A 72089-nucleotide genomic window follows, 5' to 3' on the forward strand; every position below is an offset into this window, starting at 1 on the left:
CCCCGTCCACGGGCACACTCTCTGTGGACCAGCCAGCCATTCTGACTGCTCTTCCTTCCAGAGTCTGTCTTTCTGGAGTACGTCCACCAATCTCAGCTATGCCCTGAGCACAATCTGGAATTAACCTGCATTCCCATGGCTCCTCACTCTGCCTCCTCCTCCTTACTCTTGGTCACAAGCTTCCCTCCTAACCCCGTGAGAAAATGGTGACACTCTGAAAATCACCTGAGCATCGCCTAGGGATGAGCTGACCCCCTTCCTGTGTAGAACTGCATGCACATCCATCAGGGCTAAACGCTTCAATTATACCCAGAGTCTCTTCCCCTCTGGCCTCAGAAGGATGCCCATTAATCCTGAGTCTATCTCCTCCATCTCATCTGTGACAGTTCATTCTCTAGGGTACCACTCCCATAAGCATCCAAACATCACCATGAAAAACAACAAGCATTGCTGATCACACCTCTCCTGCCCCACATCTGCTCTCTCTATATATATAGTATAGCTTCTCTGAGCATTACCCGGATGTGTTGTGCCCACACTCTTGCCTCCAACAACCTTGAACACGCTCAAACAGTCTTCATTCCTGCTGCTCCACAAAGCAGCTCTTCCCAGTGACTCCACGTGTTCCAATTCCAGGTCATTTCTTACCCATTTCAACTTCCCCACAGCAGCGGACAGTCATCAGGTCTCCGTGCCAAGAACCACTCTCCTTTTCATTTTAGATTCTCTTTTTGCCATCGTGGGCAGTTCTCCACTTCCTCCGTGGGCTCCTTGTCTCTGTTGACTTTCAAGAATGAAGCACAGTTTCTCCCAGTCTCAAACTTCTCTATCTGAACTAAGTTATCTTATTGACTTTGTGACTTTAAACAGTGTCTGGGCAAATGGTGTCAAGTATGTATCCCCACCTGGACAGCTCCCCCATAATATATGTATATATATATGCTATATATACATATATAATTATATATATATATTCATGTATATGATTATAGTGTATTTCTCTATTTGAATAGCTAAAATTGCACTTCTAGCCTGAAATATCCCAAATCAAACCTTGAGATCTGCCCCCTATTTCAATGTCTCCCAAAGCCTTTTCTGGCTCAGGGAATGGAAACCTCTTTCTTCCAGTTGCCCGGGCTCAAATTCCAGAGTTTTCTTCACTTCTTCCTTTTCTTCCATATCCACGCTGCCAGCTCAGCTCTCAAAGCTGGGCCAGAATCAAGCTATTTCTCACAGCTGAGACACTGCACTCCAGCCAAGGCTTTATCTTCCCTTGCCTGAATTGTGATAAAGTAACTGACAAGCCACTCTGGAAGGAAAGGTTTTATTATGCCTCCCAGTGTGGGGAGATGAGCCCATCCTGGTGAGGAAGGCCGCAGCAGGAGCACGAGGCAGCTGGCCACGCGGCATCTGCAGCTGGGTGGGGAGCAGAGTGAAGGCTGGTGCTAAATTCACTTCCTCCCTTTAATTCAGCTTGGGACCAGAGCCTAAGGAGTGGCGCTGCCCACCTCACATTAACCTAATCTTGATAGACCTTCACAGACACGTCTAAGGGCTTATCTCTTAGGCGATTCTAGATCCTTCTGCATTGACAACTCAATCTGCATTGCCCATTGCCCTAGCCTTCTAACTGGTACTCCCTCCTTCACTATCACCCTCCTGCACCTCGCTCTGCACCCCTGCTTCTACGCCCAACCTACCTGCCAGGTGGGATTTTGATTGCTTAGAAGTACACATCATCGTATTCATGTGTCAGTGAGATCGCATCATTCTCACGATGAAACCCACACCCACCTTAGCCTTAAAGCTTGCCTTCATAATGAACTGAAGACCTTGCAACAACCCAGAAGGATCCAACCTCCCCACCATCTTCTAGACCTCAGATCCTCTGCCACCAGGCAGCACTTGACCCTGTTCTAGATGTATTGGCATCTTGATTCCTTGAGTGTATGGTATATCCTACCTCAGGGTCTCGGCATTTTAGAGTTTTGTTTCTAGAAATATTTTCCTCCCACAAGATTCACTGCACTGGCTACTGGCTTGTGTATCATCTCTTCAGAGGGAACTCTGAGTTCTTCCACCCCTACACACACACACACACACACACACAGAGAGAGAGAGAGAGAGAGAGAGAGAGAGAGAGAGCGCTTTATTGTCCTCCATGGAACTCCCCCAACAGCAGAACTTCCCAACTCTTCTGCTGTTGCTGCAGCTCCAGAGTGTACACATGGAGCAGTTTTCACGGATACCTGCTGGAGGAAGGCATCCACTCCGCCAGGACCTTGTCCTGGGGCTACAGTGTTGGATTGGCGGTGAGGTAGGAGAAGCCACACCGTGGGAATGGACATTTCAGTCTAACTAGCAACTTCATTGCCTTCCCTTTGAAAATCTGTTCCCCTTCTTGCTTATCTGTGCCTCTTTCCCAGGAACGTGCCCACTCAGTGCAGGTTATCAGCCCAGGTTTCAGTGGCTTCTCAAACTAAGACTGCATAGCTCATCCTTGGTGTTGGGAGAGTGAGTGGCCTTTAGGTGGCAAGTCTGGGACCCAGATCTACCTTCTTGGGATTCTGTTAGCTCCTCCAGCTTTGTTCTCCGCAGAAGCACTGTGGGTCAAATGGAAGGAGAAGCAAGCACCATGTACAGGGGGCCATGTGAACCAGGCCTAGAAGTGGTGAACACGGCCACTCCCATGCCAGTACCCAGAATTCAGTTACATAGTCACACTCAGCTGCAAAGAAAGCTGGGAGACATTACTCAGTCTTGTATACAAGAGCAAAAAGAAGGGATTCTGACAACTCATCATTGAGCTCACTGAAGGACCACTTTGGCTTGCCCAGGTCACATGACAAACTCCATTTCTTGGATAACCTGAGATGCATTAAAACCATTCTGCTTCCTTTTATCTCTCCCCAAATCCCCTTTTCCACTCTTTATTACGGATTCCATTAGCTAACTCTGCCATGGTGAAATGCTTCATATGGATTTACTCAGGTAGTGAAGGCTTCTTCATTTTTTTCCAGGTTCTATTGATGAAAGTTCGCTTCTGTTCTAGCTGAGATCTGAGGCAGTGGGGGCTTAGCAAAAACTTCCATCCAATTCCTCTGTTGTTATTCATTAGGGAGAGAAGCCCAGGCAGAGACTCTGGCATAAGCCAGAGCCTGGAGGCAGCGTAGAGTCCAGGGTGGCAGAGGAGTAGCTATGGCCTGGAGGCTTGGCACAACGACTCTGGAATCCGCTAGTGCCAGCTGGGTGAGTTTGGACAAGTTATGCAACACCCAGGGCCGAGTTCATTTTTTTTTTTTTTTTTTTTGTAAAATGTGATTGTTGGAGGCGTTGATCTCGCCAGCTTATGATGGGGATTGAATGAGCTGACACATCTGGGGTACTTAAAGCCGTGCCTGGTGGATGAATTGTGATTATTGTTAGTCTGCGACCATAATGACACCATAAATTATTGGCCACCCTTGGCCTGGGCCCTTGCTTCTGAGAGCTCATCTTTCTAAGTCTGTGTCTTTTGAAACCAGTGGCCAAATGACACAAGCGCAGCCGTCGGGGACAGACTGCATCTTTGCTGCCAGGTGGGCTGCAGCTCCTTTGACATTCCCCTACATCCCTGCTTTGGCCCCACGGCCCAGCTTCTCTTATGGCCTGTGTTTGGAGGGCTCCTCAGCATCGCGTCCATCTGTCCACTCCTGGCCTGTTTTCTCATAACCCCGCTTGCCTTGTGTGGTGTGGGTCAGAGTTACAGTTAGTAGACCACCGTTTCTGGAAATCCTTGCTCTGCTGTAATGTTTAAATTTTGTCATGGATTCGTAGCCAAGAGACTCTCTGAAGCCAGAGTGACACTCGTATGAAAAAGGAGGCAGTTTGGCCAGGTTCTCTTATGTTCCCTTCCCCAGGCAGAGAGGCTGCCCTCTCTGCTCCTTGACCGCCAGGGGTCAAGGAGGCGACCAGAAGTCTGCTATGTGAGGATCTCTGAAAACAAGAAGTCTCAATCAAGGGAATCTCTGGGCCCAACTCAGCCTTCTGGTCCAAGCAACAAGCGGTAAAACAGGTCCTTAAACAGAGGGATCTGACAGCTGACGGCTCTTCCCGTGATGAGGGTGTAAGCCCAGAGGAGCTGGCTTGCTACTGGCAGCCTTTTGTGGTGTTTACCTATGGGAGGGGGCTAGAATTAACCCTTCATGAGTCCAACTCCAATTTAGCTCTACTTACCTATCCATTTAACCAGTCCGTCAAGAGTTTAATAAACGCTTATTGTGGCATAGGTACTGAGATTACAGTTGGAAACACCTTGGTAAATAAAGTTGCTTCTTTTCCTGAAGGGGCACACACACACACACACACACACACACACACACACACACACACACACTGAAGCACAAACTAGCCTTCAACACATTACAGTTGAACCATTTAGTGTCACAGGGACATTGTAGAACAAGGGGACCTCCCAGGGGATAGTGAGTCAGAGAATGGTTTCCTTAAAAGGAGACCCAGGGCTGGCAAGATGGCTTAGCAGATAAGGGTACTTGTGGTCAAGCCTGACAGTCTGAGTTCAGTCCTTTAACCCGCATGGCAGAAGGAGAGAAAAGACTTCTGCAAGTTGTCTTCTGATCTCCACATGTGCATTGTGTCCTGCCACGTGCTTACATGCACACACACACACACACACACACACACTATTCCATGAGACCTCGGAGAAGAACAAAAGAACAATAAAGTCTCTATAGTGATCAAATGAACTTTAAGTTCGGAAAGATTTTGCTGTCAGGGAAATTATTAAAGTTTTGCTTTTAACATTTAATGTCCAGGGTATTTCCTGGAAGCAAATGCTGTCCCCAAACCATTTAATTTATACTAGTTAACCTAATAAAGCCACCTTTGATAAACTAAAACAGAATAAAGGTTACCTTACTTTAAAAAAATTAAAAGGGATGTAGTGATCTTAATGGAACCAACAGAAAATCCGGAGCGTGCTGAATCGGGTTGTTTTGGTTGTAAGGCACCGAAAAGGACCGATTAGTAAGAAAGGGAGTTTTTGGGATCCTGGTGGGTGTAAAGAATCCAGAGAAGAGAAGAACAAGTGTCAAGAGCCATAGGACCACACTGAAGAGACTCGGGAGCAGCTGTCCCCAGCCTCCCTCCATAAAGTCAGCACTGAGATGGAGCTGAATATTTTTTTTAACTCTTTGGGGAACCCACCACCCAGCTCTCAAATAGATACATGGAGATTTATTCTTACTTATGAATGTTTGTCCTTCTTCCTTGAGTCTAGATTTCTCCTCCTATTTATTCTCTCTGCCTGGCAACCTCACCTATCCTTCTGTCTTGCCTTGCATTGGCCATTCAGCTCTTTATTGGACCAATCAGGTGTTTTAAACAGGCAAAGTAACACAGCTTCACAGAATTAAACAAATGCAACATAAAAGGATGCAACAATTCACTAAACAAATATTACACAGCAAAAACGAACGTAACTCACCTTAAACTATTGTTCCACAGCAGTGAGACTTCGCTCCCAGATCTAACTGGCCTACTTTGCCTGTCCCTTATTTCTGATCAATCACAAGAAATCTGTCAATCAAGACTAAGAAGGAGCTGGAACTAGGTGGGACCGGGATTGAGCAGGTGGCTCAGCCCTAGACTTTTGCTGTCCATCCTTAATGCTGTGCTCCTTGAGTGGCAGGAACCTTGGACTGAACTCCAGGAGGTTCTTGGGTTGCTTAGAAAGACGTTCATCTATAAGTAAGAGAAAATTAGTTCAAATTACCTTAACTGGCTTGCGAATCTCACACCATAAGGCATTTGGAGGCAGGGAGTTTTCAGGAATGGCTGTTGGGTGGGGTCAGAAATCTCCTTGGATTTACCTGTGTGGTTGGTTTCATAACTGAAGGGTGGCTCCTTAGGCATGGCACCCAAGCCCAAGGAAGGAGGAAGGAGGAAGAAGGCAGGAGACAGTTCTAGCCTTGAATTTCCCCTTTATCAAACGAGTACAAGATTCCCAGAAGCACTAAGTTTTCCAGGCAGATAAGGTTGGCACAAGATACCCAAAGGATCATCTTGCTTGCTGGGAAAACCAGGTCTTACATCATTGTACTTGAATTAGAAAACCAATCATGGTCCATCCCTAAAAATTGGGAGCATTGTCACCCTGAACGAAGTACAGCTTCAGTAGGCAAGGAAAAGAGGGAAGGGACATTTGAAGAGCACTAAACAGAACCTGCTTACCCTTTACCCAACAATTCAACCTTGAGACTGTGGCTGTGGTAGGTGCCCTGTGCTCTAGGCGAACACATGAAGCCGGGATGCTTGAGCTCAGCCTGGGCATTTGGAGGCTCCATGTGCCCCAGGGAAGTGAACTGTGGGGGAGGCGAGGAGAGCAAGTGCAGTCTTGGCCTGTTGGCCGTTCTTCTGCACACTTTTCAGATGCTGCAGAGCCCTTGGACTCCTCCCACGGGACTCCAAGTAGTGGCTGGTTTCCAGGACTCTCCACCTTCACCAGTCTTTAGCCTTGGTTTCCAGGGCAGCTGCTCCTTTGCAAATCAAAGCTTCTAATGTGCTCCCAAGCCAGGCCTTGGCAAGCCGATAACTTGACAGAATCTGAGTCTTGTCTACCTACTGGCATGTTCTCTGTGCCTCTTTGGAACAAAGTCCCCGGGAAGCAGTGGGAAGCAGGGTATCTTGTCTCCATTGCCCATCTGGCTTGCGTATCCATGGAGACAGGGTCCTGACTCAGTTTCTCTCTTGACATCTCTAAACCTTACCACAGACACTGTTGAGTCTTTGCCGGGTCCCTTTGTCTGCCTATGCACTGCCCTCTGAGTTGCTGCTGCTGCTTTGAGTATTGTTGCTCCCAGTGTGTGACCATGATATTTTCTAGGGATTTGCCCTTGTCCCAGCAATGTCTCAGGGGTTGCCTTCAGTGACTGGCTGGAATCTCTGTGTGAAAACATGTCTCTTTGGTCTAGCTGAGTAACCATGCTAGGCTGATTTACTTGTTGAGGTAGACAAGGCTAGACCTTGCTTGGGTCTCTCCCCTACCGTTGCCTGCTACCCTCGGTCACCTACAAGTTTTCCCTAAGAGTTCCCTCTCAATAAAGCACACAAAACCAAATTACCAGGCCGTCTTCAGGGACTCAAACCTAAGATGAGGTTTATAAAATTAGGCTGCAAGTGTCATCAAATCTGAGTGCTAGTTAGGTGATGCCACCTGAAATTCAGCTGTTCCTGACATCCCTACCCCACTCCCAACATCACACCTCTCTCATTCATCATTACTACCAAAGACTTGCCTTCCCACCAGCCTCTCCTGCCTCCTGCCCTGTCCTTTCCACACCACCGAGTCCCAGTCTAACCTCTCAGCTCCCATCCCTCCTGCTCGTTCCCGTCCTGTTGCACACAGACTTCCATACACACTGTTCTCAGACTCTCCCAAGAGCCCTCACGCCACCTCCTGCCTTACTGAGAATGAGATTTTCCCAGAGGACCCTGCCACCTCTATGATCTCCCCAAGATGAAGCTGTTCATTCTGCCAAGGTACAAAACTCTCAGGTCAGTGACAGCTCCCCCCAGCCTCCCCGACTCCTCAGGACCACTTTCCAGCCATTATGCCCCCACCCACCCAAAACCCACCTCTTCTGTGTCAGATGCCACGTGGCCATATCATTCAAAGGGACTGAAGGCGTATCCCACGGCACAGCAATTCCCACATACAGAAGTATTAGTGTGACATGGAAGGGCGTCTGGAAGCCCTTGTGGGAGCACGGTTGAAAGCAATAAAACAAGAAAGGAATGGAAATCATCTGAGCATCCACCAACAGAAAGCCAAGCAGAAAAATCTGTAGTGTCACGAGAGACCGTCACACCCTGTGGGAGAAGGTGTTTGGTATTCTCTTGAGCCACCATGGGAGCAGGTGCATGGTATGTAATGGTGAGCCTCGCAGGGAAAAAACTGTCTGTAGACAAAAGGAGTATGAGGTCATTTTGTAAAAGCCAAAGGAGAAGATGCATGTGGATGTCTTTAAGATGAAAACGGTCCTTGGGGGTGAATGACCTTTGTTTAGCTGTGGTTGCTGCTCTTGCCTTAGCCAGGAACTGCTCAGAAGAACCTGCCGATCTCCAGCGTCCATAATAAGAGGGCAGAAGCCATCTAGCTCCTGCTACAATATCTGGATGCTTGTTTTGTCCTCCTGGCGGGAGTCTAATAGACTGCAGTAAAATTCAAAGGCTCTGAGAAGCCCATTTACGAAGCTCTTTAAAACAGACTCCTTGAAGTTGTGTATGGGGTGGACAGGGTGGCGTTCCCATCTCGTCTCTAGACCGGAGAGACACAAGCAGCGGGTATGTCCTGAGCCAGAAGCTTCTCACAAAACGAAAGCCTGATTGCTTCTCCTCAGGTCAGCCCTACCTCAAATTGAAATAAAATAAATCCAGTCAGTTTCTTGTTAGTCGGGGACTGGTGGAAATTCATGACACAGAAACCTATAAGAAAAACTATAGGAGGAGGGTACTTTGATGAGGTATTGAATGCTTTCGTGATGTTTGCCAAGGCTGCTAGAAGCATGTAGCATCTTTGTAATAATGAATATTAAAAGTGAATTTAAGGGCTGGGGAGACCGCTCAGGCAACAGGGTAGAGGCTTGAGGATCTGAGTTCAGATCTCCAACACTCACATGAAAGGCCAGGTGGGGCTGCAGAAAGAGGAGAAAACTGGAGTTAACCGGTCGGACTGGCTGAGCTAGTGAGCTCCAGACTCAGCAAGAGACTTTGTCTTAAAAGAAAAAGGTGGGTCGTGACTAAGGAAGACAATGGACACTGGTCTCTGGCATATGACCAAAGATGTGAATATAGTCAAAGACAGTTTATAGAATGAGAAAAGAGCTTCACCAACCTCACATGGGACAGAGGGATGATCTCCAAAATATACAAAGAACTAAGAAATTGGTCACTAAAGGAACAAATAATCCAGTAAAAAAATAGGGTACAGACCTAAACAGAGAACTCTCAACAGAGGAATCTAAAATGACTGAAAGACACTTAAGAAAATGCCCAACATCAGACATCAGGGAAATGCAAATCAAAATAACTCTGAGATTCCATCTAACACCTGTAAGAACAGCCAAGATCAAAAACACTGATGACAACTTATGCTGGAGAGGATGTGGGGTAAAGGGAACACTCCTTCATTACTGGTGGGAGTGTAAACTGGTACAGCTTCTTTGTTATCAGTATAACAATTTCTCAGAAAATTAGGAAACAACCTACCTCAAGACCCAGCAATACTGTTTTTGGGTATATACCCAAAGGATGCTCAATCATGCCACAAGGACATATGCTCGGTTATGTTCATAGCAGCATTGTTTGTCATAGCCAGAACCTGAAAACAATCTAAATGCCCCTTGACTGAAGAATGGATAAAGAAAATGTGTACATTTACACAATGGAGTACTACACCACAGAGAAAACAATGGCATCTTGGAATTTGCAGGCAAATGGATGGATCTAGAAAACACCATATTGAGTGAGGTAATCCAGACCCCATAAAGACAAATATAATACGTACTCACTCATAAGTGGCTTTTAGACATAAAGCAAAGAAAAACCAGCCTACAATTCACAACCCTAGAGAACCTAGACAACAAAGAGAACCCTAAGAGAGACATACAATACATGGATCTAATCTACAGGCGAAGTAGAAAAGGATGAGATTTCCTGAGTAAATTGGCAACATAGGGATCATGGGAGAAGGTGGAAGGGGAGGGGGGAAAAAGGGAGGGGAGTGGAGAAAAATATATAGCTCAATAAAAACAAAACAAAAAAAAGGAATATAGCCAAGACATTAACACTACACACACACACACACATGCACGCACACACACACACAAACATACACGAACAGGTGTGCACACACGCATATTCACACAAAGAACTGAAAAAGCATCACATTGTGCTTACAGTGTGGCTCCTGCATGCTTCCACTAAAGGCTCTTTTCCAGCTTAGTGGCACCTTCAGGAAGTGAAACCTTGTGAGTAGTTTTCTATTCACTATACTGCCATTATATTCTTGAAGAAGGTAGTGGGACCCCTCTGCTTTGTACCCCTTTAACACCCCAGCTGTGAGGTAAATGGCTTTGCTCAAACATTATGTTACCTTCCAATCATGGACTGGAAGCTCCAAAACCATGAGCCGAAACAAACCTTTCTGATTTATAAATTCTTTAACCCAGCCATCTATTAAAACAACAGAAAGCTAACCCAGCCCATCATGCCTACAGTATAATTATTGCCTAGCCAAAATCCTGGCACAGAAGGTATGGAAGAGTGCAGTGGTCAGGGACAAGGACTCTGGAACTAAGCCATCTGCTGGTTACCTTTGCGACCTTGGGAAGTTTCAAAATGTCTCTACGGATCAGCTGCAATTTGTGACCCAGACAACGCCAGTGGACTCCATTCATACGGACCACAGTGAAAATGGCAGGAGCCCTTGGAAACTCTGCTCTTGGAGCTTTAGTCTTTAAACCAGAACAATACTGGTGCCCACCTCCTGGGTGCTCAGCCCATCAATGCATGTGAGGTACATAAAACTGTGGCTGGAGCATAGTAAATAAACGGTAACAGTTATCCAACACCATCACATCATCACCACCAGGGTCAGGATCAGCACCACGCATCAGGGATGAAGGCTTCAGTGTTTACCGTGGGTGGAGAAACCTTCCCCTGAGAGTTTAATGGCTTGATAGAAGCCATGCCGGCAGGTTGACAGTCTCAGGGTACTCCAGGACAGGAAGAAACTCTCCATGTTCCTGGTCTTTCCACATCTAAATCAACTTTGAACTCTGCCTCTGGGCTTTGTTTGGTTGGATCAAGAAACTTCTCTTCTACAGACTCTGGACTCTGAAAGCTGTTACCTTTCTTGGGCATAACTGGGCTGCAAGGCCACTTCATCCAAATTAAGTCTGCAGAGTGGAATTGACTGACCTTTAATGGATGAGACTGACAGTCTTTCTAAGGGGGGTTCCAGAAAGGTCTACTGTTACCTACAATCCCCAGTGCATCCCAAGGAGCTTGGTCTTAATCATGGGCCCATAAACAAGTCACCTGAAGCCAGACCCTCTGTCATGAGTTCATAGGCAAGTCTGCTTAAGTCAGATCCTCAGAAATAGAGCAGAAATGGATGCGTCACACACAGCAGAACCTGCACAAAGATGCAGGAGGCATTAGGGTCACACCCTGGTATCTTCTGCCACTGGGGCAAACCTGGCTGTTAATGGGAATGACACTTATCTTTCTCCCAGAATGACCTATCCAGAGAATGAGAGCAGGGATTGGCATTGCCCCTCCTGAGGCTTCTCCACTTTGGCTTTCTGCTACTGGTTAGTTTTGCAAAATTAAGGGAAACACACACACACACACACACACACACACACACACACACAAATAGTCAGATCGCAGGCCAGGTCCTCCGTTCATCCTCGGATCACTGTGGCTGGGGGCGTTAGGGCTGCAAGAGTGTCAGGTGGCATCCGGCATGATATGAGACACATCTTCTTGGAAGGGAGCTGGTGTGTTTTGTATAATATCCTTACCTTTCATTTCCTTCATCATTTCTCCTCCTCACAGAGCACCTGTGAATTCACTTCCCACATCTCTTCTCTTAAGCCTGGCAGATTCCCAAGTAGCTGCCTCCTCCCCACCCTTTCCTGCTGTGGGCAACAGCTAAACAGACATGGCCTCATTGTGCTCTGGAGACTTCGCTGTCATCCTCTGTGACATCATTGTGTCCGGACTCCATGTTCTTCATGGCCACTGTCCTCACAAGTCAGTCAACTTTTTGTTAGATTCTTTTGAAAGCTAGAGAAATTAGAATCTTGTTTTACTGTGTGAAGTTGGGGGTACAAAAAGGTATTTAATCCAACTCCTATGAGGTTTGGTTGGGACTTGTGTTAACAATGGGAACAGGACAAACAAAGTACATGAATTAGTCACTTGTGTGCCACCAGGGCCAAAATATTGGACAGTGTTGGGACCAATTGAGTCCTGGCCTTCAGCTGCTCTTCCCTGTCTAGAGCCTTCTAATTGAAGTTACTAGAAGCTGTGCCTAGCCTAGAGGATCAGAGGATGGGATTTTCACCTGTTGGCCATTGACTGTAGGGTATTTAAGCCTCCATGGTGCTTTTAAAGAGGGGCTTTTGTACCAACCATTAGAGGTCCGTGTGTTGGTCTGTCTCTACTTGTGTTTCCTCAACCTCCAGCCCCTTGCCTGAAGCTCGCGAACTGGATTCTAGCACATAGAGCGCAGAAGGGGTCGCGGTGCGTGGCAGGACAGAAACATTTGATTGGAAATAAAGCGTATTGTTCCTAAAGAATGTCACCGTGAAAAGACGTGATGGGGTCTATGGTGGCAGAAACATGTGGCAGGGACTCCTCTGCCACAAGGCCCTATCTGCTGACAGGTTCCAGTCACTGAAGCAGCACCGCACACTAGGGGTCAAGTCTTCAAAACAAGCCTACATTTCAGGTTCGAACCACACCAGCATGCAACACCCTTCTCTGCTACCTTACCGAAGACCTGTTCTAGACCACAGACTCCTGGAGGCGTGAAGCAAACACATTCCCTAGTTTCAAGTGTTGCTCTTATGTTGAGTCCCCAACAGGCTGGGGATGTAATTCTTCCATTATCTTAGAGATGACCGCCATGCTATCGTTTCTTACAGCAAGGTGCTGGCTTGTTGGAGTAGAATAATAATCATAATGATCATGTTGCTAATAACAATTATTGTTTAACCAGTATAAGCTATAGGCTTGTAATTGTCTGTGTGTTTTACTCGCACAGTGACATTTACTTCAAACCGTGTTGGCAAGCCAGCCTAAACCTAAGGATGTAGACTAAAGCAAAGAGTTTGATCTGTCCCCTCCCCCAGCCTCCTCTTTCTATTAGGGGATTTAGTAACCTCTGCCTCTAAATCCCATCCCTCTGGAGGTGCATGCCCAAAATATCCTTACCTTCCCATCTTCCTTGGCAGCTTAATTGCCCAGCAACTCATTTGGAGCAGGCAGAAAACTCAGATTCCCGCGTGCTCCTGCTCCCCCTCCCTCTGCCCCTAGCGTCTTCGGCACTACATCTGAATCACGCTATCAAGCCCTTGATTAGATATCGACTTCTAGAAATTGATAATAACACTAATAGCAGCTACTGTTTATTGAGCCCTTACTAACAACATCTGCTTCTTTGCACAACCACCCTGACTTGGCAACATTACAATTCCCATTTTACAGGTGTGCACGTTGGACAGCCAGTCATTTGCCAAAGGTCACTCGAGTACTAAATGTCCCAGCTGAGAGTTGTGCCTCAATGTGCCTCTCTGCATAAGCTATGCTCTTAACCAATGCTTTTGGACCATTTGTCTTGATAAGGCAGAAATGAGGAGCTGGGGAAGATGCTCGGTTAGTAAAGCATATGCCATGCAAACATGAGGACCCAAGTTCGAGCCCCGAACATGGTGGCTTATACTTGTAACCTTTTTCTATGCAGGCAAGGTGGGTGATTTCCTAGGGCTCTCTGGCCTAACAGCCTAACCTTATTTGTGAGCTCCAGGTCCAGTTGAGAGACCTTGTCTCAATAATCAAAGTGCTTGGCTCCTGAGGAACAGCACTTGAGGTTGCTCTCTAGCTTCCACATGCGTGTACATACACATGCATGTGTAACACTTGTGTATGACCACCCACAAATGAACACACAAACACACACACACACAGATATACAACAAAAAAAAAGCAACAACAAAATGGCCAAGATGGTCTGAGGACATGGGTTTTTCTAACAGAGGGCGTTCGGTGTAAGGGAAACAGAGAGAATTTCCCCTAAGAAGAGAGTCCCAGTTTATCAGTTACCGATGACGAAGGGCCTCTGCTGGATATGGAAACATAGTATGTTAGGAATGGGAATAAGAAATGGCAAACTTCTCTAATGTGAATTGAAAGGTTGGGACCTCAGACAGGAAGGCCCTCCTACCGAGGGACTGATGAACTGAGGAAGCACAATTGAGACTTAGGAATCTTATCCAGTTCTTCTTTTCTTAGGATTTTTTTGTACAGAGTCTTACTATATAGCCCAAGATGGCCTGAAAATTGCAGTGTAGACAAGGTTGGCCAGAACTCACGGAAATCTGCTTGCCTCTGTCTCCCAAGTGCTGGGACTGAAGCTATGCATCACCATGCCTAGCTCTTCTTTGGGAACTTTGAAGTGGGGAAAAGCTGCGTCTCAACTCTTGGCCCAAGCTGTCAGCAGATTTTCTTGTCACTCTGGAGAGGATGCACTCCAAAGTTCTCGACTAACTATCCAGTTCTCTCTCCTGATGTGGCAAACCATACATTCTAGTAAGAGAGTCTCACAGGAAATCCAGTCAGCTCCCCCAAGGCATTGATTAAGGGGGAATTGCCGTGAGAGACAATGAACTTGCAGAAGAGTTCAATGGACAAAGAACAAATTATTGCACTAGCCTTTTATATCAAAAGAGGAGTATTTGTCACAGAAACGTAAGTCTCTCTGTCTTGATTATATCCCAATATGTCTCATGTACTCACCTGAGCAGAGGGAGAAAGAAAGCAAGTCACCGGCTGTGGAATGTGCTAGAGAGGTAAAACAGAGCCACGTTCTAAGACTAGATACTGAGGGATCTCCGATGTCTCTTACACAATCAGGGGTGAATGCTAAGAGCAGGAGACTTGATTACCAAGCAGTTCAAACCTGGAGGCAGATCACGACAGAAGAGGCTTGGTTTGGCACATAAGCTCTTAACCTGAAAGGGGGGCGCTGGCAGATGCAATGGTGGCTGTGCTTGACGCCCCCAATTTCTCCTTACACTGATTCTCAGTCAAGTTGGAAGTTATATCAGGCGCCAGCTCAACCCTCCACTTTATCACCCACAGAGGATGCAAGAGGACCATCATGTTTCCAGTAAGTTCTCAGAGCCACACCCAGGAAGTCCTCCCGCATTTCCCCCACCACACTGCGCCCTTGCCGTCCCCATTTCTCGCAGCATGCCTGCTGGCTATAGTTTCCTTACACCGGCTACCTTCCTTTGACTCATGTGCCGCATGCCTCAGTCTGTCTCCTGGATCTAATGAGCACTGAAGAGAAAGGTGCCGGGTTTTCATGAGATTGGAAACTTCCCTCCATCCCTTTTGTCTCTTAGATGTATATATTCAGTTATGTGGGGCTGAAAAGAGATCATAAGCCTTGCCTGGATTCTTTCTGATTCCTAGCCCCAGTGTGCCTTCCTTTTGCTTTTGATGTTGACACAGACACTTGTAGAACACAGATTATACATCTGTGGGATTTTAATTAATATACGGGAACTCAATTCACACATGCCTCCATGTAGGCAAACACTGTGCCCCTTCAGCGCATTCTAGGTATATCATCTATGTCTTATCATAGGATCTGCTCCATGCTATGCTTGACAAAGGGATGGATGGGTGGATGGATGGATGGCCTCTTTCTATGTGAACTCAAGGTAGAACACCTCTACTTCTTTTCATTTTAACCTGTCTCCTGGGACTTTCTTTTCCACCGCGTTCTCAGCCAAGGCTTCAGAAGGGGTCATCAGACTCTAAATCCCCTCTGTCCCTGCCTGCCGACCTCCTGACTTCAGAAGAAAGCTCTTCATTTGAAACTTCTCCAGCTTTTCCGAAGACAGGAGCAGAGAGAAATGGGCCCTTCATTTAGCTGATTGAACCAACAAAAGAGAAGTTTGAGACAGAAAATGAATATAGATCCTGCTCCGGCAATTAGAGGGAAATCGATAGAAGATCATCAGCGGCATGAGCCCTGCGTAAGTCAGCGTCTCCGGGGAAGGGTTGCCAGAACCGCGTTCATTTCATTTCTGTTTTCCTAACTTAATCCCTGACAAGTGAAGAGAGGTAGGTGGGGTGTGGAGGGGGGAAGGGGGATGAAGGAGGGGCTTGCATAGGGCAGGATGGATGCAGAAAGGAAACACAGACCACGGCCCCGGTGCATGATGGGTAAGTTCGCGGAAAGGAAAGCCTGATTCCGTCTCACGCAGCGTCATGCGTGATCATAGTTCTGGGATTGACTGGAGAATGCACACATGCTATGTGTTATAGCACACGTTTTTTCTTGATTTAATCAATCCCCTACAGAAGCAACATCAATGGGAGTTACTTTTGTATTACTTTAATAAAATACCACGACCAAACGCAGCTTAAGGAAGAGCTGGTTATGGCTTATGGTTCCAGAGGGCCAGATGGCCATAATGACAAATGGCGTATGACAGCAGGTGAGGGAAGCTGAGAGAGCACACCTCAGGCTCACACATAAGCAGAGAGATGGGCAGGGCAATGGCAGGAACCCAGCTGCTCTCAGTGATGTACTTCCTCCTGCAAGGTTCCACCTCCTGAAGGTTCCATAACCTCCCCAAGCAGCACCCCTAACCAGGGGACAAAGTATTCAAGTACATAAGCCTGTGGAGGAATTTCCCATTCAAATCACAACAGGGAGAAAGGGGTATTTTGGTTCACATCCTGGAGGGTGTGGCATCATGGCTCTGTCATGGGCTTGTGCTTGGTGCTTCTTACATCATGGCAGACGGGGCTGGAGAGATGGCTCAGAGGTTAGGAGCACTAGCTGCTCTTCCAGAGGACCTGAGTTCAAGTTCCAGCACCCACATGTTGGCTCACAACCATCTCTAACAAGAGTATGGTGCCCTCTTTTAGCATGAAGACAGTACACTGTATACATAATAAACATCACGACAGATCAGGAAGTGGAGAGCTCAGAGCCAGAAGAGAACATCGCCTTCAAGAGCCCCACAGTGCCCCACTTCTGCTAGTTAGCCACAGTTCCAAAGAGTCCAAAGCCTCCCATTTGTGAATCACATATTCCAAACTCATGAGCCTGTGGAGGCCACTTCACAGTTAACCATAATGCATGGGATTACGGACAGTCTGATGAGGCATGATGCATGCACCTGCAAAATGGGCATCTGGTTCATGAGGAGGGAATGAAACCTCCTACAAGCCCAGACGGCAAGGCACTGGCTACCACGCTAGGGGCCTCATGGGCAGTACGAGATTTTGCAATATTCTCTTTCCCTTCTCTCTAGAACCAGATATATAGGTTCATGGAGACTGCTTTAACAAGGTACAGAAAAAAAGTGTCTAGCTCTAACCTACAGCTTTTAGCTCTGTTTACTTTAAGCCAATATACAGGGGCTTCTACGGAGGCCTTGATTTTGGGCAGAGACCCTGCTGCAAACAGAGAGGGGCCAGCAGTCTATCGGCCCACTGAACTCTGTTCCAGGATTAGGCTAACATGCATAAGGTTGCTCCCAGAAACAAGAAGGAGACAGTCCCAGGTCTCTTGGTTATTTCATATATGGGAAACATACATATGGGCATAGGGGACTCAGACAGCAACGAAGAGCACAGGGAAGCAAAGTTGAGAGAGAAGTGGTGGGGTGTCTCAGTATGTGTGGCCAGGTCCCCGCCTGTCAAACTGTAGGAACTTAGGGTTGAAGCCTGGAGGAAGGTCAGGGACCTGACCAGAAGCCCACAAGTAAACTGGGTTCTAGGATTGGCTTGACACTCTTCAGCACAGGCGCAACACAACTCCCTCATTTAGTAGAGGACCAGGTGTCTCTCACCTCCACCACGCAGGTGTCTGTAGGTTCTGGAAGAGGGCAGAGCTAAGGATGAATGAAGCAAGAGGTTTAATTTTGCTCTCAGAAAAGGAAGCTGGCACCCAGGACCCGACTGCAAAGGGTGTACCCACCTTCAAAAGCACTGGGACCATCACTCCTCTTGATCCAGAAGCAAGCAGGAAGGATACAGAGGCGCTGCCACCAGGAGGCTTCCAGAACAGTCAGCCTCCGATGCAGTGGTGTGATCAGCCAATGGCTAGAGAAAAGCAGAGCTGGCCTGTGGAGCCAGACTAAGTATCTTGTGGTAGTCTTTAGCCTGGATTGTTCTAGCTTGGGGGGGTCACTGGGAAGCAAGCAAGGTGAAATGATGTGGTCCTACTGCAGAGCCCTCTGCACTCAGAATGTGGCATCTCTCTTGTGTGTGACACAGCCATGCGGTTCAGCCCCAGCCTTTAACACCAGGTTGCGGAGCGTGGAGATCAGAAAGAGTGGATGGGAGCAAGCATCAGTTACTGGGCCTGGCGTGAGTGAATTTGCACACATGACTCAATTTCTGCTTGCCTCAGTTGTTTAGTTTGTAAAATGGAGAGTCCTACCCATTTCAACAAGAATCCCAGCTTGAGTTTAAGTGAAGTTCAGATAGATTTGGAGTGGACTAATCAGAAACTACTTGACGTTTTATCAGTCCATCAATCTAAGCCTCCATACCTGCGTGCATCCATTCATCCATCCATTTATCCATCATTCACTGTTCCTTCATTCTTTCCACTCACACACCCACTCATCTACCAGTCCACATAGTGACCCGTTTATCCATCCTCTTTTCCTCTCCTCCATCCACTTCTGTATCCATCCATCCATGCGATCCGTGTATCCACTTCCCCACCCAAGCTTCACCGCAACATTACCAGCTATTCCAGCAGTAAAGCAAAGCCAAAACAGTCTGTGCTTGGGGCATTTAGGAGTTGCACGCAGCTGAGTCTGAGGGTCAAGTTTAACATAAAACATCTTCACACAGCGAACACAGCTATCTCCACTTTGAGATGCAGAGACACTCTCTGGAGAGAGAACTGGACGAAAGCCAGAAGGAAGGACAGGCTGGAGGAAGAAAATGAGGTAGAAGCTAGCCTTCTTGGGGCCACAGCCTCTGCTCGGAATCGGGTTGCCTTGGTGACAAGAGCATCCTGCTGGCTCTTCCCCTGCAGTGAACTTTGTGTGAGAGAGGAGAGGGAGAAGGCAGGAGTACTAATTACGCGGCTCACTAATACCTTTGTGCACCTCATTGTAAGTCCTGGGCTGTGAGGGGCTTGGCACTCGTTCTGCCTACAAGAGCAGATGGCCTCGTACTAGCCACCATGTTGCCGTGGGCATCCTCCATGGTTCTCAGGTGAGCTTTCAGTCCTTCTCTTTCAAATGAGGCAGATCTGAATCTCACTGACCTTGGTGCTGGGAGTCCAGTCCTGCTGCTTAATACTAACAAGGCCATTGTTAGTACCTGTTCTACCAAACCCAATCATTTTGTTCTTGACATTTTATTTTCTAAATATAAAAGTAATTCTTGATTAATTCAGAAAATTTGGAAAGCACACAGAAAAAAAAACATAAAGGAAGCAAAAAAAAAATCAGTAATCTGATGCCAAATAGACAAAGTTAACATTTAGAAAATACTTGTTCACAGAAACACATATGCACATATACGTCAATACACACATGTAAACACACATATGAACCCATATAGATACACACATACATACACACACCCCTACTCACATAAATAGATACATACATGTACATACACAGTCATATACATGTACATATATCATATACACACATATAAATGCATACACACATACATATACTAACCCACAGACATACATAAAACACACATAGATAAATACATGCACACCATGGTGTTTATCTTTCTTGTATTACAGCCCTCTTTAGCTAGCGATATGTTAACACATTTTCATCTGTTAGTAAATATTCTCCAGCAGCTTCATTTTAATAGCTCCTACTGTCTCACATTATGGATATTCTATACTTTGTTTTACCAATTGCCTATGGGTGGCTCTGCAGATTTTTTTCCAGGTTTCATTAACATAAATAATGCTTTATTGAATGCCCTTATGCATAAACAGTTTGCATATATATTGGCTTTGATCATTAAGATAAGTTCTTGGAAGGGAAATGGCTGAGTCAAATATATAAATGTGTGTCTTAAAGGCCTTTGATAGATATGGCCAATTGCCCTCTGAAAAGGTTGCACCAGCTCACACTCCTTCCAGCAGAGCCCAGGAAGCCCAATTCCCTACACTCATTGCTGATTTAATTTGCCAAGCTTTGTTTCCAGCCAGGCCGAGTCTGCTCTCATAAGTTTATTGTCTATTTGTAATTTTTCTTTAGTGAATTGCTTATTTATGTCAATTGCCCATTTTTATGGGCTTGGTTATCTTTCCCTTTTTGACTTCGGAGAGCGCTTCCTATGCATCAACCTTTAATCTATAATATATGCTTATTATACTTCCCCCAGTGCGCCATTTGCGTTTTAATTTTGCGTATGATGTTTTTTTGACCCACAAGAAGGTTTTGTTCTTAAGTAATCGAATTCATCAATCTTTTCCTTTATTGTTTTGCTTAGAAAGGCCTGCAAACTTAAGCATGTTTAAAAAGGCTCAAATAACCCAAGTTTATAAAGCCTCCTTTCAGACATATTTAAGAAAAAAATCTTTGGAATTTTTGTACGTGCAAACCACATGTATCTTGGTCATACCCACCTCCTACTTCCTCCACCAAGCCCTCCCTCTCCCAGCACATCTCCACCCCAATCTCATATTTATTTTCTCTCTCTCTTTCCACTTTCACTTCCTCCTTTCCTCTTTTTAATAACTCGCTGAGTCTAATTAGCGCCACTCATGTGGGCTTGGATGGGACTCACCCAGTGAGGCATGGGTCACCTACCAATGACTCAAGTGACACTCTTCCCAGCAGCCATAAGCTGCCAATAGGGATGGGGCCTGGGGATCCTTTTCCCACTGGATGCTGGATTTTTTTGACTGGCTTGATCTTACATGCAGGTCACCACAGCTTCTGTGAATTCACGGGTGCAACAGCCTCATGACTAGAGGCCAGCATTTTCCAGCGCTCCTCCCCATCCTCCGGCACTTACATCTTTCCAGCCCTTCCTCCCTGTTCTCTGGGCATAAGAGGAGGGTCCAAACAGATGATCCATCTAGAGCTGAGCGTGTAGTTACTTAACTCTGCATTTGAATAGTTCTGAATCTCTGCAGCTTCTCTGACCAAGGCTAAGAGCGGCACAAATCCGTGGAAACGAACATGAATATTTAGAAGGCAATTCGATCAGATTCTCTTATGGTTTCAGTTTTTATGATTAACTCTTTAAGTACCTGAAGTTAATTAAACGAAATACCATTGTTTGCTACACAGCTGCAACCTTGATTTCCTGCTCTCAGTGAGTCCATCCTCTCAGATCCACACCTCCACTTCTCCTCGTCTGAAGCAGACCTGTACGCTTTACATAATGTCAAGTATCTTTTAAAGGGAGAGGGATTTCTCTGGATAGGGTAGTGGCTAGGCTAGAAACAGGAGTTGGGGGATCTATACTGCTTTCATCCTATCCTGGGTCAGGACTTCATAGTCTATCAGATATAAATAATGTTGTTGTTGTTGTTTAAAGAAATCTCTGAGTCCAATTAGTGCTGCCTTCATGTGCGTGGGCGTGGGGTCATCCTCTAGGGCTTAGCATATCTGCTCTGGGAGTCTGCCAAGAGAGGGGGGTGGATAAAAGACCATTTCTGCTTAGTGCTTTGCAGTGTCTATACCCGCTGTGTTGTGGGTGCTGGTGTGAGCCTCACAGAACCCTCTTGGAGAGGAAGACATGACCCTAGCGGCTCCAAGGGCTCAGCGGTGTTAACTGTGGGTAGCTCACAATGTCCTAGGCAACTGCTCTTCCTCTTCCAGGGCTGTGAACTTGCCCCGGGGCCGTGTGCTATTCCACAGTAGCCTGATTCCCATAAATGGCCATCTAGTAGAGTCTTAGGCGCAGTGACCTTTGGAGGGATCACTTAGCTGTAGGATCTAAGGACTCTGAAAGCCATTGCATCCAAACTAAAGTCCTCTGCTTTTCCCTATTCCACTCACCTGGGCTTGCCGGAGACGACTCCCTCCTTCAGTGCCTCCACCTCTGAGCATTATACACTCCCGATGCAAATGACCACCATAGCATCTGCTCCCAGGAGACCTCTACCTGAGAAAGCCAAGAGGTCTTGGCTTCCATTTGCCAAAGGATGAGATGGGGAGGGAGAGTAGATGGGAAGGTGATCTCTGGGGATACTGCAGGCTGACATTGCCTAAGCTAAATCCAGCAGGCTTGGCACGGTCTTCCTTAGGAGAGCTTTATGTATTATGCACAGGCCATCTCTTGAATTGCGTAATGGTCTCTGAACAGAAGGACCATTTAGCATCAGAATTATGAGTTTTACTTTTAACAACAGAATTATAGCTTCAGAAACTCTCTCCTGGACAAATGTGCACCAATTAGGCCCTATGCTCAGGGCCCAGACACTAATAAATGTCATGATTTAATTGGCTTGTTCTCACCCAATCCTACATTGTTGCTTCATTTCCTTGGTCTGAATAAAACAGGGTCCTTATTATAAACATAAGTAGGTTCTGCCCATAGGCCTAGTCACATGACTGCTTCCATTTTCTGCCTGATATGAACACCCTGTGTGTGTGTGTGTGTGTGGGGAGAGAGAGAGAGAGAGAGAGAGAGAGAGAGAGAGAGAGAGAGAGAGAATGAGAGTGATTTGGAGGACCAGGTTTCTTTGCCGATCGATGACGGCACAGGCGATGGGGCAGCCAGCTCTCCTGAGATGTCTAGATCTAATCACACATTTTGCTTTTTCAGTTTTGGCTGCAGCAAATTCAACTCAATATCCCCAGACAATAAGAAGATTTATTATCTCATATTACAAGTCAACCAGAGGCAGGGCAATCCTAGGGCTGATTAACTCAGGGGCTACTGAGGTCATGGAGTACCTGGGTTCTTTTGGTATTTTCCCTCTTCTATATAGAAGATCTTTCTTATATGTAAGATATATCTATATCTTGGCTTTGTCTTAAGTTGGGTTCTCCTTAGAGTCACATCTGCTTCCAGGCATCACAAGGCTGTTGACAATGACAGAAAGATAAGACACCTTTAATCCCAGCAGTTGGGAAACAGAGGCAGGAGGATCTCTGTAAATTCAAGGGCAGCCTGGTCTATAGAACAAGTTCTAGGGCTACACAGAGAAGCCCTGTTTCAACAACAACAACAACAAAAGTCCTTCTCTTTCCTGGGTACTTTTAAGAGCAATCATACCACTTTGTGATATTCATATTAGTCACATCACGGCTGTGGGAGTGAGCCATCAGCACCCCCCATAAGAAGAAAATAAGGGCCCTCCAAGTGTTCCCACCTGCTTAGGAATGCTACCTGCAGATGGTTGGTTCACAGTGTCTTCTCTCAGAGCTTCCTTTTCTTTCTAAAGTTGGGCCTTACCCAGGGTCAAGTGCCGTCCCAAGACAGCTCCTATCCCACAACTGACTGTGTAGTAGAGCCACAGGCTCAGTCACCTCTGAGGGGCCACTGAGCTGTGGAAAGTACCATGATCTCAGGCATCTATTGATTGCACCCTAAGTCAAGGCCTCCCCATCCCCAGTCCCATCCACCTGCCTCTGACCTTTCCAGAGATGACCGTCTCCCCTCCCACCTCCCAATGAGAACCCCGTACGTTTTCTTCATAGGTGTCTGGCCAGAAATGAAACCCTGTCACTGGCAGCGAGTACCAGAATGACCACAGCTCAGGTTCCAAATGCACAGGCTGGGTTAGGCCCATCACACATGGACAAGCTGGAGATGGTGGACATCCAACAGAGCAGGGAGTTCATCAAGAAGAGGGAAATAAAAGACAGGGGCAGAAATTCAGGGCAGGCAACCACCAGCTTGCCACGCATACAAATTTACATGAGGAAAGACGAGGCAAGAATGTTTTGCCTTGGGGTATCATATTAGACCTAAAAGTGGGATCAAAAATGGTAAAGTGAGGGGATGGGTCTTACATGCCCCAAGTGCATGGGAGTCTGAATCCCACGTATACAACATCCTGCTCTGTCATGTGCCCCTCCATAGCTCATATTTAAATTCTGGTCTGTTTGGCATAATTTTTTTAAAAAGGTGTCTGTCTGTCTGCATGCCACATGTTTGTGGACGTCTAAGGAGTCCAGAAGAGAGTGTCAGATTCCCTGAAGCTGAGATTTCTTACAGTTATGAGCCACCAAAGATAGGTGCTGAGAACTGAGCTTGGGTCCTCAGGAAGAACAGTGAGTGCTCCTAATGGCTGGGTCATAGCTCCAGCGCCTGGTATGGAATCTTGGGCACATTCCCCTCTCCTCCGTTCTTAAAGGATCCTCTGTAGTTGAGTGATCACAGAGAAGGGGCTGGCAGGGAACCAGATAAAGAGAGCTATGAACAGTAGGGTGTTTCTGAACCGCCTACAGATCTCCTATGGCCATGGGGCAATCGCCAATGCCCCCCCACCCCCCCGTATTTTAGCATAGTCCTTGGCCGTTAAGGTCAGAGCAAACCCTGGTACAGATAAAAGGAGTCTACAAGAGGCCGAAAGCTCTGTGCACAAGCTCTGAGCCCCACGTTTGTCCTTGTCTCTGTGCTCAGACAACAAACAACATGCTAAGTATTTTTAAATTCTAGGAGAGGTGACTGCCCAACCATGATTTGTCGATAGTTACACAGCAATGCTAGTCTGATAGTGGCTGGACGTCTGGGACAGACAGACGTCATTCATCTTTTCAAAGCCTTGGAGTGGGGAGGGGGGGATTTCTGTAAGCCATTGCCTTCATCCGGAAAAGCTTATCCAGGATTGATGAGTTCCCAGATGGGGAGTGATGCGCACTGTCAGCCGCATGGGTACATTCCCAGCAAGTCATGTCAGACTGACCCGAGCTCCTCCATGGCTGGGCTCTCTTGAGGATGACAGTGGGATTCACAGTAGACATAAGGCCAGCCCCCATAGGAAACAGAACTCTCAGTCCCATCTTGCTCAATCTTGACAGCAACAGAGATGCCACAGGCCTGGCTGGTTTCCTGGTGTCTTTTCCAGCGAGAGGCCAGCATTAATCACCGAGGACCCCCAAACAGACAGTGGGGATTCTAAGCTGTGTGGCTGTCCGTTCACACATTCATCTCTGCGCTCACTCAGTCCTCCATCACTGCAGGATTTTCCCATGTGCTTGCTGAGTGTCCGGGGATGCCAAATACCGAAACTACAATTGGGAGTAAAGCAAAGCCACTCAGGGCTCCAGTTCCTGTCCAGTGCAGTGGGACAGCAAAGAAAAGCCTGCACTTGAATCCACTGTCCTGTGCTTGTACTCGGAGTGCTTTTCAATGTTTAATGTATCACATGTATGTCTGTGAACTCCAGCCAAAATGTAAGTCCAAAGCATCTGACCGTCACTTGCCTCCACAGGGAAATAATGTCTGTATTTATTACATTTCTTGTTGCTGTATCAAAATTCTGACAGAAGGAACCTAAGCGGGGAGGGTTTATTGTGGTTCATGCATCAAGGATATATAGTTCATTACTGTGGGAAGGGTACGGCGGCAGGAACGTGAGGTAGCCAGCCACATGGTGCTCACAGTCAGGAAGTAGAGTGTCGCATGTTAGCGCTCAGCTCACAATACTCTTTCTTTATGCATTCTGAGACCCCGGCCAAAGGATTAGCACCACTCACATTAAGGGTGGGTTTCCCACCTTGATTTTAATACACTCTAGAAGGTTCCTCACAGATGCTTCCAGATCCTGTTCAAATGACAGTGTTAACTGTCCCGAAGTTTTTCCCAATGGACTCAATGCTGGCGCCCAGGGATCTCTTTTGTATATATGTAGAATTTCTGCATCCCCCAACAGTGATGGGAAGAAGGTGAAGAATCAGCAGACATGTTGAGTTGGTGCTGAGAGGGACCTCTGATTCCCTCTGCCAGCTCTCTGCTCCTTCTCCTCTGGGGGAGGAGCAGGAGGAGGAAGAAGAGGAGGAGGAGGACAGGAAAGGACGTGCAGAGACTGGATGGCTCTGAAATCTTGGTGAGATTAGATCTGCCTGTTAAATTGCCTGTGCTTCCAGGGTGGATTTGGGGAGCTGAGGGGAGGCAGAGGTGTGGAGGCGGCTGTGTCTGCTCTTTCATAAAGAACAGGCAACAAAGGAGACCAATTTCCTGGTTCTTACTGCAGAGCCTGGGAAGAGAGACAGTCTAGACATGTAGCACCTAGCAACCTGAGGCCCAGTGGAGAGTTCCTAACGTGAGATCACTCTTTAGGGGTGGGCCTGTGGCTTGCTCTGGTGGCAGAGGCACCTGAAGAAGTCGGCCCCAACAGACAGTGTCCACCACTCCATCCTGACCCTCTCATACCTACTCTCACTGAGAAACTTATGTTCCGGAGGGTGGGGGACAGGAGAAGACATCCCCATGAACCACATAAGGACTTCACTGTGAATGGATGGTTGGTTGCTCATTGACTTGCTTACATTCTGAACATCCCCCCAAATAATTTCATGAACTTTAGATTGACTTCCCTGTAGCCTCAGGTTTCCCAACCTAGCTTTGGTCCACTGGAGAAATTATCAGTTATGTAAAAATAAACTTGATCCTAAAGGCATAACTCTGAGGGCTGGAGAGATGGCTCAGCTGTTAGGAGCACTTGCTGCTGTTGCCGAGGACCTGGGTTTGGTTCCCAGAAGCCACATCCAGCAGCTCACAACTACCTACTACTCCAACTCCAGGGGGTGTGAAACCCTTCTTTGGCCTCCTCAGCAATGTACACACACACACACACACACACACACACACACACACACACACACACAGAGAGAGAGGAGGGGGGGGGGGGGGGGGGGGGGGGGGGGGGGGGGGGGGGGGGGAGGGAGGGAGGGAGAGAGAGAGAGAGAGAGCAGGAAGGTGAAGAAATGATAAAATAAATATTTTTTTTTAATTTTGTGCTAAAACCTTGGAAAACCCAGGGTGATGAAAGGGCCATCAGATCACGCACACTTCAGGACTGGGAGTGGGAGAAAGGGATTTGTGGAGTTGCCTATCTGAGTCCTGGCTGCTTTGTGTGATGTGCTTGGAGTTCAGGCCTACCCCACAAAGCCTAGCTCTCCCATACTTGGCAGCTAGGACTCCCATGGGGAAGTAAGATGGTTTCAGCCATAACATTTCATCTTCTTGTTTCCAGTAGCTTCAAGTCTGTGGAATTCTTTTCTCTACTTCTGCAAAACGCAAAGAACTTTTGACCTTGGAGTAAAGTGAAGGGGCCCTGATTGACCAAGAGTCTCAGGTTTACCTACTCGGGCCAGGCTAAGCTGTATGTCTCTGTGTCTCTTCTCTAGTGTGCTAGCCTGTAAAACATGGGGGTTGGGCAGTTTCCAGAAATGCACAGCTTCACTGAATGTACACCATGCTGTGGAAACGTAGAATGCAAGGAGAAGAAGCTGAGTCTGGCTGGGTCAGACCGTGCTAGCACTGGGTGGTGGCATGTGGACTATTGCAGCCGCACTGCAGAACAAGCCAAAGAAGCATATGCTCTATGACCCTGCAATCTTCCAAAGAAAACTCTACACCAGCCCAGAGAGACATGTACAAGAACATGCATGCCCCATAATGTTGCAAGGGATGGCCCTGCTAGCTTAGCCCCGAAATAACCACACAGAAATTGTATTAATTAAATCACTGTTTGGCCCATTAGCTCTAAATTCTTATTGGCTAACTCTTATATATTAATTTAGCCCATTTCTATTAATCTGTATATCACCACGAGGCCGTGGCCTACCAGCAAAGTCTCAGCACATCTATCTTAGGCATTGGGTCCATGGCATCTTCCTCAGACTCTGCCTTCTTCCTCCCAGCATTCAGTTCTTCTGTCTTCCCTGCCTACCTAAGTTCTGCCCTGTCAACTGGCCAGGCAGTTTCTTTATTCGTTAATGCTAATCACAGCACACAGAAGGGATTCCCACATCACCATGATGTGTAGAAGAGGGAGCCAGAGACAAGCAAAATGTCCTTGGAAGACAAGGAGGCAATGAAATGAGGTGTGTGCACAGCAATATGGGCGGAAGCCAACACGGGAAGGGGAGACACAAGAAACATGGTCAGACTTCTATGACTAATGCAACCCTTATTTCCCAAAGGTGTGTATGCGTTCAAGAATTCACTCAGAGCATGCGTGTGGATGCCAACAGCAGGAGGTTGGAAAACTGAGAAAGGGAGATGCACATAAATGCCTAAGTTGGAGGGGGCATCTTGTGTGAGTTGTCACACTAGCAGCTCACAGACCCAGGACGCTCTGACTGCAGCTCCTGCATCCTGAGATAGCTCACCGAAGGCAGATCTAGGAGGTCCTACAAGTCTAATATAGGGATCTAAGAAAGAAGGTTGGGGATAGGGAGGCAGTGAAAAGAGACAGAAATTTCAGTTTCTTTTGTCCTTCCCTGTTGTGTGTGTGTGCGCGCGCGTGTGTGTGTGTGTGTGTGTGTAACTTTGGGGATGGTGCTTGTACACGTGTGTGCACATGGGTGTGGGAGTCAGAAGTCAACCTCAGATATTTTCTCAGATGCTGTCCACCATGATATTTGAAGCAGGGTCTCTCTCATGGGCCTGGAAATCACAGTTCGAAGCGGCTGACCGGACAGCAAGCCCAAGGACCCGCTTGTCTGTACCTTCCAAGTTCTTACAGTACAAGCAAGTACCGCCATGCCCCGCTATTGTGTGTAAGTTGTGAGTTCTAGGGCTCAGACTGAATTCCTCATGCTTGCATAGCCAGCACCCTCACCTCTCTTTGATTTATATTTTTCCTACAGCTCAGTCTATTTGTTGAGCCCTCTGAGACAGGGATCTCCATCCATCACCCCTTGACATCCTTCCACCATCCTTAAGGTTTCAGTTAAAGCAGTCAACTTCAACCCTAGGCCATTATGGATAGAATTGCCCACTTATGCCTCCAGTATTCCATAACCCCACCATGACTACCATTCACTTCTCCAGCTCCCAGCAGGCACCGGGAGCGACCCACCTGCGCCACTTCCTCCCTACTGTGCCTGGCTGCTTGCCTCTATACTGGTGTATTCTTCTTCCTGGAGAACAGTGACCTGTCCTGTTCTCACACCGAGTGTGCCAAAAGCATGTCTTACTCCTGACATCTGGCTCAACTCTGACTTAAACACTTGTCTCTGATCTCTGAGACCCTACACTGGTGTCACCCTATGTCACCTGGCTGTTGTCAGGAGGCAGGTGGACAGGCTCACCCTGCAGGGCAGCAGGGTGGCATCTAGGTGTGGCTACTCCAGGCCCACCACTCTTGACTTGGGCTGGACTGCAGGGAAAGAGGGGAGGTGTGGTCCCAAGGTCAAACTGCTGATCTCCAAGGACACTAGCAACTGCTACCTGCCAAGACGTAGGGAGCCACTTGGAGACAGAGCTCAGAGGAAATGCCTTTCTGTGGCAGACGAGTTTGATTTCCCGGGAGGAGCCCAACAAGGCCCTTGAAAGGCGGACATCAAGGTGGGAAATCAATTGACTTTTAAGTTTTCACCTTGATGATTGATCTACTGCTCCGAGCCCCCTTCTTTCCCCTCCTTCTGTCCAGTCTCTGCACGGGGCCTCTCTGGCTTCAACACTTTTTCTTTCTCATCTTTAAAGTGCAGGGTTTCTTGATTCTGATCAGGAACCCAGAATACACTGCTTTATGCAAACTGACCAGATATATTGGTCACAGGCTGCCAAATATCCTTCATTTTCTCTCTAGGAGAGAGACCTCGTTAACTCACTAGGAAGGAAAGGAAGAAAACTCACTCATTGAGTTCCTTCACGTCCTCTTATAAGCCCACCGTGCCCTTCTAGATGTTTCTATCCCCTCGGTCCTATTCAGCTCTGTCTTTGGAATCCCAAGTGCTGATCAAGGACTCTGGAATTCAGAGCCGGACCTTGTGCGATGCCTGACACGTGCCTTGAAAAGCTAGCAGAAGCAGGACTGAAATAGACACTCTGGTATGCTACCTCCTTGCTACAGGACCAGCAGAGTACCCCAAGCAGAATGGGCATCACAGCTGGGCTCCCCAGAAAGGACCTTGAGCACAGAGTGTTCAAATACCCAAGAATCCTGCTCCTGAGCACCAGGGGGTTTAGAAACACAGGAGACAGCAGTGCTCAGCATGGTCAGGAGTGGAGGTCTCCGGTAACAGAATTGCCAGACAGAGTTCAAAGCGTCTTTATAGCCTTGTTGAAATGTAGACTCTGCTTGCTGGAGTGACATGATGACATTTGTCTTTCCATGCCCGGCTTATTTTGTTTAATAAGGTGATCTCCAGTTCCTGCAAATGGTATGCTTTCCTTCTGGATGGCTAAGTAATGCCATTAGTACATATCAATAAAAGATCACTAATGTTTAATACACAATTTAAAAAATCAAAATGAATTTGATTTTCAAATAAGCCATAAGTTTGCTTTCACTGTAAGTATATTCTTAACACTGCACGGAGGCATGCTTGCTCCAAAGGAAATACTTGATTATTTAGAAATTTAGATTCAAGTGAGCGTGCTATATTCTTTTATATGAAAGTCTTGCCTACGTGTATGTCTGTGTATGACTGATGCCCTCAGAAGCCAGAAAAAAGTACTGGATATCCTGAAACTAGACTTGCATGTGGTTGTTAGCCACCTTGCAAGTGCTGGGAATTGAACCTGGAATTACTAGAAGAGTAATTGTGCTCTTAGCTGTTGATCTATCTCTCTATAGACCCTGCTATTATTTTTTTTTTTGAGACAGAGTCTTATGTAGTCCAAGCTGGCCTGGAACTCACTATATAGAAGATGATGATCTTGAATTTCTAATCTACCTGTTTCTACCATCTGAGTGCTAGGATTGAGCCACCACACATGGTTATACAGTGCTGGGGATCAAACCCAGGGTTTTGTGCATGCTAGGCAAGCCCTCTACCACTGAGTCATGAGCTCAGCCTCACTGTGCTGTATTCTATCTATCATCTATTGATGGAGGTGGGTCTTGTAATAATAAAGAAACTGCCTCGGCCCTCATAGGACAGAAAATTAGGTAGGCGGAGTAGACAGAAGAGAATGCTGGGAAAAAGAAGCTTAGGAGGAGTCGCCATGATGCTCCCACTCCAGACAGACGCAGGTTGAGATCCTCTCTGGTGGGCCAGCTCGTGGGCTACACAGAATATTAGAAATGGGTTAGAACAATATGTAGGAGCTAGCCAGTGGGAAGCTGGACCTAGCCGGGCCAGGCAGTGTTTGAAGGAGTACAGTTTCCGTGTAATTATTTCTGGGTATAGGCTAGCCATGCGGGCGGCTGGGTGCCGGGGACGCAGCCCTGCCGCCGCTCCTATTTCAACAATCTATCTATCTATCTATCTATCTATCTATCTATCTATCTATCTATCTATTATTTCTATTTTTTTTTGATATATGGTTTCTCTGTGTAGCCCTGGCTGTCCTGGAACTTGCTTTGTAGAGCAGGCTGGCCTCCAACTTACAGAGATCCTCCTGCCTTTGCCTCCTGAGTTTTGGGATTAAAGGTGCACACCACTGCTATCTGGCTGTATTTTTATTTGCTCCATATGGCAGCTCTTCTTTGTAGGTCACATGAAAAGGTCCAGATTTGAAGAAGAGCAGTGTGACCTCTTCTGTGTCCTGGACCACTGCTTTGGGTGCTTTATGGAGACAGGTCCTGAGTGAGGGAGACATCTTAGATACACAACTCTAAGTCCTTCCATGCAGGCATCCATCAGCCAGGTGGCTTCTGCCAACCAAGCATGCTACTATCCTTGCCATGCCCAACTCCAGTTACTCAGTGCTTATCATGTAGGCATGAGCACCACCAATGTGACAGGTCAGGTTTGGAGAAACTTTAAAACCTCACAGGGCAAGTTATCTGTTCATCCTAACTCTGCAGACGGCTCTTGAACTGGGCACAGACCACCGGCATGACTGAGCTGTCGGGCAGGAAGGTTTGGGCTGTGTTGTGCAGGGTGCAGTGGAATGCTGGGTCTCTATTGCTGTATTTGGACTCTGCACGAATCCATTTACCCTTCTGATGCTCCTATTGCTTGCTTTATAGGAAATTTTGTTTCCTTTCCTGTGACTGTTAGTGTCTTCCCATCGATCACATCACTGTCACCTTGAGACAGCCACACACCAGGGAAGAGGAGGACATGCAAGCCGTGGAAAAGGATGTGCAATGGCATAACATGGTGTCTTATGGAAATCAAAGAGAGTTGGGGTTTGTGGGTCAGCTTGGGAAGAGATTTGAATTAAGAAATAGATGCTTTCAGGGCCAAAGAGATGGCTCAGCAGTTAAGAGAATTTTTGTTGCTCTTGCAGAGGACCTAGGTTTGGTTCTCATTACCCACACTCCAGTTCAAGGGGATCCAATTCTTCTTCAGGCCTCGGAGGGCAATTAAGCACGTATGTGGTGCGAATAAATATATGCAAGCCAAGCATTCATACACATAAGATAAAATAAATCTTTTTAAAAAGCAAATGAACACTTCCAGCACATGCCTGCGGAAAAGAGAGGAGCTGGCATTCTGAGCTAAGGTGCTCCAGGCCATGTGCTGAAGACACATGCTCACGGGAGAGCAGAGTGCTAGTGTTATGCACGTCTTAGACTGGGTGGTAAATCAGGTAGACGAGGCTCCATCTGGGTCTAGGGACCCATCCATGTTCTCTTTCAGGAAAAAGAATTGAAAGTCAGCAATGCCAGGTTGGTGGTGGGGGCTCGGGGCCCAGTCTTTCACGGCTACTGCTGAACTCACACTTAGTGGATTTTGGAGAGCTGCTAGCCACACCAGGACCTAGAGACATTTTAAAGGCTTTCAAGGTGTAAGAAAGGCTTGCTACCCTTACACGCACTCTGTGTGTACATACTGCATGTGTGTTTAAGTCTATGTGTGGGTGGGTGCCCACACATGTATATGATTGTGGAGGCTAGACATTAATATCGGATGTCATTCAGTCATTCTCCACCTTAAATTTTGAGATGTATTTTCTTATTGATCAAAGAACTGGTCAATTCAGGTAGACTGGCTAGCCAGCAAACACCAGAAAGCCCCCTAACTCCATGCCCCTAGTGCAGCCACATGCTTAGTGCCAAGATTTTCTCATGTGGGTGTTGAGGATTGAATATGTGTCCTCAGGCTTGCTTGTAAGCACTTCATCTACTGAGCCACCTCCCCAGTCCCAATAGCACCTTCTTAATGTCTTGAATATACTTTGACTAAAATGAAAATACTAACAATAAAATAAGCTACCCCCAAAATATACTAACCTAAAACAGTTGCCATTTCTTTCCAAGCCTATAGATGTGCAGGTATGCTGGGGTGCTCCTGATTCAGGCTGTACCTCAAAAGCTTGGTTGGACAAACTGTTCTTTGTGTATTATTCTGGAGTCCAGAATCTTCTCCTGATGTAAGAAGGACAAGGAGTACTGTGTGCTGCCTCTACAGGTATCTCACCTTGAGACTTCAACCTCACTCCTCACTACTGAGAACAGAAGTCACAGAATGGAGACATTACAGGTTGGACATGTATGTAACAGTATTCATTATTTTCCTCTTTGCTATGATTAAATTCTTGACAAAAGTGGGGTGAGGAAGGAAGGGTTTGTTTCGGCTCACGACTCAAGGGCACAGTCCACCATGGTGGACAAGACACGGAGGTAGATGTGTGACACAGTACATGTGATTGCATCCACAGTTGGGGAGCAGAGAGCGATGAATATTGATGTTCAGCTTACTTTTTCCTTTATATTCAATCTGGGACTCTGGCCTATGAAATTGTGCTACCCACATTCAGGATGGAATTTCCCTCCCTGATGAACCCAGTCTAGAAACACTCTTACAGACGTCTAGGAGAGGTTCATCTCCTAGACAATTCTAGATTGTAGTAAGTCTTTCTCTGTCCCACTAGCTCCCAAATAATGACACAGAGGCTTCTTAGCAATTACAAAAACTCAGTCTATAGCTTAGGCTTGTTACTAAATAGCTTTTATAATTTTAACGCACCCATTTTTATTAATCTATGCTCTGCCACGTGGGTTTTGACTATTACCTCTCCTCGTGCGTATCCTGCTTGCTCTGTGTCTTCTTATGTCTCTGCCTTTCTTCTTCCCAGAGTCCTCTTTGTCCCTAGAAGTCCCTCCTATATCTCCTGCATAGCTATTGGCCATTCAACTCTTTATTATTCCAATCACAGCAATACATTTTCACACAATGTGTAAATATTCCACAACATTTCTGGAACCCTTTTGTTTAAACAAAAGGGAAAGGCTTTAATTCTAACATAGTAAAACTATATACAATAAGAACAATTATCAGGTAAGAATTACATTCACAATGTCTAATCCATTTGCATTTGGCCAATTCACAGAAAATATTCCTTAATCCCATCTTGTTTAGGAGTTCAAAGTTTTTACCTAATTTACTTTCTACTCTAACTTGTATTACCAACCCAAGCTATCTTTTTGGACCTCAGACATTTTCTTAGATAAACAAAGTTTTTATGTGTCTTAGCCTTATACACTTTATACCCCTTTTGTGAATTTCTTTTTTTAATTTGGTAATGAAGAAAACTATAACTATAACTATCTTGTCTTTAACCCCATTAGAGACGGTTGGTTGCATAGAACTTAAGGTTCCTCTATAATATCAGGGCATTTGACCTACAGGCTTAGAATATCTAAAGGACTTTTCTGTGAAACAAGAATTTAGAAGGAATGTCCTACTTTGCCTTGGCAAATCCGGCAATCCCTCTTTTATGTCCTGCTCATCCACTTTGGGGAGTATACTGTCAGCATTCAAGGCAAGGGCAGTTTCTTTCCCAGATGGCTAGCTTTGCCATATTGAAAGCAAATTTCATATGAAGGTTCTTCAATGCCTATCATCCTTTCTGAAGTAGATGGGTGCTTCCAGACATGTCTCATTGTCATCAAAAGCCTTATGTTATTAAACGACCTTAAATGTAATATTCTGTAGGTCTCTGAAGTGTTTGAAGACCACCTATTTAAACTCTGTTTAACCTTGCAAACATACTTAGCATGACTATAAGTTTGATTATATTAGATGACTAACTACTAACCTGAATTTCTTAATTATACATTGTATTATTAAATGAGCCATATAGGTACAACACCTTAAATAAAAGTAGAAACACACATATATAATAACAAAAATAACTTTACATTTATATTAATATACAAAAATTCATAATGATATAAAATATTTTAAGTTAATAGTTGTTTTTTTGTTTATAAGATTTAAAAATCTACTCTTTTATCCCATCATTTCTACACTCTGTCCCCCCTTTTTCTTTTCAGAATGAGATCCCTGAATCTAATTTCCTTTGGTCAGCTTTTTTTCTGATTATGACCAATGACAACTTGCAACTAACTCTTCTAAACAATGGTAAACATCCATAATCCACGGACTGACCAAAAACCACCCACCCTGCCTCTTGGAAATGTGGGCATCGTGTTTTCTAAACTATTTCCTCTTGTCTGAAGGTGAGAGCATCTTTAGCAGACCCTGAGAAAACTGGGATAGTGGACAAATTCTGTGGAAACGAGCTGTAATTTTTGTTGTCCAATCCCTATGTAATGGGAAAGTGGAAGGATTATCTGATTAGAGTAGTCTATGAGGCTGGACCATCTCAGCCAGCAGCTTTGAAGTTGTTCTGGGTACAGAATTTTGAGGAAACTTCAACAGAGGCATTCTGAAAGGCTAAATTACCTGAGTTACTTGTTTTCTTTGGTGCCTGGTCTTTTTTTTTTTTTCCTGAAAACACACAAACTTTTAAAGGTAACATACATATCTGTATTAATCTAAGTATAGAATGTGTGGTATGCATAAGTCAACAAAAGATGATTATTTTATGTTTTGTGTTTGAGCAGGTACAAGGCATCTGTTAATTTTATGGGTCCATTTTCACTGTATAACTGAACCGCTATCCATGCTATATGAAAGGATTGCATGTAATAATAAGTCATGAGTATTGTGTAGCCAACAAGATTTATTATTTCTCATCCAGTCTTCTCAAAGCTATTCCCATGGTAGAGGGATCAGCATATATGTCAACTATCCTGGTAGTGTTTCTTGGTTTATTTCTTTAAGTCTGTAACTAAGACTTTTAGGAGGTCTCCCTGGATCAAACCTGGTCTCTATTAATTTTGAAGGAATCCACAGATTTTTGTTTCCTGTGGGAACAAAAGCATGACCTCTCTCCTAAAGCAACACATTTTCCATTCTGAACTTCTATTCTGAAGCCAAGACATCCCTAAGGTATAACTAAATCAGCAGTTTAATCCAGCAATTCCTTTTATAATCAAATGTCTCTCAGTAGCTGTTGTTCTCTGTTCATTAGCATTCAAAAATTTGAGATTAGCAAAGCACCATATATGATCTAAACTCCCTATGTAATATTATTAGCCATTCTTATGTGGAATATTACTTTACTCTTTCTTTAAAGATTTTATTATTTTCAACTATTTTTTCTATGACTGTCTATACCCTTTTTCTTTTCTTTCTTCAGCACCTAAGAATATTTTAAAACATATTGTAACCTATTCAGAGGTTTCTGTGACCAGGACCTGGCTTTGCTAACTGTCTGTAGTGTTTTTTGATGACATTAACCAAATCTTAAAACCATACATGGCACTGGTTAGTTCAAGCCTGTATGCTATGGCTCATGTGAGAGATCACAGGACTAGAAAGCTATATCTGGCTCCATATTTGTGTGCTTGGAGTTTTTTTTAAAGCTTTCTCAGGTCCAGTGTGGAAATATTGCCCCCACATTGGACACCATATGCTATAGGTAACAAGTCTTCCTCTATCCTTCCAGCTCCCAAATAATGTCATAGAGACTTATTAATTACCAAAACTCAGCCTATAGCTTAGGCTTGTTTCAAACTAGCTTTTATAACTTAAATTAACTGATTTATGTTAATCTATGTTCTGCCACATGGTTAGTGGCTGTTACCTCTTCTCTTGCATATCCTGCTTGCTCTGTGTCTCCTGGCATCTCCACCTTTCTTCTTCCCAGAGTTCTCTCTGTCCCTAGAAGTCCTACCTATACCTCCTGCCTAGCTATTGGCCATTCAGTCCTTTATTACACAGTAATACATCCTCACACAGTATACAAATATCTCACAACACTAGATCCCATCAAGTTGACCAGATTACCCATCACACAAAAATCACAGTTAGGATAAAGAGGCATCTTTCACTTTGGAGCACAGCTACAAAAGCAGAGATCCTCTTGCTCCACCATGAAAGGGCTGTTCTTTAAATTCCAGCTGAGAAAAGCACCAACATTCCTATAGGCAGTCTGACCTTCTCCCTGTATCAAGGTATCCCTTGCACAGTGTCCAGGAATTAGTCAAGAACCATGTGCATTTTACAGGTGAAAGGGCACAGGAGATGACAGCATCATCATGGATAGGGTTGAAGAATGACAGCTGGGGCTAGGCCACAGGAGATCTATTTGGATGGGAGGTCAAGAAGCCCACAAACAAGTGAGTCAGCCCAAGAGAAGGATGATGCTGGGAGTGTCTAGCAGAAAGCCTCCTCTATGGCTCATTACTCAGCTCCCAGGAACTCCCGTGTAGGGGACAGACACAAATATAGGCTACAACGACTTCCACAGAGAATGAGTTTGACTTCAGATGGCTGGCGGCATGTCACATCTAGATGCTTTAGAGGCAAGGCTTTCAACTATAGTCAAATCTCAGGAGAATGTTATACTGCGTGTGATATAAAGACCCAAAATGAATGGATGTAGCCTTACAAGCTAGGGTGGCCATTCATAGTGGCTCACGCCTATAATCTCAGGACACAGAGGCAAGACCATCTTGAGTGTGCGGTTAGTCAGTTCCAGGTCATCCCAGATTAAAATGAGATTCTGGAGAGAGAGAGAGAGAGAGAGAGAGAGAGAGAGAGAGAGAGAGAGAGAGAGAGAGAGAGAGAGAAAGGAAGAAGCTGTGACGGCTGTTCCAGGACATCCTTGTGAGAGCAAGAGAGCAAGACTCCTTCATCCTCACCACAGGCCTTCCATTCCATCATCTCAGGCTTGATGATGGCTGCTGAGGCTCCAGCCATCACATATGCTGCATTCTGCATGAAGCAAGGAGGAAAGAAAAAAAGAAGAGGAAGGATGCTCTTCCTTTGTCATTTTTAGGAGATCTCTAAAAATGCAGTCTTATGTAATGTTCATGAACCAATAACATGGATAATTTTACTTTCCCAGATGCTTATAGCTGCAAGAGAGGCTAAGAAGACAGTCTTTCTGCCAGGTGACCATATGACTTGCTAAAAGTTAAGAATCTTTTTTACGAAGAGAATAGAATGGAAATGGAATGGGATGGTATGGAATGAGGTGATACGGGATGGAGTGGGATGGGATGGGTGGGATGGGATAGGATGCGACGGAATATCACAGAATTGAACAAAAAAGAATAGAGATGAAACTAAAGAAAAGGCACAATATTCTCCCCTAAACAGAGAAGGAAACTGCCTGGAGAACCTTGGTACCAGGCAGTATCAGCCTTTGCCTGGAGTCAGCAAGATTAGCCATCACACCACGGCAGTGACAATAAGATTGACCATCACACTATCAACACTGTGACAACCGAGAAACATCCCTGACCTCAGGGCACAGCCCCCAAAGCCACTCAGGAACTAACATCTTCAGCAAGAGCAGACATGTTCACTCACTATGGTTGGTAACAGAAGTCATTCACAGTGACAGAGGGTGAAGGAAGAGGACGGACGAGGAGATCTACCATGAAAAAATAATAAAGAACACAATGGTCCATAGTACATTAGGACTGAACTTAGGAGATGCGGCAGGTGGCTGAATCATGAACTCCATCTGTACCTGGGCTGGAAGATAAAAAGAGTCCAAGTTTATGTACCTCTCTCGAGTCAGGATCCCTAGCTCTCTCCTAACCCCAGTCCCTCCACCTGTGTCTCTGTACAGATTCCTAGCTGTCTGGGTTACTGAGCTCCAGAGACTGTCTTCTTACCCACTGGGGACTCCTCAAGCTGCTTGTGGGACCTGAAATCTTCCCCCACTCCCCAGTAATTTTGCTCAGAGCAATAACAGCACCCCATGCTGTAGGAGCCTCATCTTCATGATCACCACCATTCGGAATAGCCCATCATCCAGCAAGTGCTTACATTGGAGAGGAATTGCCACAGAGAAAGTTAATCTTTTCAAAAATGTTCATTTTTTTTGGTGAGGAAATTAAATGGGATGCCAAATTGTCTCTGTCATTATGTTCCCCTTCCCTCCTGAGCACTTACTGCTCTGATCAGAGTGACATTTCCACATGTAGTGGTGCAGATGGGGGAAATTTCCCTCCTGATGGAGACCTTCATTCGCCCGTTCATCAGCTCCGAGCCAGCATCTCTGCCAGCTCCATTTCACAGTCCGCTGAGCAGAAGGGTGGAGCTGGAGAGACCTACAGGCATGGCCACCCTTGGGAGGTAAACAGGGAGAGCCTCTTCGGAAGCACAAACAAATCAGGGCTCCTGGGATGCTCTCAGTGTGTGGGGGAGGAGCTGGGAGGCAGTCCGGACCTGACCCCACTCATTTCTGGAATAAAAGACCATCCCCAAGCAGTGTCCCTTAGCTGTGACTCCAGCTCCTCCAGGACCCATCGAAGAGCCACATCCTGCCCTTGTTCCTTAGGTCACCTTGGGAAATATCCATCTTGGGAACTCTGCTGAGAAGCCTGCCCACACCAGCACTAGGTACACACTGACTGTTCCAGTCACTGGCCTCCAGGGTAAACCCAGGCCTCTGGCCAGGGGAAGTATGGTTAACCCCTTGACACTCATCCTCAGGGATGGAAACTTCACAGACATTAAGACAAACAGGACTTCTGAAAAGATCAACGCTGGGGGAGCGTGTGGCTTTGTTGATGGGATAATTGTTTAGCACGGATAAAGCCGGGGCTCAATCAGGAAGTACCACAGCAAACTAGGTGTGGGTGGGACACACCTGTGAGCCAGCAATTGAGAGTTAGGTGTAGGAGATAGTCAAGGTCAGTCTGGACTTCGTGAGACAAAACAGACAGGGGTGTAGCTCAACGGCAGAATATTCGCCTAGCATTCATTAGGCCCTCGGTTTGATCCCCAATATCCCACAAACCAGGCACTGTGGCTCTTAACTGTAATCTCAGCACTTGAGGTAAGTAAATGCAGGAGGACGAGAAGTTCAAGGTTGTCCTTAGTTACCTAGCAACTTTGAGGGCAGCCTGGGCTACATAGGATGGTAGCACAAATTCTAATTGGTCTTAATAAATAAAACCCAGAGTCAGATATTAGGGGGTGAAAGCTGAAAGATCAGAGAAGCAGTGCAGCTGACCACTAGAGAGACCTTTTACCTCTGCAAAATCCTCAGACTGAAGGGGCGATCCTGTCTCTACTAACCCTCAGACAGCATCCTCAGACTGCATCTGTCTCCATCAGACTGCATCTGAGCTATTATTTCCTCCTACCTTATATTCCTCTCTACTCCCAGTCATAATCGTTTCCTATCTCCCACCTCCCTAGTCCTGGGATTAAAGGTGTGTAAATTTCAAGTCCTGGGATTAAAGGTGTGTGACTCTCAAATACTGGGATTAAAGGTGTGAGCCACCACTGCCTGGCTCTGTTTCTCTTTTAGGCTGTTTCTCTTTTAGGCAGCCCATTGTGACCTTGAACTCACAGTGACCTACCTGCCTCTGTTTCCATATTGCTGGAATTAAAGGTGTATGCCACCACTGCCTGGCCTCTGTGACTAACTAATGCTTTAGCTCTGAACCCTGATAAAGGCAGGCTTTATTTGTTAGATTACAAAGATAATATCACTACGTGAGACCCTGTCAGAAAGACAGAGATGAAGGGAGGGAAGAAAGGAAAAGAAAGAGGAGAGAGAGGAATGGAGGGAGGAAGGGAGGAACGAAGGAAGGGAGGGAGGAAGGAAGAAAATAAAACTGATGAATTTTAAGCATATAAAATAAGGTAATGAAAATCAAAAGGGAAATTCCGTTGTTTTCTCAACTGTCTACAAGGTGCAGCGTTTCGTCACATCCACTGGCTGCTAAATTTAGTAGTCATCAAAACCTCAGCACGCTTAAACACTATTTGCTGGTTCAATCGGCTCCTTTCGAGAGAATTCCCAAGCCTACATGGCGATTACCGTAGTCAATGATGAATTAAATAAGTTACCTAGAGCCAAATTATTTCAAAAGCAAAATCATTAAAAAAAATCCTTTCAATTTTCACAGTAAAGATGTATATTTGATGTGAGGTGTGTTTGATGTGATATGGGGTAGTGGCTCCAAAATGAGTGTTCGGGATCTGTGGAAGTCCTAAAATGCTTGGAACATGTCATCTTGAGGTACAGAGATTCACTCTCAAAGCCTGCTAGATTGTACACCGAGCTCTCTGAGTATCGTACGGCACATGATAATCTACTATGCGGCTATTAAAAAGAATGAAAGGAATCAAGTCTACTGACAGGGCTAAGAGAAGACGCTCAAGTTATATTGCTACTTGAACAAAGCAAGTGGAACAATATCTACCATGTAATTCATTTTACATCAAATAATTTGTGTGGCATGTGCGTATGTACGCACTAATAAGTCTGGAAGTGTGGGCTATTGCATGTGCAGAGAACACTGTGAAATGGCACCGTAACCGTAGCAGTTGTTTAAGGATCAGAAAGCAAGTGTCAGGTGAAAGGTAACTTTTATTTTATACATACACACATACACACGTGCGTGCACACACACATACTTGCAAGAACAAGAATCCAGAAAGCTAAAGAATTGTGGGAAAGAATGTCAAGACATTCATGTCCACCAACACGTGGTAGTCATGGATGGTGACGACTGGGAAAGGGACCTCTAAAGAGCTTAACCTCCGGGTCTTGGAAGTAAGGGTACAACATTCTAGTGCCAGACTCTCGCCTACAGCAAGAAACCAAGACTTGGTAGACATGTCAAGCAGAAAGAGAGCAGCCACACTGATGTGAGGACAAGCCACCGTTCTGGAAGCCAAGGGAGGTGCAGTGCAAAGCACTTCCCACGAGTCAGCGGGCCCCAAAGAAAGCAATCTTCTGAAGGAATTTCCCAAGAACCTTTGAGTTGGCATCCGATAACATCCAATCCACGGTAACTCATACCAGCTGGGCCCACCCTGTCCTTACTGTCCCTCCCTCTTCCTGCTTTATCCCCAAAGAGTCGAGGGCAGCTAGAGGATCTGGGAGAGGGAGAAATATCAAGGCAAAGGGAGAAACGGAAGGAATTTACATCACCCTGTCTCTGCAGCAACGAGTGAGGGTTGCGGACAGTTCTCCCACTTTTAGGCCCTCAGAGTTGGCTCTCCTACATCTACACCATGGGGCCATTTCTACTGTGGTGGCATCTCTCCCCCACCCATGCCACCACATGCTAGAGGGGTAACAGGGACAGCTCTCTCTTGCTCACAATTTTGGGGCTGGTTCCTCCTCATCTCTGACCGCTTTACCAGCTCCTCTATTCTGCCCAGGTGAAGAGCAGGATCTGCTTTCCTGAGTGCTGCAGCTGATAAGTGGGTAGGTCAGCCCTCTCATCTGTTGCAGGTGGTAAGGGGTGAGGGGGAAGGAGGCCTCTCTTCCCTTCCCACATCGCCATATGACAGACAAGTGATGCGGACAGTTCTCCCATGCCCACAACTTCAGGGCTGGCTCATCCACACCTCTGTTAACAGGGTTGGCACTATTGTGCTGCCCTGCTGAGGTGCAGGGCAAGTCTCCACAGTGTTGCAGCTGGTGGTGGGGTTTAGGGACAGCTCTCCCAGGTAAACACAGAGATCTGCCTTCCTGCAATTATCTTTATCAGCAGGCATTTAATCAGTGTTTAGGGTCCAGGAAAAAGTTTCCCATTTAAGATAGTCACAGATATCCAAGGACGTAGAATTACTGCTTGTCCAAGTGGCTGATTCTTAGCTGCTCAGATAGACAGAAGAATAAGCTGCCCTGGTTTCACCTCACTTAAAAGATTCCTAACTCCTTACACTCACTTTTATCTCAGTTTACTGATGATTTTAGTTCAGGAAATTTACTGTTTGTGTTTTACTTTCAAGGACAGAAGAAGAGATAATTAACTACATCACAGAGAAAGACCCACGACACCTACGCTCAGAATGACTGATAACAGCATACCCCAGCGATGTGGGGTGTCCTTCTGTATATATGTTGCTTTTATTGGTTGATGAATAAAGCTGCTTGGACCAATGGCTTAGCAGAGTAAAGCCAGGTGGAAAATCAGAACAGAGAGGCGGGCGGGGGGAGTCAGAGAGACAGCATGTACTGCCAAAGGAGAAGGACACACCAGAACCTTACTGGTAGGCCACACCCTTGTGTCAATACACAGACTAATAGAAATGGGTTAATTTAAGATGTAAAAGTTACTTAACAAGAAGCCTGAGCTAATAGGCCAAGCAGTGTTGTAATTAATACAGTTTCTATGTAATTATTCGGGTCCAGGTGACCAGGAAAGGAATATGCAGTCTCTGTCTATAGCCCAGAACTAATAATTTAGAGACCAAGGTCTCCTCTTTGTTTCTACCGCCTAGAGCAAAACTCCAGACATAGGCCCTGAGAAACTGCAGTGTCTAGTGAATGTGCTAATCAGATCAGGAGCCATTAGCTTCTCCTGTCTGTTTACATAGGTTGCCTGGTTACTCACGTATCCTCTGTGCATGCTGGGAGAAAAGAAGAGGCTCGCTGATTTAAATAATCCATACTCTATTCATGATTTTTTGAAAATAAACCTTTTAGCTCTTTCATCTACCACCTAAAAATGTAGCATAGTGCACTAACACTTCCCTGTAGAAGTCCCTGATGATTTAATAGCTTTTTAAACTAACTTTCTCCACTAAGGAGTCCACTGGACTTGTAGTAGTCACCCTCACCTTTGAGCTGACAGCCATGGATCTGTGTGTATGTATGAAAACCTTTATCTGATTTTTTTTTTATGGAGCAAAATAATTCTAGTCCTGGAACCTGATAGGGCTGGCCAGTTGCTGGTTTTAAGGGTATGTATTACTGGAAACATTTGTAACAAGGGATTGAAAGAAGAAGAAGAAGAAGAAAGAAACATGGGCAGATGGAACCTGCAGTGAGTAGAGTTCTTAACACTCTGAGTTTTAGCTCCCCTTCGCTTATTGTGGTATGTTTTATTGAACTCTGAGAGGGGTTTGTTCCTTAAGAGCTGGACTCTTAGGGACCACGTTAGACTCCTGCCCAGAAAAAGCTTCCCTTTCATGGTCTTGGTTGTGACTCTGGACTTCGGTCTATGAGAATTTCCCTGAGAAGAGAGGTGTTTTAATCTCACTGGCCTCACAATTCCCCTTTCTGCTGCTGTTGCTGCTGCTGCGGCTGGTGGTGGTGTGTGTGTGTCTGTGACTTCTTACCTGCCTGCATCTTCACCTGGGTCCAAAGACAAGGACAGAAGCAAAGGCAATAGCAACTCAAACATCTACTGCCTTCATTGTGGTTTAGCCATTCTTTGGCACGTGAAGTTCTAAAGCATCCCTTTATGATTGCTTTGTTTTCAGATGAGAAACTGGATCTCAGAGATGCTAAGTTGTGTGCCCAGGGTCACAAAGTTAGTAAGTGGCAGAGTCTTCTTCTAGGCTTAGCACTTTGGCTCTCAAGTTCGTGGGTTTAGTCACTGTGTTAATCTGTTTGTCTTTGTTTCTAGAATGTTCTTTCTTTGCTTTCCTAAAAGTTCTTTTCACCCTTCAAAGTCCTGTAATATCAAATCTCCATGAATCTCACGTGGACATTGCCAAGTTGCTAGTTGGACTCTGGTTGGGTAACCCTTGACAGAGCTAGAGTCTAGCTCCAGAGTTAAGGCCAGCACAACGTTCAATGATAACGGGTATTGTGGTGCCCAACGGGATTCATTACTTCCATCTCCTTCCCCTGAGGGCCATGTACTCCAATTTTCTTTGGCTTCATGACCTCTGCCTAAGTCTGACTGGCCTTATTTGCCCAGGAGACCGTGGGGTGATAATACAACTGTGTGGGCTACAAATGACAGCCGGGCTCTGTGCCTGTCCTGATGCAGTCTCCATGACTCAGAATCCCTGGGCTTGAGGCCCTGGGCTGAAAGGCCAACTGCTGGCCAAAGTCCCAGCTGGAGCAAAATCCTTGGTCCTGGTTGATAGGCAAGGAAAATCAGACAGAGATCTAGAGTCCCTGCATGCGGTGGCAATAAGGGAATCTGAACTCTTTGCAAACACGGGACCACCCTGTCCTGTTACTCACTGCAAGGACAGGATCTCACAGAGTCTAGGAACTGGAAGCTACCTTCATTGATGTAGTGTCTAGCCATCAACAAGTCTGGTAAGGAGAGTCATCGCCCTGTTAAAAACCTTCTGTGGCTTACATCAGCTAGCATTCACATGTCCAAATCCTCTGTGAAGGATTGTAGGATCTGAGCCTTGCCTGCTTCTCCAGCCAAGTCTCTGGTCACCTATTTCCTCACACAGCGCTCTGGTCATGGTTTTATGGGATCCCTCCAACCTCAGCATTTCACACACAATCTACTTCACTGCCACCCTTACCCAGCAAATCTTGGCTGTTAGAATTAGTTGTGTGAATGAATGAAATTGCTCCCTCGCTCTACTGATTGATCAAGTCATTCATTCATGTGTCTACATGTGGGTTGAGCTGTATGCCTGGAATGATGATTGGTCCATTGACAAGGGAGCAAGATGGCACTCTGTAGGCCAGAAATTATATAGATTCTACAAGGGCCAAAGGGCACACCACTGTCTCCCTAGGATAAGTCCAGGATTAGAGACAGAAGAGCAGGATAGCCTAGTGGTCAAGAGCAAGGCCTTTGAGGACTGCTTATTCTATCATCGTAGTGTCCTTGGACAAACTACTCCATTTAGCTCCACTCCTCTTTCCCTGCCTATATGCTAGACATGATTACAGGACTTTTTTTGTAGCATGATGGAAACAGAAAAGGCCACAGAGGGGAGTACCTGGCATGCAGTCATCATGATGTGTTTGTTTGCATGATAATTTGGGTGGACCCTTGTATGCCTCCGTATTCTCACTTGAAGATGATACCTATATATAGTTTGTAAAAGAGGGTGTCCAAAGCAGTCGTCTCCATTCAGCTGCCTCAGACTCTTTTCCCTTAGGGCAGCCTCTATCACTAGCTCCCAAGTAACTTCAAGGAGATACTTTGTATAGCAGCAAATGCCTGTGTGAACACTTCAGTCTGGCTTTCATCTGTCCGCTCATCCACCCATTGCTGTTATTTATCCAGCTACCAACTATCACTGATCTGCCACTAATTTTCAGCCTTCCAGCCCCCCTTCTGGTTTCTGGGCCTTGCTCTTATTTCATTAGCGAACCAGAGAGCTCAGGAACAACCCAGACTCTGTTTGGCTCATAGTTCTGTTTCTTCCCAGGGCTGCCGAAGTAAATTGGAAGACTCAAGGAACAGTGACTCATCACCCTAGTGATCCATGGAGACTCCTTTCTTGGTCTCACCCCAGAGTCCTGTTTTCCCCAGAGTTTCAGTGTAGGTACAACACTAGCCCCCATGTTTTCCTGTGCATGTGTCAGAACCCCTGTTGAGTTTATTAAGGGCTCCCCCTCCAGGGATTTCCTGGAGTTTCTGCCACAGTCCATCCAGGAGCATGCAGAGCTGTCTTGAGGCAGAGAGCTGTCAGAAGCTACACCAAAAATCAAATAGAATCCCAGCCCTAAAAACATGCGTCATGATTAAGGCATTTATGATTCACACACCACACTGAGATACTGAAGCCTGGCACACAGTACAGTCTGTGTAAACATACAGCCTAGTTAGAACAACAAGATTCAGTTACAGAAGACAGTGCTCCTTGGTTGTGCTGGCAAGGAGGAGCAAGGGTGAAGATGGAGTCCCGTGTGATTTCAAAAGAATGTGGGTTTGAGATAAAAGAGGTTCTTCCTGGAAAAAGCAATGGCTTTCAAAGCGTTCTCAAAGGATACTGTGGTTTCCATGTGACAGGTCATTCTACAGGTTCCCATGTTTAAAGACTTGATCCTCAGTTGGCAGAGCTGTGGAACCCTTAGGAAGTAGGGTATTACTGGAGGAATGTGTCACTGGATAGATGCAGAGGCAATAAGTTGAGAATGCCTCCCTGAGAAAAGGTACCAAGCCACGTGCCTAAACATAGACAAGAATTATGGGTTAATTTAAGTTGTAGGAGATAGTTAGTAATAAGTCTGAGTTAATATACAGAACAGTTTATAATTAATATAAGCCTCTGTGTGTTTCTGTGGGTCTGAACGGCTGAGGAACAAGGCAAGACAGAAACTTCCGTCTACAGGTATAAAGGCGTGCATTACTACTATCCAGCTGATATTGATATTTCATTTGTATTTTGTAGGAGCCTGCTCCTACAAAGTCAGCTAGGATTCCTGGATTGGGGGTCGTTAAGGCTGAGTAAATGTCAGATGAAAGGAACTGAGACAGAAACCACAGGATAGAATTGGGAGGTCTGTTTGGTCATACAGAAACAGCCCAACAGCCCAGAGTTTATTTCAGAACTTGCTTATATTCAAAAGCAGAACAAAGCACAGCACAGACAGTCAGTCAGCATCTAACCACAAGATCATTCCTGTCCTTGGGTGAGCAGCCTCCTCTCCAACATGCGCTTGCTGCTCCAAAGCAGCCTTTCTTTCTGTCTGGATGTTCCTGAGGTTTGTCGTCAGCAGTAGACTTTCTATTATTCAGAGTGTTCTTTTCTCACGGGCAAAATCCGAAGTCTCTCACAGCCCTCAAGGTTATTGGAAAATGGAGAGCAAGCAAGCTTGACCTCAAATGACTTATAAGTCAGAATGGACTCCAGATGGAAACTGAGTCACACATGGGCTCCCACAGTATTTTAATAAATAAAGCTTGCTTGAAGATCAGAGAGTAAAACAGCCCCACCGGTCAACATTACAGACCAGTGTGGTAACACACACCTTTAATTCCAGTTGCCACACTAGTTGCCATAGAAACTGGGCAGTAGTGGAAGGTATATGCCTTTAATCCCAGCTCTAGAGAGGAATATAAATCGGGCAGAGACAGCTCTCACACACAGTCTCATTCTGAGATTCCCAGAGGCAGGATCGCCATTTTGGACTGAGGTAGAGGTAAGAACTGGTGTCTGGCTGTTTTGTTTATCTGACCTTCAGGCTACAATTTCTGTCTCTGAGTTTTTATTGATTGTGCTACACCAGCCTCTATGGCTAACTAGTGTGGCTGCTGGGATTAAAGGTGTGTGCCACCACTGCCTGGCCTGTACGGCTGACCGGCGTGGCTAGCTCTGCACTCTGATCTTCAGGCAAGCTTTTTGTGTTAGATGATAAACAAAAGATCACTATAACAGGATACACCCTTAGCTCTCCCATGGACCTCACAGTCTAAGGGGAAGTGAAGGTACACAATTGGATTTCCTGGTGTGCACACACATCATGGGGGAGGTTTGTCTGGTGATAAGCATGCCAAGCAGGGATCTGCTCTCAGCTGGTAGCTGTGATCAAGAACTCCAGGGAAGATATCCTAAGGAGGTGGCTTTTGTGTCTAGCTGTGACCAGGCTAAGGGAAACGGGGATGTCATATGTCCATTAGAGTGTGACTTCATTTACATTTCAGCTCTACAGTCACCTGGTATGGACCTTGGCCCTTGTCGTTCCCATCTCATCGGCTGGTTTCTACTGAGCACTGAGCAACTTTTACTTTGCTCCTTGACTTGCTAGTTTATATATTTTCATGTTTGTTGAACGTTTTAATCTATCAAGGTGTAAAGTTCCCTTCAAGTGGGGACCTGACCTGCCTTGTCCATCTTTGTATCCTCACGACTGAAATGTTTTGCCCGTTCAATGAAGAATTCTCCTCTTCTTCCATTTTCCTCTTCCTCTATCCCTTCCTCTTTCCCCCATCTTCTCTTCCACCCTCTCTCCCTCTCTCCCATCTTCTCTTCCTCTCCATTTTCTCCATCTTTCCATCTCTACTTCCCCTTCCTCTTCTTCCATTTCTTCCTCTTCTTCTCTTCCTCCCCTTCTTCCCCTCTCCCTTTTCCTTTGGCTTTTTTTGAAGCAAGGTCTTATTCTGAACCAAGGCTGCCCAGGGACTCACTATGCAGTTCAAACTAGCCTGGAGCTCACAACGATCCTCCTGTTTCAGCCTCCCAAGTGCTGAGATTACTGACATGAACCACTACTTTTGACTGTCACAACTTTTTTTTAACTGAAAGAATTGATGAGGGCTGACAAAATGGCTCAGCAAATAAAGCACTTGCCCAAGGACCTGAGTCGGACCCCAGAGTCCAAGCAAAGGTAGAAGGAGAAAGACTATGTCACAGGGTTGTCCTTTGATCTCTAAACTCTCTCCATGATTCCACATGCACCAAACACATCAGAAAGGAGGATGAGGTAGAAGAAATGTCAAAGAGAAATGTGCTCCACAACACTGTCTCCATGGTACTTCTCTGAACCCTTGTGTCATATTCATAGGAAAGGTGGCCTGAACCAGAAACTTCCAAAGATTCCCTATCCTCCAGGAAGGATTCCTTCAGCCTGTGGCCATGGCCCTGGGAGCAATGTGAGTGGTGTGATTCCATTCCCCACACCAGTCAGTTTGACCAATACCCTGACACCCTGCTCTGTGCTTCAGTCTCCCTTTCTAGACCATCTCATCTTGCTGGGAAGAATCAGACAGGGAAATGGTTCTTTTCACTATTAGTTATGACATCAGCTGAACAAGCTCTGGGATTGGTTGTCTTCATTCCCACCAGCCTGGAAACTGAGGAGGCTCTCAGACATCAGTATGCAAGCCTGAGCGTTGAGATGTGTTTATTTCCCTGGGAACACAGAGGGGCTTCAACCTCAGAACGAAGCGTTTGCCAGAGGGTGGGCTCAGTAAATCCCAGAATGCGTTTTAAGTTGAAGACTCTCTGGACCCAAGTGTAGAATTACTCCATGCTAAATAAGTAGGCCCTGTTTTCATTCTGGGATAAGGAAGCTTGGAGAACTTCTGTGACCCCAGCAACCTTGGATCCACCATCAGGGCTGGGCTATGGTCCAAGAGCAATCCTGTTTCTCTATTAAAAAGAATACCATTAGAAATAACATCAATTAGGTCTCCCTTTTTAAATAAAATTCCATTTGATTCTAAACGTGTGTATTCATCAAAGAAAATATAAAGACAAATGATGTAAAGAGAAGGAAATTAAGGTTGATATCATTCAGTAACTTAAAACGCCAATGTTTTTTGGAAAGCCTGGGGCAAAGGCTCTCCTGTTGAGCTACGTTTCCTGGTCTGAGAACAACACTGATAGCCCGACCCCTCCCTGCCCACTTCTTCTCCTCCCTCCCGCTTCTCTGCTCCACACCCTTTTTTATCCCAGAGATGCGTGTGCACGCGTGCACACATGCGCACACACACCACATTTCTCCCACTCTGTGGCCACCACCATCATGTCACCCTGATCATGCCCACAATGTCTCTCTATAGTCTCTGGGAAATACACCATCACGGTGTTCATATTGCCTTTGTCCTGTGGTGTCTAGACCCACCCTGGATGGGGTATGGGTTGTTTTCGCTCTCTGTCTCCTCGTCTGTAAAATGGTATAATAATGAATGGTATCTGTCCCATGGCTGTTTGAGGGTAAAAAGAGATAATGCGGGTGAATGGCTTGGCATAGTTCCTGGATTTAGAAAGATCTGGTGGTGAAATCTTAGTGGGACTCCCAGAATGCATTCTTAGGAATGGCATACCCCTAAGCAATTTTGAGCATATTTAAGGGTTTTGTTGTAGAAGTGCTTGTGTTTTGGCCCCTCTCTTAGGAATAATGCACATTTTAGTTTTTTTCTTCCTCCCAAGAGACATGTGTTTGTATTTTAATGGTTTTTTTTTGATAATACGGTCAATTTTTTGTCTCTGTGTGTATGATTGTGTGTTTGCGGGTGCACATGTGCACACACATGCATTGGAGGCTGGAGGTCAACCTCGAGCCCTGTTTCTTAGGTGGCGTCTGTCTTGTTTTAAGATAGGCTCTCTCACTGGCCTCAGACTTGCTGAGCAGGCTAAGCTGGCAGGCCTGCAAACATGGATCCACCGTCTCTTCTCCCAGTATTTGGATTACAGGCATGTGCCAGCACACATGGATGTTTACGTGAGGGTGAGTTCTGGTATTGGAATTCAGCCCTTCATGCTTGCAACTGAGCCATGTTCGCAGCTGTGACTGAAGGCCTTAAATATATTAATTGGTTATTTTCTTTACAATTCGTCTGTTTGTGCACTTTGCCTATTTTTCCTATTGATTCTTTGATAATTTTTTACCAAGTTCTCTATGGTCTGGACATTACCTGTGTGTTTATTCATGTGGGTATTTGTATATGGTGTGTGCATGTATCTGTAGGTATGTCTATGTGTGTGTTTGTGTGTGCATGTGTGTATGTGTATTTGGGGGGTGTGTCTGTGTGTAGCGGTTTTCAGTTTTGTTCCTTCTCCTTCAAAATTAATTATGAACTTTTCGACAAAGGAATTTCTTTGTTTCTAGTGTTTATATGTTATGAGGTAAGTTGACTAGAGACAAGCACATGGGCACACTTAAAGCTGAGAAGAAAGTCTTTACTGCTGGTCAGTGGCTATGTGGGGGAACTTGCCCAAATCATGCAGCCCCAAGCCTTACAACTCTGTCTTTTGTGCACAGAAACCACATCCTGGTTATCACACTTGAGTTAGCAAGAACTAGAACTACAAAAGTCAAAAAACAAGCTTAGTACATTTAGGGACTTTCCTGGTACTAAGGTCTTGCTCTTTGGTTCCATTTTGGAAGGCGTTGGGACCTACATGCTGGGTTTTAAGGTCAGAACGGTGCCTCTAACCTAGCATTACTCATGGTAAACTCTGGAGGCCTGTTATGTTTATAGTCTAATCCTATTTTTTTTTCTATTACAGATTTTTATTTCTAACTCTTTTTGGCTCACTGTTTTTATCATTATTTTTGGCTTCTGAATTAGAAACCCACTTTCACCTAGAGATGGAGCAAGACCTTAGCTTTGTTTTATTCATATTTAATTTCTGCCATCTTATGGCTTAGAGTTTAATATTTTAATCTCCCCTGTTTTCATTTATGTATGAACTATGATGTAGCAGTCAATCTTATTAATTTCTAATAATTACCAAGTTACTTTAACACAATAATGTTCCGTTCTTTGCCCAGTGTCAAAAAATACTATCTTTTCATACAGGCTTATTCTGAGCATTCCTAGTGGGATAAAGTAATAGCTTCACCTTTACCAGAATATACTTTTTAAATTAATGCATGTTTAAATACACTTTTAATATCAAAAAGAGAGTGCCCCTTTATTCTCCTGCTTCAGTTTTGATTTTGATTTTTCTCCATGTTTATCCCTTCCAGTATAACTTAAAATTCACTTTGCCAAGGTTTTAAAGATTCAATTTGAATTTTTACTAGAATTATATTTTATTAATGAATTAATTAGAAATAAATTGAATCTTTAAAGTGTTGAGACTTCCCATAAGGAACACGGTGTATTTCCACATTAATTCACTTTCTTTCATGCTTCAGAGTTTTAACTTTCTTGTGATATGAACTTGGATGGATTTCAGTTCGTCACGTAAGTGGGAGTCTGTTAATCTTAACAAGGAGCCTAGCTTATTGTTCTAGTTCCATTCTCTTGCTGTGATGAGGCACTCTGACCAAGAGCAATGCCAAGGAGGAAAGGGTTCGTCCAGCTTAAACTTGCAGGTCACAGCCTGTCGTGGAGTGGATTCAGGGCAGGAACTCAAGCAAGACCTTGAGCCAGAAACCGTGGAGTCAAGCTACTTGCTGGGTCACTAACAGGCTCATGCTTAGCTATCTTTCTCACACACTCCAGGACCATCTGCCTAGGGAACTGTATCACCCACAGTGGGTGGAACCTTCCTACATCAACGAACAATCTAGACAACCCCCACAGACCAATAGGCATACCCACAGACCCATCTGGTTGAGGCAAGTCCGCCTGTGCGACTCCTTTCTCAGGTGGCTCTAGACTGTCAGGTTGACAGTTGAAGCTCAGTAGGACACTCTTATCTGAAGTCACTCTCCTGTGTCCTACTGAAAGCAGGCAGTTTTGTTTGTGTTATAGTTTTTGGTTTTATGTTTACCTATATTGATTCTGTTTTTGTTATCTTGGCTCTCTGGAAATGCATTTTCTGTTATTTTTACCTGAAGAATGTAAAGTTTATACCCTGTTTTGATTTTTTCTTTTTCTATTTTTTTTAATATAGATAGTACTCTCCCTAGCATACATTAGAAAGGATCACACGCTTCCTAGCACATGTTGGGAAGGATCACACGCTCCCTAGCACATGTTAGAAAGGATCACACTCTCCCTAGCATACATTAGGAGGGATTACACTCTCCATAGCACACGTTAGAAAGGACCACACTCTCCATAGCATACATTAGGAAGGACCACACTCTCCATAGCATACATTAGGAAGGATCACACTCTCCCTAGCACACGTTAGAAAGGATCACACTCTCCCTAGCACACGTTAGAAAAGACACTTTCATCAATAGCGATTCAGAAAAGAAATCTTCTAAACCGTTCTGTCATCTTTGTTCCTTGGCGTTTTTGAAGCAGGGTCTCCTGCATCTCAGGCTACCCTCAAAGTCAGGGTGTAACTAAAGATGACCTTGAACTTCTGATCCCCCCCCCCTTCTGCACCTCCCAAGGGCTGAGTGATGTTTGTGTGGCAACACACCCAGCTCCCATTTCTCAGTTTTCACAAGAAGAAAATGCAAGATGTTGAATCTAGGTTGGAATGATTTGTTCAAGGCATTTTTAAAAAGAAAGTAGTCAGATCTTACGAAACACAATCATTTCCCCTTAGCTCCGTCTCATGGCTTGTCTGGCTCTCTAGAGTGTGGCCTCCACAGTCCAGGATCCCATCTGCCACTCTTAGGTGCTGGCCTCTAGCTTCCGTTGTTGTTTTGTTGTTACTGTTGTCTGGTTCAGGCACAGTCCATGGGAAGCGTGCTCTGAGCCCCTTCACATCTGGGCAAACTTCTCTGCTGACTGCATGGGGACACTGATCCAGAATAGCAATTAGACTTCTCCATCTTTCTTGTTGTTGTTGTTGCTCCTCGTCTGACACGTTGTGCAGGGATCTAAAGTTGGTCTGATTTCCTTCCTTTGTGTTACAAAGGAAGACAATTTCTTTCTTTGTGTTACAAAGGAAGAAAAACGTTCATTTGTTCTTACAGTTGGCAAATCTTTTCCTCCTTGTCTGGGAAGTTCATAATTCGCACTAACATGTTTTCAGTTTGGAATCTGGGTCTTCATTGTTGTTGTTTGATGGTTTGGTTTTTGTTTTCATTCGTGTGTGTGTGTGTGTGTGTGTTTGAGATTTCTCTGCGTGGTCTAGGGAAGATGCCTCAGTCAATTAAGAGCTTGCTGTGAACCTAAGCTTAATCCCTAGAGCCTACATGAAGTGCCAGACATGGTGGCAGGCACTTGTAATCACAGCACTGGAAAGGTGGGGACAGTTGGGCACCATCCCTGGCACTCACTGGCCAGACAGTGCAACTAGACCATCCAGTCCCAGAGAAAAGTGAGAGACAGTGTCATAAGAAAAGAGGCTGGAAGGCAACCCACAAAGAAAGTCATCAAACCTTGATCCTCCATGGCCTTTGTTTCAGTTCCTGTCTCCCAATTCCTGCCCTGACTTCCCCTCATGATGGACTATATGCTATAAGATAAAATAAACCCACTCCTCCCCATGGTGCTTTTGGTCATGGTGTTTATCACGGCTGGAGAGAAAACAAGCCAGCTCCGGAGGTCTGTGTTACTGAGCTCTGGGGGAAGAGTACAGCATTGTGCTTACTGGATGCATCTTGCTGACTCTGTGCTGAGCCCTGTTCACACATCGCTGTCTTGTTTGTGCTTTCTAAAGAGATGCTGTTTTCAATTCCCTATCTACAGGGTACCAATGGGCTCGGAGATGTTTGGGCGATCACAGTGGGTACATGTGTGGAGCGGCATGCATTCCAGGCTCCTGCGGTGCCTGCCTTGTCTCCTAGTCTGGTCTCTCCTAGGCTGCCCTCCCCCCACGCTTTCATGAGTGGGCTTCTGCTTTGGATTCACAGATGCAATGACACTTCAGATCTGGCTAAGGGGACGTCTATAATGACCTAAATTTATCCTCTGTCCTTTAATTAACGTCACAGTTTGGGATAACATGTCCTCTAATGTCTACCGTGGGCCCCTTGTTTTTGAACCTCTGTTTCTTTCCCCATGTGTTGCGATTTTCTGGCTCTCCATGCTCCCAGGAGAAGCCTCGTTTCCTCGGTATAGAAATTTCTAATCAGTTCTTCCTGAGATTCAACAGTTAGGGTGGACCTTGTTCCTGTGGTTTAAATTCATACTAGAAGGAACGGAAGGTTCTATTGGCCACAAATTAGATCTGACGACACAGTAGCTTAGAGGAAGCTCAGGGGATGTTCCTGAGGACTCCTTGCCAGGGAGCAGTGACCTGCTGCTTCGCAGGGGCTATCTCAAAAGCAATGGAGCAATAGATTCTGCTTTCCCTGAGCTACCCTGGAGCTGACAGTTTCACATCTGGCCTGGAAGTGCTCACAGTCCATCCTTACCTTGAGCCTTCTTACTTTCTCCTTAGATTTCAAGGAGAAATTCTGCATCATTCACCCTCCCTGTCCTCCTCAGGAGGTGGCTTCTTGTCATTCTGCTTTAGTGCAAAGCTCACGTCCCCTGAAAGGCTTTCCCGACCACCTGTGTGTGGAACCCGGCTGTCCACACAGTGTCCATTGCACCTCATGCCACTCCTTACTCAGAAATACGTGTACCCCTCAACTGGAATACAACCTTCATGAAAATAGGGTCTTGCTTTCCAATCCTCTCTGCTGTGTCTCCAGTACCGTGAACAGTGGAAGACACTCGGGAAGCACTCAGTAAAGACTTTTCAAATGAGCAAAGAGAGGCAATCCAGTCTTCAGCCTGAAGTCAGCCCTCTTTTCCTCTAGACCGGTTGGCTTTTCTCCATTATTGAGAAATCTCCCTTCATTTCCACTGGCTTTGCCTACTGCAGAGACCTGGATTAATGACGCCCTCAAGGAAGCGGGTCAGGTGGCAGGAGAAGGGGTTTGTTAGCCATCCTCTATCATGCCTCTGATTCTGCAAGCCACTTCACTGGATGCAGCGTCTTGATCTTGGATGTCCCAGCTTCCCGAAGAAGCTGTAAGAGATGTATCTCCTTTGCATAAATGCCCTCATATGTAGTCCCGCGCAGGAAGTGTGCTGACACCCCATCATTATCTTCGAGAACCCGATTCCCGTCTTGGACATCCTTCTTTGGCCATAGCTCAGTTCCCTCCAGGATGCAGGATTCGGAGCTTAGAAGGACTGAAAGCAACCAGTGTGTTCCCCCATCAATCCCTCCAGCCTTCCCACCAGGGAATTCCTTCCTCTAGAAGCAAGGGACCACCAGAACCTTGTGCTATCTGGTTCCGGAGGGACAGGACTGTTTGTCCAGAGGGTGCGAAGCCTGGCTTTTCACTGTGGGACACACACAGGTAGGGCACTGGCCGGCACCCATAGGCTCTTCTTCCTGAGCACCTGGGTGACACCTGCTGACTCACCCCTGCAGGGAGCTTTGGACCAGACTCTAGCAGAGCATATTAGCTCAGCTTTCTGACTCACACAGCGCTGTCGGGACAGTTCCAGGGCACCCGAGCACACACATTCGTGGGAGAAAATTAGCCATCATTTCCAGTGGGAGAGGAACATTTTGTAGACCTTCAGTGGGTGAGGTGAAAATGAGGGGCTGGTGCTTCTGCATCCAGGCAGGTGTTCTCACGAACCTTCTAAGCTTGAAAGGACTTCGTTGCGGAAGTCAGTGGAATGGAACTTAGGAGAGAGGAGCCAAGGGAAGGAAGCTTGGACGGGCAAGCAGAGACTGCCTCTTCACCAACAGTTTGCAGTGGCCGTCCAAGGACAGCAACTACCCATTAGTCCCCATCACAACACTTCATTTAAGGGTGTGCTAAAGAAAACCACCTGATTGGCAAAGAGTAAGCTCACTTAATAGCCCTTTCTCCCTGCCAGACGTAGATTAAAAGTGATTTTTTTTTTTGCCTAAATTACATTTTATTTTCTCACCAGCTGCTAACTCTCTGAGACAGATTGGGAGATAAATTATCACAGCAGTGAATGAATCTAATTTTTCAATATAATTCACGGTAATTCTATATTTTCCACACAAGATGGAAATAGCACTGGCTCTTTGCCAAGAGCCAAACTTTCAAAAAAAAAAAAACCCACATAATATCTTGGACTCCCAGAAGTCTATGAGTTTGGAATGTTCAGAATGAGGAGCTGGCAGAGAGACGTCTTATAGTTTGGGCAAGAGAAGGGACAGAGCTAAAAGGAGGGGCTGGAGGGGCAGAGAAGGCCGGGCTGAAACTATGAGCAGGTGGGAAGACTAAATGGATAAAGCTGACCACATTCTTGTCAGGGTCACAGTAATTCAGCCTCATGGGCCTTTCTTCACTTCCAACATCCCTAGCCTCCCTCCCTGCCTTTCTCTTTATCTCCCCCCGAATGGTCTTCCCCTGGCATCTTACAAAACTAACTCTTAATGGGAAAGCTGTCCCTGCCCGCCCCCCCATCAGCTGCAACACTCAGGAGAGCAGGCCCTGTACCTTCCCTGGGCAGTGCAGTAGAGCTGACCCTGTTGGCAGAGCAGTGGGTGAGCCAGCCCCAATGTTGTAAGCATGGGAGAGCTGTCCCCCACTACTCATCTGTCTGTGGCAGGCAGCATGGGCAGGGGAGAGATGCCACCCCCCACTCCCTGCCCATCTACGCCTGTGGGAGAGGTGGCCCTGAGGTCATAAGAGTGAAAGAGGTGTCCCTGCCCCTCATCAGCTGCAGCAGTAGGGAGAGTGACTCCTACACCCTGCCTGAGAAGTAGAGCTGACCCTGAAGGTTTGGGAGAACCGACCCTGAGGAGATGAAAGCCGAAGAACTGGCCCCACCCCTTGCTCATCTCTGCAAAGAGTGAACTAGCCAGGGTGATGCTGGAGGGCCCACGCTGGTGGTAAAGACAGGGGCGAGCTGGCAGGATGACCAACCTTGCAACTATCCAGACCCAAACTAAGGGATATGTGATGGCCCACTCCAACATCCACCCCCATCTGTGATGTGTGGGAGCATGGTGAGGGGTAAGTCCTGTGGACCCAAGACTGTAGGCTCTCCATGACATAGGGTAGCAACAGAATGTCCAGGAATAGTCTCAGTGAGGACCCAGCAGCGATGGTTCAGGAGAGATCAGGGGCCTCAAACAAGACCAATGATTCTTTTTGATAAACCTCTGCATGTAAAAATACAAGGATAAAGGGGTTTACTGTGTGACTCACTCTGTCACACTGCAGCTTCCATGATGAGATTTTCCCCTTCTTCCTTTTTCCCCCTTCTTTTTCTCTTAACTTTTATTTTGTTTGACGTTGGGGTGGGACAGGAGATGGGTGGGATCAGGAGGCATGATGTGAAAGCACAGAGAAAATAAAAAGTGCACATACACACACACACACACACACACGCGCGCGCGCACACGCACGCACATACCACCTAACTCTCATGGATCACTCAAGTCGTGACTCAATTGTCACCTACCAGAAAGGTCATCGTTAATCAGTTTGTAGTCTCCACATGGTTTGGTTTGTTCCCATCAAAACCCACATGGAAACTTTGAGGTTCCCCTAAGGTAATGGTGTTGAGAAGTGGTGGGGCCTTTCAGGGAGAGTTGAGGCTATAATGACTCAATGAATCAATGTCATTTTTATGAGACTGTATTCAGTGTGGGACTAACTTGACTACTGCGGCTGTGGGTGGTTAGAAAGTAACTTAACCTCCTTTGGCCACTGTCTAGAGCACACATGCTCCTTCCACACCTCTACTTCCCTTACATGTGGAGCAGTGTGTGGTCCTCACTAGAAGCTGAGTGGATGTTGGTCTCTTAATCTTAAACCTCCCAACCCCCGAAACCATGACCCAAGATTAATATCTTTTCTTCATAACTTTTTCTGCCTTGGGTACTGCCTTAGTTAGGCTTTCTGTTGCTGGGAATAGACACCATGACCTTATAAACTCTTATAAAGCAAAACACTTAATTGGGGTGGCTTGCTTACAGTTCAGAGGTTTAGCCCATCAACATCATGGCAGAAAGCAAGGCAGCATGCCACCAGACACGGTGCTGGAGCTGAGAGTCCTTACATCTTGATCCAAAGGCAACAGGAAGTGAACTTAACACACTGGGCAGTATCTTGAGCATAAGAGACCTCAAAGCCCACCCCCACCGTGACACACTTCCTCCAACAAGGCCACACCTACTCCAACAAGGCCACACCTCCTATTAGTGCTGCTTCCTTTAAGGACCATTTGCTTTCAAACCACCACAGGTACCTCTTACAGCAACTGAAATAGACCAAACCAATCACTCAGTAGGGAAGAATTCCTCTCCTGTCCCGTCTTCCCATTACCTTAGTTTGTTTTCTTCACAGTGTTTCCTATTACCGGAAATGCTTAGCTTGTTTTTAGGGGTTTAAGTCCCCAATTTCTGCAGTGACAACACAACATGAGAAGGGAGTTCCTGTGTTATGCCAGTACGGACCTGGCATCAGGTGGGTACTCCCTAAATATCATCAGAGTCTATAAAATGTGAAGAGGAAGAGAGAGGCAAAGAGTGGGGTTCACTGCAAACATCTTGTCAGGTGCTTGGTCCCAACAACCCCAAGGGTGTCATGTAACAATTTGTTATTGTTAGTGGGTTATTGATGGGAGTCTGGGAGAGGGAATGAGCAGAGCAGGGCTTGGTCAGGTAGCCTGGCCTGGCCCTAAGCATGGCTGCGCCTCCTGTCAGTGAGAAATCTCTCCAGGCTCATGTTTCCTCTGCAGAGCCTTCCCCTGCCAATATTCCAGGAGAAATTCCACATGGTAACTATTAGCAAGGTTGTTTACTAACGAGTCTTTCCCACTTGGAACCAGACCAAACACAGCTGGGGCTGGCCGGCTGTTTCCCCTCTTCCCTTCCTGCTGCTCCTGGCGACCTAAGGCGCAGGCCTGCAGAAGTCCCTGACTGGGCAGCTGGGCCCCAGCATCCAGGCCAAACACGTTTAAATAATTGAAAGAAGTGGCATCCGCCATAGGGAGAGAATGTGGCCATGCTGTTTACTTTCAAGCGGCTGAGACCCAATCTGGCTTAGATCTGCAGGGACTATAAATGATGCGATTAATTGCCTATAATTTACACATCGTCATTTGCACAGAGCTCTGCAAGAAAATGTATGTTTCCAGAATGTATGTTGAGAGTGGGGGTGGGGGGGGGGCTGGGGGATTTAGCATCATCCTCACTACCTATGGGAAACCGACTCCGAGGGAGGCTCAGCCACAGGGCTCCAGCTGCCTGCATTTGGCTGGTTTCATTTCCCCGAGTCTTTAGCTTACATTTGGTTTCTGGTTTATTTCTACACTGTGTTATGGTGACTTTAACCCCTCCTCTCCCCGTGTGTGTGTGTGTGTGTGTGTGTGTGTGTGTGTGTGTGTGTGTGCTCACGCGTGCATGTGTGTGTGTTTGTGTGTTCAGAGGAAATCTTCATTGTTGGTCCTACCTTTTCACCTTCTACTTTGAGAAAGGGTCTCACCATCATGTGCACCAGGCTAGCTGGCCAATGAGCTGAGATGTGTGCTCTATGTGTGGTTAAGGGAAGTGAGCTTGGGTTTCAGGGTTGCACAACAAGTACCTTATCCACAGAGCCATCTCTTCGGCCCTTTCATGCTTTGCATGTGGGTTCTAGGTATCAAACTCAGGTCCTCCTGCAAGGCAAGTGCTTTAAAAACCGAGCCAGCTCCCCAGCCTGTTTCCGCCCTTTTCTGAGATTCAGAACTCAGCGATGGGTGATGCTGGCTCTCGAAAGCTTAGGTGCTCTCCTCCTCTCTCTTCAGGGCATGTCTGTTTCTCATCCATTATGTATAGTCACAGTGTGCTGCATAGCATCAGAATGACGATGAGGATGGATAGCTACTCTCTGCCCATGGCAGCCAAGGGCCACCACACATATTAGGAAAGGAAAGAAAAGACTGATAGTTCAAGTGACCCTGGGAGGGATGGAGAGGCAAAGCCTACTTACTTCCTATGTAGAAGCTTTATGCTTTTGACACATTATGTTAATAATGTCCCAGTGCTCAGGTGAACGCCCAACATCTTCTCTTTCTGGTGAGACTGTCCCATGCCTCCATTTCTCTTGTTCCATGCCATTGGGCCGGAACACTACGACCAGCTCAGGCATGGCAGCTGAACCTCTGGGCCATCAAGGGCATCCCTTGACGCTTGTGGTATGAACTCTGAACTGGGTCTACTGGTTTTAGACTGGGTCTCGCCACTAGGCAACTCTCAAGCAGCTCTCCGCTCAGGTTACCGTAAGGCACCAGAAATCAAAGCACACGACTTAATGGGCAGTGAAACCCAGGACAACAATGAGGAGCGGAGTCCTAACGGCATCCTTGGAATCCAATTAGACCAAATGTGACTTTTCTACTCCCATGCTTTTCAATTACACGAGTAAGGTTGTTTGTCACTTGCAGGAGAAACGCCTGCTCCTCCCCAGCAGATCCTTGATGCCTCTGCAGGTGAACTGTGGCCTGAGTAATGACTCAGGGAAGACTCGATCGATGGTGTCAAGGAAATGTTCAACCTCACTTATAATCGGAGAACGGCGAATTAAAACAGCGAGATAACATTGTTTGCCTATCAACTCGGCAAAGATTAAACACGAAGATAATACTCTGTGGCGAGGAGATAAAGTGTAATAGGTGCGCTGTGGACAGGGTTTTATAATTGCTACTGGAAGGATCATTTGGAGAGGGATTAATAAGTGCATGTTGAAAGCCGCAATGTTCCGCAAATCAGTTCTGTGGATCTGGGAAGGTGATCCAGAAAATAAGAATATATGCGTTTAAAGAATAGGCATTGCTGCAACCGGCAACAGCTCAGCAGCAACGAGACCGGGCTGCCCTTCTGAAGGATCCGGGTTTGATTCCCGCCACCCAGATATTGGTTCGAAACCATCTACAACTACATTTCTAAGAGATTTGATGCCCTCATTTGGCCTCTGTGGGCACTAGGCTTGCAAGTGATGCTTACACATACATGGAGGCAAAACACTCATTCATAAAAATAAAAACGAAAAATGTGCATCCCACTAGGTAGTCCTGAAGCAATGAAAGTAAAACATACTCTAAATGTCCCCCAGAAGAGGATGAGTTAATCAAATATTATGTATCTATTAAATTTACAGCTTAGAATAAAATTTAGTTTTTTAGTAAAGACTATATGTAATAAGGGATAAAGCAAGTTGGCACATAAAATATTTCCTATAATCCTTTTCATCTAGTGACATTCTGGTCAACAAACAGAGACTGTATCTGTAATAGGGAAGTCCCATGAGATTCTATTGACTAGTGATATCATAGCCATGTAAGTCTGTGTAAGTATACTCTTTGCTGTTTATACAATGACAAGAGTACCTAACAATTCATTTCCAAGGATGTCTCTACTGTGACGCAAGGCATGACTGTATGAGTTAAAAGCCAAGACAGGTTACAGCTGGTAACTATTTAGGTTTCACCCTAAATAAAAAAAGATTGGAAGTATTTTTTTTGGAAGTATTTTAAAATGTGTCTTCCTTCATATTTTGTTTAGCTGGCTCAACTGTCCAAACCAAACTACATTGGACCCGCTCACACTCCTTTGGCTCTGAGCTTGGAGCAGACTCTTGCCTCCTCTAGCATGAATGACTATAAGAGCCTCTGGCTGGTCTCCCTTCTTCTGTTTCTCTGATCCCCATACACGTTTGTCTCATGTGTCTCCAGACCTCCACAGCGTTCCATTATACTCATAATAAAATCTAACAGCCTCGAGTCACATGCCAACACCCCCCCCCGGCTGCACCTCTAGACACAGCTGAAAAAAAGCAATGAGTTCGAATCGAGACGGGTTAAAAACTCTAAAATCAACATGCAAACAGAAAATAAGAATGAAATACATTGAATAGAATGGTCAAGCCTGCAAAACAATCTCAGTTAAATGCAACCACTGGAGGTATGAGAAAGAGAAGAAAGGTAGGAAACAACAGAATGAACATCTGAAATATGAATGGAGAATTTTTAAACATTAATTATTAATGATAGCCATCGACGGGTCCACAGAATGACACACCACAGATCCAGGAAGCTCAGAGAACAGCAAACCAGGCAAACACTAAAATGGGGTGACGGCCACCAAAGTACATCATATTCAAACCAAAAAACATCAAAGACAAAGAAAAAACTCTCAAAGAAGCCAGAAGGCAATAGAAGAGGGCTGTGGGAAAGATTTACCATGCTAACACAACTCAAAAAAAACCCAAGAATGTCTATCTTCATAAAGATAAAGGGCTTCAAAGGAAGACAATGATCAACAGCATCACTTTATTAATGATAGAAGTCTGTCTTCAAAGAGAAAGAACGCTGTGTGTGTTAGAGAGATGGGGGCAGAGAGAGGCTTGCAATCATCAGTAACTCTGGTTCTAGAACTCTGACGCCCTCTTCTGGCTTATGCAGGCACTGCACACACATGGTACACATCCATACATACAAGCAAAACATTTATACAGATGAAAATAAAATAAATACATGGAAAATAGTGGAACTTGACAGAATCGCCAATGTATTGATTCACATTAACATTTACAGAATACTTCTTCAAACAATAGTGTAATGTCTACAGTTGGCCCCCTGTATCTGTATATTTCATAAGAAAAAGATGTGTTGGTTCTGGACATAGTATACTTTTTCATCAGAATTCTCTAAGTAATATAGCGTAACAAGTGATTGCACTGTGTTTACACTGGGATGGGTAATGAAATCTGAAATTATTTAAAATACAAAGAAAAAAGAACATAGGCGATAATAAGGGACTCAGTTGTTCCAGATTTTAGTGATTGAGGGATGTCATGAACCAATTATGGTTTTTTTTTCTAAAGCTAACATGGAGCAGTCAGCAAAAGAGACAATATGCTGTGCTATTAAACATACCTCAACAAATTTAGAAGAATGGAAATCACACAAAGTATATGCTTTGATCACAGTGGAGTTAAACTAAAAATCAATACCAATAAGATAGCTGGAAAAAAAATCCCAACACAGTTGGAGGTTAAACAATACAATTCTAAGTAGTGCTTGGGTCAAAGAAGAAATCTCAAGAGAAACGTGTTAAGATAACACATACTGAATTAAACTGAAAACACAGCTTATCAAATTTCATAGGATGCAGTAAAAACATTCTTCAAAGAAAATTTATCACATTGCAGGCCCATATTAGAAAGTAATCACTACATGAAATAAATAATCTGAACTTGGAGCTTCTGTCTAGGGAAATCAGGAAAAGAAAAAATAGAAACTTAAAGCAAAGAGAAGAAAATAAACAACAAAAATTAAAAGATAAATCAATGGAGCTAAAAATAGGGAAACAACAGGAACAAAATCAAATACATAATCTAATTTATTAAATACAGCAACAATAAAACTAATAAACTTTACATGAGCCAATTAAGAAAGGAAATAATCAAATCATCATGATTGAAGGAAGCACCATCTTTACTAATCCAATAAACATTAAAATGATGACCAAGGACTTTCATGAACAACTATACACCCACATGATGCAATGAATTTATATGAAATGGACTAACTCTTTGAAAGATTCAATCTACCAAAACTTTCATAAGAGGAAAGCGATAATAATTCCAAATCTATCAAAGAAGTGGAATAGGCAACTAATAATTTTAAAAATAAAAAGCACTAAACCAGATATGTGGGTGCATGCCCAGTCATTCCACCCCTCAGTGCGGGGAAGTAGAGAAGGTTAGCTTCCACCATACAGGGAGTTTGGTACAAACCTGTTTCAAAAACAAAGAAATAGACAGACATAGACAAAAAAAGCACTGGGCCCAGATGGTTTCACTGGCAAGTTCTCTTAATTGCTAAATAAGAAACACTATCAATGCCATATGGTCTCTTCCCGCAAACACAGGAGAAAGGATACATCCTGAGAACATAATTATATTCATATTATATCCAGCTTAAGATATGAAAACCCATAGAACAAACGGTATCTCTTACGAACACAGATTTTCAAAAAAGCGTTATCGACTATTAGGAAATAAAATCTTAACAATGTACCAAAAGAAGTAAACACCACTACCACCTAGCATTTATCTCACCTGTGGCTGGGTCTGCATAAGGATGAAAAATCATCTGATCAAGGCATCAAATGCAGGAAAGGTGCCTGACAGAACCCAACACTGTCATCAAACACTCGGCACATTAGAAAGGAAGGAAAATTGCCTCTTTGAAAGTCTATGAGAAACCAATGGTGGATATTATTTCTCATCGTGAGAAACTAAGTATTCTGCAGCCAGGTAGTAGGGATCTCACCTCTCACCACCTCTCTTCAACACCACCCTGGAAATCCCAGTGAACAAGGTAAGACAAGGAAAGGAAAGAAAGGAGACCAAGACTGGGAAGGAAGAAACAAAATGATTTTTGATTGTAGATAACATGGCTGTTTATGTTTTTAAAAATCCAAAGGAATTGAGAAGAAAGAAACAAGAAAGGGGGAGGAGGAAAAAGAAAGAAGGAAACGGAGGAAAGGAGAGGAGAGAGGTGAGAAGAGATTTTGAAAACGATAAGGGGCTTGAAAGATGACTTGGTGGTTAAGAGCACTGAAAGCTCTTGTAGAGAACCCTGATTCGATTCCCAGCACCCAGGTGGCAGCTCATAACCACCTGTAACTCCATTGCAGGGGATTCGACACCCTCCTACTGACTTCCACAGCCACCAGGTAGGCACACGGCACACAGACATAGAGGTGAGCAAAACACTCACACATACAAAATAAAACAAATAGATCTAGGAAATTATTTGCTCTCTTGAATTAGTAGTCAATAGCAGCAAGGATTCAGGATACAAAACCAACACAATAAAGGGTTGTAACCTGACATTTAATGCATGGTATGGAAACAAATATGGAGATTTCTTAATAAACTAAAAAAATGGAACTACCATACGACCTAACACTACCACTCCTGGGCATATGCACAAGGGACCCTATATCCTACTACAAAGGTGCCCGTATATCCACAGGCATAAAGGCTAGGGAATTGAGTCAGCCTGGGTGTTCATCAGCTGATGAACAGATGCCATAAATGTGATACGTATTGATTTTCATACACACAGTGGGTTACATTTAGCCACACAGAAAAAATGAAATTTGCAGGAAAATGAATGGAACTGGGACATACTATATAAAGGGATAATACAAGCTCAGAAAGAAAATTATTTGCAGCATGTATGTGTGCGTGTGTGTGTGTGTGTGTGTGTGCGTGTATGTGAGTGCATGTGTGGGTGTCTGGGAGTGTGTGCATGTATACATGTATGTGTGTATGTGTAAGTGTGCATGAGTGTGTGTGTGTGTGTGTGTTTATATGTTATGAAGTAGAAAGGAGGCAATGAGGAAAGAGACTTTAGGGCAAAGGGGTGAGGAAGGTGAAAGACCATATATGACATGAAACTGAAAGGGAGCATTGGGAGCAGACGGATACAAACAGGGAAGAGGGGCAGGGAGGTGGGGAAAAAGAGCGGGAACCAGGAAGATCAACAAAAGCAAGTATGGATGAAAATGTCACATGGAAACCTGTCACTTTGTATGCTAACTTAAAAGTTAAATAAAACAAAGTACATTAGTACTCCCCAAAATAAAGAGTGTGCCTACCAAAATAGTGCACGATACACAAGAGGAGAATTATAAAGATATTTGTGAATTCTGGTTTTCTTTTATTTTCAAGACAGGGTTTCTCTGTGTAGTCCTGACTGTTCTGGAACTCGCTCTGTAGACCAGGCTACCCTTGAACTCACAGAGATCTGCCTGCCTCTGCGTCCTGAGTGCTGGGACTAAAGGCATATGCTAGCTAGAGAATTCTATTTGCTAAACTTCGTCATAGTTTTGTGCCTGTGTTCAGGAGGGCCACTGCCTACAGTATTGTTTTTCACATTGTCTTTATCTGGTTTTTATAGAGGGGAACTGCAATCTTGACCAAGATAAACTGAGAAGTTCTCTCTGTGTGTCTGTCTCTGTGTGTCTGTATGTGTATCTCTATCTGTCTTTCTGTCTTTTTCTTCCCACTTGTGTTTCCCTGGGAGAGACTAAATGCAATTGATGCTATCCTCCAAGTGATTGCTAGCATTTTCCATCAAAACCACCATAAAGATTTCCTTTCGGGGAATTAAAAAGTATTAATGCATTTTTATTGAAATAAATCAAATCTCTAGTGACTGTAAGCTTATTTAAATGACCTGTTTCATTTTGGGTGAGTTGTAGTACTTAGTGTTTTTCAAGGGATTGGTCCATTTCCTCTAACTTGCCAAATCCTTGTGCATGCTGATGTAGTTCTATACCTGGCTTGTATCCTTTGCTGTCTGAAGGGTCTGTAGTGGTAGCTCTTTTCTCTCTTTGATATGAATAATCTAAGTCTTGAGTTTTTCTTTGTCAGCCTTGCTATCAACATGTCAACTTTATTGATATTTTTAAATAAACATATTTCTTGTCTCCCGTTGCTTTTCTCTATTTCTTCCCTCCCTTCAATTATATCAATTTCTACTCCTTGCTATGTCTTTCTCCTTGCTTTGGGTTCATTTTGCTATTCTTTTTCTAGATTGGCGTAAAAGAGCTTGGGTTTTTATTTGGGGCTTTCTTCTCTCCTAATAAGTGCCTTGAGCTCTTTCAGTTTTCCTCTTAGGCATTGATTTATCTGTGGCTCATAAGTTTTTTTTTTCCTTTGAGCCTTCCTCTTTGACTCAGGGGTATTAGAAGGATACTGTTTAGCTTTCAATGCTTGGAATTTTTCTTCCTGTGAATGATTGTTAATTTGATTCCATTGTCATCAGAAAATGTTGTGTGAATTTTGGTTCTTTTAAATTAGGTGAAATTTGTTTTCTTTCTGCCTTGGGGTAGAATGTCCTGGAAGCATAGACTAGAGTTCATTGTTTGGTAGTATTGTTTGCTATTCCGTACTACTGTTGGTTTTCTATCTAAAATTTCTATCCGTTATTGAGAAGAATGTTTAATGTCTGACAGTAATTATGGATTTGTCTGTTTCTTCTTTCAATTACATTTTACTTCAAATATTTGTCTTAGTTCTGTTGTTTTGAACACATATATGTTCATATATATATATATATTGTATATCTTCCTAATGAAATGATACTTTATCATCATACAACGTCCATCTCATCACGGGTAACTTTTCTTTACCATGTGACTACTGTATCTGATATTAACATCACCATTCTTGCTTCACTTAGATTAATGTGTGCATGAGGTATCTTTTTGTATGCTTGTTTTCTTCAACCAGCTGTGTTGTAATATTTAAAGTGAATTTGTTATAGATGGTTAAGCTATACTGTTAATTCACTCTGTTAATCTCTCTTTTAATAGGTGTGTTTAGGCCATTTGTATTTAGTATAACTTCTATCTGCTAGGACTTCTGTCCTGATAGTTTAAAAATTGTGCTTGGTGCTATTTCATTTTTGTTTTTTATTCTTTTCCTGCCTTTCTATTGGTTATTTTAACATTGCTTAGAATTCTGTTTCAATTTATTTATGCTCCTGAGTGCATCTCTTTGTAAAGACATTTTAGTTATTCTAGCTATGATATCACACATATTTACTTATTTATTTGTTTGTTTGTCTGTTTATTACATCTCTATTTGACACTGGTCTAGCAAAGAAAGTGTTTGAGGCCACCTCATTATTCCCAGTAGCAGTAAAAACCAGGGTTCCAAGCCAAGCTCAATAAGATGGTCAGTAGACCATCACCACTGCCATGGAGAATGAGAAAGGCATGTGGTTATTCTCGGATGGAGGTGAGAATCCAGGCTTTACAAGTCACGCCCACTCATACTTTGGGAGACCAGGACCTTGTTACTGCCTGGAAAAATGAAAATTCCAGCTTCCAATATTTCAGCCTTTCATAGGCAGAAATCTTTGCTGTCAGGGCTGGGGCAGACCATAGCTTTTGCTATGACGTTTGACTACAGTCAGTGGTTACAACCTAAAAGTTTCCTGTTCTGTTAGTCTGCTCCTTTCCCAGTCTTTTGTCTTATTTAATTTTAGAATGTTTGGGAGTCGGTACTTAATTTTTGTTGTTGTTGTTTTGTTTTAGCTCTGTTTCTTCAGCTCTAAGTCTGGGATCTTTGAGGCAAAAGATTTTAAATATATCAAAACAGTATAGCTTCTGAGCTCCACAACCAACCTGCTTCTTCTCTCTCCATTCCCAAGTCTCCTTATATTTGCTTTGTAAATAACACCTAGGATAGCACTGTATTTAGCAAGAGAACTGGGATAGAAAAGCCGTCTGTTCCATCATCCCAGAGCAGAGGTTCTGGACTTATCGCTTTAATACATAAAATAACCGTGTCGCTTCCCTGCTTGAAATGCTCCCAGGGTGTGACAGCTAATCTACTGTCAGCTTGATTGGACGGAGAGATGCCTAAGAGATTAGCGAGCCGCACCTCTGGGTGTGTGCAGGAGGACACCGCCAGACATTAGATCTAACCAGTAGATTCACGACACGACGGCATTATCGGGAGGCAGGAAAGGCTACAGGGGAGTGAAGCCGGAGACATTTCCTTGAGCTATGTTTTGTGCACTCCCCCGCTGATAAACTCTTTCTCTTCTTCCTGGCTGCCAAACTCTGCTCTTTCCACACCACGAGGAGCTGACCCCTCTGGAACCATGAGCTGAACAGATCCTTTCTCCTTTAGGTGGCCCATGCCTGGTATTTTGCCTTAGAGATGAGAAAAGCAGCTAGTTTGGTCACTTTCTTGTGACCAAACATTTGCATCTCCCCCCCCCCCATACCCTGCACCTTCCTGAGCTGTTGTCTTCCCGCCTCTTCAGGCCCACCACCTCCTGAGTTTACCGTTGTGTGCTGGGATCACCGCCTTTCAACACCCGTCTAGCCCATTCTGATCAGCTCACTAGCAGCATCTCTACAGCCTGGGATGATCGTCCCTGAATTCTCAGATATCTCAATGCAAATCCACTTCGAAAGAATCCTTCCCCTAAATGTAATATCTATTGTGCCCCGCACAAACTACCCCCTAGGTAGTTTGCATTTTTATACGCCGTGCTATGATTTTTGTCTGCAATCTCCCCATTAGCATATCGGCTCCATGAAAACAGGGTGTTATGGTTTGCAAGTGAAACGGGCTCCTGTTTCCAGCAACGCGATTAGCGCAAACCTGAGGACGGAAGGCACGGCTAGCAGAAGCAGGTTACTGGAGCCATGCCTTGGAAGGTTATGCCAGCTCCCCAGTTTGGTCCCTCTCTCTGCCTCCTGGCCACCATAATATGAGTGAGCATCTCTGTTCTGCTCCACCCTCCCTGCCATGCCGGCCTGACCTCTGAAACCACAAGCAAACACAAATTGTTTCTCTTTTCTGTCGCGACGGTTAGGTTTTCATTCCCAAGGTTGACAAAGCAGACTACTGTAGAAAGGTTTGGTCTCTCATCGGCTTCTGTATCCCGCCACCGGCGCCCGCACCGGCACTAGGCAGACGACTGAAAGTGATGAGTGGCAAAGGCACCTGTGTCAGATGTTTAGCTGTTACCTGTGCCTGGAATTCAGGTCAGAACCAGCCGAGAGACTGGGGGTAGAGCAGACAGCGACAAATACCGTGACCCAGTCTCCTCTGCCGCAAGTCAGCTGATTGGGAAAATCGCTCTCTGTTAGTCATAGAAGCTGAGAAGATAAAGCATCCTCGGGGCTCATAAAACGAAAAAGTGCTTCACAAAATTGCTCTAGGACCAAATAATAGCACATGTGAAAATCAATAAAAACAAAACTACTATCTATTTAGGAACCTCCGTCTCTCGGCAAAGTCAGGCTTGGAGGAAATTAATTGTTCGTTTTTTTTTTTAATGTCACATAATTGCATTTATTTGATTACAAAGTAATATACTCTCGTTGTTTGCAGAAAAGCATAAACAAGGGGAAAAACAAGAGTAAACACTCATAACATTTTGCTATATAGTCTTCCAATCTTTTTTCCCATGATGTACCTGTGTATTCACAGATTTATGGATTTCGTTTTTACCTAACTTGAATTTGTAACTCAGGGAGATGAGAATCTGATACCTTACCTATTTGGGAGAAACGTAAGACAATAATTAAGAATAAACCACGTGCTGGTGATGCCCTGGTTGCCAAGAAAAAAGAGAAAATGGGCAAAGCAAATATTATCAGAGAACTGGAGGATCTGAATCTTTCTTTGTGACCAAGGGGAGAAATAATGAATTCACATCAATTTAGTCTCTTTTAATTATTTTAAATTCTTCTATTAATGTAAAAACTCAAGTCAAATAAGCATTAAGTTTTAAGAATGTAAGAAAATACTGTAAGGCATTTTTGATTACATGAATCAGAAGCTCTGGGTTAAGGATAAAACAGAAATTGTACAACAACTTCTTTTCTTTTGGAGAGAAATGTTTGGAAGTAGAGTGATGCCTCAAAGGAGTTGGAGGGACAAAGGGAAGCTGGTTCTGCTACTTCATCTTCCTGGCCTCACATGGCCCCCGTCTCCCCTTCTCTCTGCATGGCCTCAGTTTTCTTTCTTGTACTTCCTTAGCTCACGTGGGCTTCCTTTTCTCCCCTAATTGTAGTTTGTATGGGATTTTGCTGGCAACCGCTAAATTGATCCGTGTATATCCTAAACGTGTAGTGCGGCTCCCCACAGATAACAACTGCAGAGCTGGGATCTTTTAATTACACTTCTAGTACACAACTAACAGGCCACCCTACCTTTCCAACAGTCTGTGCTTACATCAGCCCAAAGCTGAGCAGAAGCAGAAGGGGGTCAGCCCGTAAGGGCGAAGGAGATGGGCAAGGATAACAACAGAAACCCGAAGACAACGGGAGTAGATAAATAAATGATGCAGTAAGCTGGTTTAGTTACCGCTTCATCACTGTAGCAAAACACTGGAAGTAATCAACTTATAAAGAGAATCACTTGTTTGGCCTCTGATTGGCTGTTACTTTGGGCCTGTGTTAAGACCATACATCGTGGTGGGA

The sequence above is a fragment of the Alexandromys fortis genome, unplaced genomic scaffold (genome assembly GCF_014885135.2).
Source record: "Alexandromys fortis isolate MF-2015 unplaced genomic scaffold, M_Fortis_MF-2015_v1.1 scaffold_26, whole genome shotgun sequence".
Lineage (NCBI taxonomy): Eukaryota > Metazoa > Chordata > Mammalia > Rodentia > Cricetidae > Alexandromys > Alexandromys fortis.